Source organism: Hydra viridissima, unplaced genomic scaffold (genome assembly GCF_058129835.1).
Source record: "Hydra viridissima isolate aposymbiotic clone 2 unplaced genomic scaffold, HvirCarnegie_v1 scaffold_7, whole genome shotgun sequence".
Taxonomy (NCBI): domain Eukaryota; kingdom Metazoa; phylum Cnidaria; class Hydrozoa; order Anthoathecata; family Hydridae; genus Hydra; species Hydra viridissima.
The window spans coordinates 2853064-2911797 of NW_028324306.1; the positions used below are offsets into that span (position 1 = coordinate 2853064).

At 29.4% G+C, this 58734-nt stretch overlaps 7 protein-coding genes and 3 pseudogenes across 18 annotated transcripts; 6 read left to right on the forward strand and 4 right to left on the reverse strand.

Annotated features, from left to right (window-relative positions):
• Positions 1–7291: 7291 nt before the first annotated feature.
• On the reverse strand, positions 7292–9561 carry LOC149885624 (uncharacterized; annotated as a pseudogene).
• A 4264-nt stretch (positions 9562–13825) lies between these two features.
• Positions 13826–21523, reverse strand: LOC145184591 (protein tweety homolog 1-like). 5 transcript variants are annotated; one of them, XR_016454047.1, is made up of 16 exons: positions 21058–21523; positions 20068–20252; positions 19713–19824; positions 18883–19109; positions 18289–18384; positions 17815–17887; positions 17663–17732; positions 17316–17374; positions 17026–17121; positions 16849–16941; positions 16680–16720; positions 16453–16557; positions 16076–16144; positions 14443–14563; positions 14081–14322; positions 13826–13984 (listed from the first exon to the last, which is right to left on the reverse strand). XR_016454047.1 is itself a non-coding variant. In XM_090092752.1 (15 exons), the coding sequence occupies exons 1-15, from the start codon at positions 21163–21165 to the stop codon at positions 14230–14232; spliced, it is 1548 nt and encodes a 515-aa protein (XP_089948878.1). In that variant the 5' UTR covers positions 21166–21523; the 3' UTR covers positions 13935–14229. The 5 variants fall into 5 exon arrangements, 2 of the variants coding, with proteins under 2 accessions (XP_089948878.1, XP_089948877.1); XR_016454046.1 differs by having other exon boundaries at positions 14402–14563; XM_090092752.1 differs by having other exon boundaries at positions 13935–14322.
• Positions 21524–23139: 1616 nt separating this feature from the next.
• On the reverse strand, positions 23140–26881 carry LOC145195402 (uncharacterized). The gene is made up of 3 exons (XM_090094125.1): positions 26630–26881; positions 26333–26493; positions 23140–25501 (listed from the first exon to the last, which is right to left on the reverse strand). The coding sequence occupies exon 3, from the start codon at positions 24407–24409 to the stop codon at positions 23381–23383; it is 1029 nt and encodes a 342-aa protein (XP_089950251.1). The 5' UTR covers positions 24410–25501; positions 26333–26493; positions 26630–26881; the 3' UTR covers positions 23140–23380.
• Positions 24487–25098, reverse strand: LOC149885625 (uncharacterized). Its single transcript, XM_090094227.1, has one exon. It carries the CDS (start codon positions 25096–25098, stop codon positions 24487–24489), a length of 612 nt encoding a protein of 203 aa, XP_089950353.1.
• Positions 26882–29347: 2466 nt separating the features above from the next.
• On the forward strand, positions 29348–33487 carry LOC145184602 (uncharacterized). Its single transcript, XM_080060326.2, has one exon. The coding sequence runs from the start codon at positions 29913–29915 to the stop codon at positions 31233–31235; it is 1323 nt and encodes a 440-aa protein (XP_079916452.2). The 5' UTR covers positions 29348–29912; the 3' UTR covers positions 31236–33487.
• LOC145184465 (uncharacterized) lies at positions 32762–33487 on the forward strand. The gene has a single exon (XM_080060145.2). The coding sequence runs from the start codon at positions 32762–32764 to the stop codon at positions 33479–33481; it is 720 nt and encodes a 239-aa protein (XP_079916271.2). The 3' UTR covers positions 33482–33487.
• Positions 33488–33620: 133 nt separating this feature from the next.
• Positions 33621–39536, forward strand: LOC145184466 (monocyte to macrophage differentiation factor-like). Its single transcript, XM_080060146.2, has 7 exons — positions 33621–33838; positions 33936–34017; positions 34159–34310; positions 34993–35073; positions 35196–35297; positions 37362–37431; positions 38911–39536. The coding sequence occupies exons 1-7, from the start codon at positions 33795–33797 to the stop codon at positions 39082–39084; spliced, it is 705 nt and encodes a 234-aa protein (XP_079916272.2). The 5' UTR covers positions 33621–33794; the 3' UTR covers positions 39085–39536.
• A 2169-nt stretch (positions 39537–41705) lies between these two features.
• On the forward strand, positions 41706–57116 carry LOC145183987 (sorting nexin-29-like). 8 transcript variants are annotated; one of them, XM_090092755.1, is made up of 21 exons: positions 41706–41896; positions 42943–42995; positions 43302–43400; positions 43983–44020; positions 44307–44396; positions 44794–44878; positions 48696–48766; positions 48843–48907; positions 49099–49195; positions 49316–50225; positions 50350–50556; positions 51064–51106; positions 51256–51280; positions 51472–51535; positions 51844–52067; positions 52310–52377; positions 52475–52729; positions 52990–53064; positions 53309–53374; positions 55677–55810; positions 56954–57116. In XM_090092755.1, the coding sequence occupies exons 1-21, from the start codon at positions 41834–41836 to the stop codon at positions 57018–57020; spliced, it is 2799 nt and encodes a 932-aa protein (XP_089948881.1). In that variant the 5' UTR covers positions 41706–41833; the 3' UTR covers positions 57021–57116. The 8 variants fall into 8 exon arrangements, with proteins under 8 accessions (XP_089948881.1, XP_089948879.1, XP_089948884.1 ...); XM_090092753.1 differs by lacking the exon at positions 56954–57116 and adding an exon at positions 56498–56672; XM_090092758.1 differs by lacking the exon at positions 56954–57116 and adding an exon at positions 56030–56148.
• LOC149885626 (uncharacterized) lies at positions 45396–46294 on the forward strand (annotated as a pseudogene).
• LOC149885627 (uncharacterized) lies at positions 46184–47528 on the forward strand (annotated as a pseudogene).
• Positions 57117–58734: the final 1618 nt, after the last annotated feature.

A 58734-nucleotide genomic window follows, 5' to 3' on the forward strand; every position in this document is an offset into this window, starting at 1 on the left:
ACCCAAGCTTTGCTAGGAAAAGCACTTAAATCTGATAAATGTAAAGCATAGCATAAAAAGAAAACATTAAACCAATCCATAGATAGAGAAATTAAAGCAATTTGTCGTTCAAAAAGCTTTTATTCCAAGAAAACTTGTTATTATCAAAGACGATAAAAGTTATTGCAAAAAGAACTTTTCACAATTTCCTGGCCAACAATATTTTTATCAGTCGAAAGGTAGATATGTTAATGATAAGTTCAAATATAATCAAACTGAAAAATTTGCTCTTAAGTTCCTTGTATTGCAAGCAATTTCCTCTAGTGGTTTGAAAAGTGCACCATGCAAATACTCGTAAAACTTTGAGCTCGGATTTGCATATAGAAGAATCCTTAAAGAAACGCCTTTTGTCATTCATTAAAAAACATAATATGCCCATGTATTTTGGCCAGATTGGTCTACAATCCACTACTACAAGAGGCCTAGAAGCCTCTAGAATGGTATGAACAAAATGGAGTCGAATTGATACCTAAGGAAGCAAATCCTACATTTTGATCTTAGCAGCGAGTCATTAAAAGTTATCGGTAAATTATAAAAGGAATCCTATTGAATATTAAGAAATTAGTTTCATATAAACTAGATTATTAAAAAAATTGCGTAGAAGCTTCAAACAATGTAATTTAAAGCAAGATCCAGGATATGATGTCAAGGAATCGCAAAAGTATTCTGTTTCTATTTAGGCGTCCGTTCTATCATAATGATATATTGGTCCTGTTTCTTTAAAACAAACTGTTTAGAAACGTATCCTTTAGAGATAAATTGCAATAATCTTGAAGTTTGTGCTGGTCATTAATAAAAATGCTTATAGCATCAGTGTTCAAAAAAAAAGCTCTATCACTGATTCTATGGGTACAAATTGAACCCAAGACTTGTTTTACATTTTATTCAACTGCAAATATGTAGATGTTCCTCGGTACAATGACTTGTTCCAAGTTAATGTTATCTTCATATATACATATCTTCACTGTCTTATAATAACAATTTTAAAATGCTTAAGCATTTTTTGATAATTTGCTCGATGTTATAGGGATCAGTGAATCCATTTGCGCCGAGTTCACGGGGGCAACAGGGCCAGTGGCTCCCCCCAGAAATTTATACAAATAATATATAATCACGGATTATTACGGGGGCGAATAGATACTCTCGCCCAAATGATAATCTGTGATAATATATTATTAGTATAAATTTCCAGGGGGGGCTACTGCCCCTGTTTCCCCCGCGGACTCGGCGCCTATGACTGAATCTAAACTGCATAATAAAGATGTGTCTATTACAAATGTTGATTTAGAAGAGTATGTATCTGTTCACACCCCAACTTAAGCTAAAAAGAATAGTGCTCTGATGTACATCAAGTCTAGCTAAAGCGTTAACATTACAACTGACTTATTCTTGCTTGAAAGTAAAGAACTCGAATCTGTATTTAAAGTAATAAACTCTAAAAAAAAGCATCCTAATTGTTGGTTATTTACATCGTCATCCATCAATATATCCATTTGCTGATCACTACCTAAATCCTATTCTTGGGAAATTTAGCGTAGACAAAAAAAACATTTACATTAATGGGATACTTCATCTCTGACTTGCTCAAATACAATAACTCATAACTCTCATTCTATTATTATTATATAGCCTACACTCATAACTCTCATTCTATTATCATCATATAGCCTACACTCATAACTCTCATTCTATTATCATCATATAGCCTACACTCATAACTCTCATTCTATTATCATCATATAGCCTTCACTCATAACTCTCATTCTATTATTATTATATAGCCTTCACTCATAACTCTCATTCTATTTTTATTATATAGCCTACACTCATAACTCTCATTCTATTATCATCATATAGCCTACACTCATAACTCTCATTCTATTATTATTATATAGCCTACACTCATAACTCTCATTCTATTATTATTATATAGCCTACACTCATAACTCTCATTCTATTATTATTATATAGCCTACACTCATAACTCTCATTCTATTATTATTATATAGCCTACACTCATAACTCTCATTCTATTATTATTATATAGCCTTCACTCATAACTCTCATTCTATTATTATTATATAGCCTACACTCATAACTCTCATTCTATTATCATCATATAGCCTTCACTCATAACTCTCATTCTATTATTATTATATAGCCTTCACTCATAACTCTCATTCTATTATTATTATATAGCCTTCACTCATAACTCTCATTCTATTATTATTATATAGCCTTCACTCATAACTCTCATTCTATTATTATTATATAGCCTACACTCATAACTCTCATTCTATTATTATTATATAGCCTACACTCATAACTCTCATTCTATTATCATCATATAGCCTTCACTCATAACTCTCATTCTATTATTATTATATAGCCTTCACTCATAACTCTCATTCTATTATCATCATATAGCCTTCACTCATAACTCTCATTCTATTATTATTATATAGCCTTCACTCATAACTCTCATTCTATTATTATTATATAGCCTTCACTCATAACTCTCATTCTATTATTATTATATAGCCTACACTCATAACTCTCATTCTATTATTATTATATAGCCTACACTCATAACTCTCATTCTATTATCATCATATAGCCTTCACTCATAACTCTCATTCTATTATTATTATATAGCCTTCACTCATAACTCTCATTCTATTATCATCATATAGCCTTCACTCATAACTCTCATTCTATTATTATTATATAGCCTTCACTCATAACTCTCATTCTATTATTATTATATAGCCTTCACTCATAACTCTCATTCTATTATTATTATATAGCCTTCACTCATAACTCTCATTCTATTATTATTATATAGCCTACACTCATAACTCTCATTCTATTATTATTATATAGCCTACACTCATAACTCTCATTCTATTATCATCATATAGCCTTCACTCATAACTCTCATTCTATTATTATTATATAGCCTTCACTCATAACTCTCATTCTATTATTATTATATAGCCTTCACTCATAATTCTCATTCTATTATTATTATATAGCCTTCACTCATAACTCTCATTCTAAGATAGTAAAAGTTTAAATATTCTAAAACAAATTCAGGCAACTTTAGCGCTTCACTATCTTGTTCAGCTTATAATAAAGTCATATACTAAAACGCAAACTTCACCTGATTGTATTTTAGGAATGTGCTTTAAAAACTTTAAATATGATCTATTTAAAGTTACTTTCCAACTAGCATACTCATTAATAACAAATGCGAAACTTTCTCCTATTATTGTAAAAGCCTCTTTACTACGATTGGTTCAAAATTGTCCAACGGAATTCCAAATTCTAGATTCAACTTAGAAAAGTACCTGATGAATTCAAAGAGTAGCTCTTTTTACATGCGACCAATAGTAAAAGTGGAAACTGTTCACTCTAAAAATTCCACTGGTATATATGGTAAGAAAGTTGGATCAAACAGCCTTCCGAAAAAAACTATGTACATCTCATTTTTTTTACTTGTGCAATGTGTAAATGTACTTGTATATATGTGAAGGCATTATATTAGTTATTTTACCTATATCTTATCTCTTTAAAAAGATAAGATATAGGTAAAATAACTAATATAATGTGCTACTATATAAATTTTTTGAAATTCTAATTTATTTCGAATGCTTTTCTTTTGTCTTTTCATTATCATATTTAGGTCAATGCATTTTATTAGTGAATCATTATTTGCAATGACCTGTGTTTTTGTAACTATCTTATTAAGAAATAAATTGACATTGACTGATATAAACTACTAAGTTTAAACATCCCGATAAAAAAAAGCAGCTTTTTTCATGGTTACACCAATTCTGATAGGCATAACAACTTGAGTCAAATAATCTGTGATGCCGGCCCATTTTCTTCTTTAGTTAAAGCATAAATCACAGGATCTTCATTGAATTATACCTGACAGAATCTACTAATATAAATTTGTCCTTTTTCCATTCACTTTAATAGTTTTCAGTTTATTAACTTCATCTTGATAATTAGAACTTAAGTTGGTGACTTGTTTCTTTAAGCAAAAAAAGTATGATCTGTGATTTATTCGATTTTATGACAATTTCATAGTCAATTGATAGAGGTAGTCGAATTATTTCAAACCTTTATTCAACTTTTGTCAAGTATGTTAAATTAGTATGATTTTCTTCAACTAGCATAGTTATAAAAAAATTAAATTGGTTTGTTATTCAGTTTTAGTATCATTTAATTTATTAATCGCATTAGAAACACGTTGATTTTCTTCAGCTGGAATTATTATCTTTTGCTTTCTTTTTTCACTAGCAACATTATCATTAAAGAAAAAATTTTTATTAAGACAAATTTTAAAGTGAAAGATCTCTAAGTTTTTGTGTTGATCCTACTTTTACTATTACTCGTGGTTGATAATACTATAATTAGGCCAAATTCAAAGTAAGGTCATCCCTACCCACCTCTCATATGTTCTTTATGCTTTCAACTCTGCCCACTAAACAATACAACGTTGCAATTTTGAATTTTTACTCATCAAAAACTCTACTCTACAAAAATTTCGCATTCATTTTATACTTAAAAAAATACATCCAATAAATATCATAAAAAATCGCTTTAACTAAATTTATAATACATCAGTTTCCACTTTTTGTAATTGCGTAGTGTAATTACAACCTGATCCATAGGATATTTATACAAGTAATTTATTATCACGGATTATCATGAGGGCGAGAGTATCTATTCGCCCCTGTAATAATCCAGGATAATATATTGTTAGTATAAATTTCTGGGGGGTCCACTACCCCTGTTGCCCCCGTAAACTCGGCGCCTATGACCTGATCTTATTGTTTCCTACTTCATATCAAACTGTGGGAATTTTTTTCTGTGAATATAACTAATTTGGTCGATTTAAACTTGTTTACCTTTTCTTCAAAGCAAAAAGCAATATGTTTTACCTTGCAATTTTAAAGATTCTTACACTTAACAGATCAATTATATAAAATGGTAACACAATCATTTAAGATAATCTCCTTTTTTTAACATAAACATTTTTCTCATTATTTTAAGTGATATTATGAGAGGAGAGAACTGATTTTCTCAAACGTCAAGCTTTAACTCATCATTTGAGAAGATCAGTAGTATATTTTATGAAAACTAAATAAGAAGATTTGTGAGAAACCTTTTCTAACCTTTCTCAGGAAAGAGAAAAAGATAATCACTGAGGAGGCAAATCAAACAAATGTTCAAAATTGTAATCCAGATATAATCTTTATTATTCTTTCTATTTTTGCCATTGCTTAGAGCAGATAATACTCCAAAGCTCAAAAGTCAAGCAACTTTTTTGGGCGAGGAATCTTTGGATTTACAGGATTCTAAAGATTGATTAGATCACTTACCACTTTCCAGATAATCTTTGGTAGGCCGATGTTAGATCCTTTTTTTCAGTTAAGCATGAATACTGATAAACTTGTCTGTTGTTTAGAAGATCACTTATTGGAAGCTCAAATGGTAAACCACCATACATGTTGCTTCCATGAAGAGTTTAAACTTTTTTACAGAAAACTGCGAAAGATAATATATAATGAAAATACTACAAATAAATATACTTTCTAATTTCCTATTTTTTTAAAAAACTGTTTTGTCCATTAGAACATGATCCAGGACGACTCTTATCAATTCTCACTTCTGGTATTGGCTCATTAAAGATTTCTATATTTTTTATAGGTGCTATGGTTACGTTAATCAAAGTGTCTGGAAATAAGATTAAAGAACTAAACTGATTTAGATATCAAAACTAACTTTTGAAACAAGTATGACATTTTTTTTTATTAGAAAGAATTTAAAACTATTAATAAAACCATATCATATTAACAAAACAGTACGAAAAGTAAGCTTCGTCGCAGCCTTAGTTCATTTAATACAAAACTTTTGTAAGTGAATTTAAAAAATCTGAGGATACTGCTGGACTCGATCATCATAAATCTCATAAAATGTTATTCAGAATGGAGAGAATGCTTTGTAAAGTTAAGCATTTAGATATATTTGTTAAATATAGGCTGGAAATAAGTGTTACAGACTATTTTAGAATATTGACATCCTACAAAGAATGGCATTTTCAGCTCAATGGCTAATTGAAGCTTTCATGTTAAATGGTTCATTGAAACTTTCTAGCTTTTTAAAAAATTTGCCAATTTATGTTTAACAATATTTCTAAAGAGAGAAAGAAAGAGTACAAAAAAAGGGAAAAAAAGTTCAATATCTTTATATATATATGTATATAAATGGTGTGGCATGAACCAACCAATCTTGTGTCCGACTCTTACTTCTAATGGTCAAGAAGAACAAATCTGCTGTAATGAAATCAGACTGCCAGTTAGCTCTTGCATGATGCTGAGAACCTAGTGCTCGTTCCACCAACGTATCCAAACTCTACACGTGATGACACTACAGATGAGGCTCAGGGTTTAACTGAAGACCAAGAAGATGCTTCTTATGAAGAATTAGAGAAGAATAAACCACACCTTTTAACTCAGGTCAATCTTACTTGTAAGAAGCTTTTAGCTATCCAAAAAAAGATAAGAGCATTGGGGCTCTGCCTTAAGCAGTTGAATCTTGTGTTACCTGGGACCAATGTGAGTCATACCTTAACTAGACATGCAAAACTATCTACATTTTATGCTAAGGAAGACAATAAATGTTTCTGCAGAGATATTAGTTGTTTGTTTTCACGAGCTTGGTATAGAGCATTTGAGAAATGATTGATTATATAGATTAAATTAAGAGATTCTTTAAAGCCACCGTGCTTCACAATATTAAGCCATTTATTCCGATTGCGCATGTTGTAGGAATAAAAGAGACAAGTAAACATCCCTAGAATATTTGTGGAGATCATGAGGTAATTACACTTCTTCTGGGAATGTAGATGGGTTGTAGTATGTTTATGTTTTTCACGGTTTCAAAATTTCGACCTTTTTGCCGACTAAATATCCCAAAATTGTCCTTTTGGGGTTGATTCTATATATATTGGGGACTCCAAAACAATAAATTTTAAAACCCTGGATTAAAATCCAAGGGAGATATTTAGCATCGAAATTACCGAATATTCTCACTATATTTTGTTTTGGAATTGTAAAGACTAAATTAGCTCAAATAATTTTAATAAATATTTTATAATATTGCTATAATCAAATAAATAGATAACAATAAAAAGATACACAATAAATATGTAAAATTATTATTCACACCATTTCTAAATTTAACTATCACAAATATCTTCGTTATTGCTATTGTAATCAACGACATAATTCAACAGCTGTTTGGAAAATCTGGATGAGACAATATTTTTGAATCTTTGCTAATAAGGTTTGAAATTTGAATGGAATGCCTCTGTTGCTTGCTCACTGTAAACTCAAAGACCATTTTTATGATGCTTTAGAAGTTGTGGAACATGGTTAAAGACAGCATGAACTTTTGGTGAAACAGTCAACTTTAGACAATTGCTCTTAAACTTTTTAATCTTTTTCTCAGAGTCTGGAGAGTGTGAGCATCCAAAACAAGAATTAACAACTTGGAGAAACAAATGTAGAACACGGCAGATGGATGATGCTTCAAATGCCTTATCAATCATGGTTATCTGCTTCAGAGTGTTAACTTTTTTCAGCAACTTCATGCAATCATTGCTATTGAAGTGACCACCATGGTGCGGCTTTAATGGTATATGTAATGAAGGCAACCATTCTTTTGTTTTTGGTAAAATTTGAACCAAGTGCTTAATAAGATGGTTAACACCGCCAAAAAGCAAATGAAGTTCCATCGGAGGAATAGCTTCTAATATTAGCTTTTCCTCTCGGAATCGAAGTATTGGTGAATGAACAGCATTCTCGAATTCTTTTGATTTCTTTAGATCAGCACCAGATAAAATAAACTTTTGATGTTGCTCTCTGATTGTTCCAAATGTTTTGAGTTGGCCACAGTTGTTTAAATTTGTCAACTTAATGTTGCACCAAAAGCAAGGATGCTTGCTACTGTGAGACTGTATTCCATAGACAATATTTGCAAGCTTCATGTCACATGACAGAATCATTTTGTTAATTTATTCATTAACTTGAATTAGGTCCAAAATCGGTTTGATATTGCCAAATGTTTAAGGGGTGTTCTCAGAGATTGCTACAATTAGTTGCTTTTTGACACCTGTGCTTTTAAAATTTTCTCTTGAAGCCAACTTAGTTGACGTTTTTACTGGATTTTGTTGTTCTGTTTGGTGTTCAGAAATTAGACTCAAACTAGCTTTGAAAAAGGACCCTCCACCATCAAGGCCGAGCTCATTAAATCTTATGAAACTGTGATGTTTCCTTCAGGATTTTTAAATTGATACTATGAACAATGTCACGAACCTCATTAGAATCTTGTAATTTTACATTGGTAGCAATGAAAAAATCCTTTCGACTAGATCTTGCTGATGAAAATTTCTGTTGAAAATATGGCTGAAGAAGGCGAACTGGACAAGTTTGGTTTAGAAAAGATCCAAGCTTTCTCATTTTATTATTTAAAAGCCCTGCACTCTGTTAAATATTAGCCATGTTTTTTATTGTCAAAGGGCCTTGTAAGAGTGAATAAGCTGTAGATGTTCCTTAAGAAAGAAAACTAAATCAGTTACTTCACATTTGAATTGTATTGCTCAGAATGTACAGAATAATAAAATAACTAACCTTATCTTATCGGAAGAGGTTTGCTATGAGCTTAACCAAGACGAGTTGTTCCGCCCGGAGATACTTCTTTCAATGCAATGACAGATGAAGCAACTTGTTCTGCGCCCACAGAATCTTCTAATGCAAATTTATATAAGTTTGCACGGCGAGGTGTATTACTGCATTTGTGAGAAATGCCTTATCGGCCACGAGCAATGATAGACAAGCTTTTCGTGCATCTTTTTTCAACTGAGTTTCTTTCTTCTTGCAAAGATTTTGATGCAAGACCTTTTTCAAATGGATGCTTTTCTTTGCCTTTTACCTTCGCAATTTGACAAACCATGCAATCACAACATGTAGTAAGTCTTGTTAATGGCTTCACAACAATGAGATCAAAACTGTAGAGTTGTATTATCTTTAAGGCATTAACTCTATCACCCAGTTTTTTCAGGTTGCAACGGCATGTAACACAAATTCCAAGATGCACTCTTTCATCTTGAAAATTCATATTTGATGAAATCAAGCGATGAATCTCAGAAATGAAATGTTTTGAAATTTCTCTGTCACTTTTCTTCATTCAAATAACACACACTGTCCTTCTGCAATCATTATGGTCTTTGAAAAATATAGGCTTTTTTTTTTTCTAAAAATAGCTAAAAGTAACAATGATTTCAATACCTATGCCTTATTACTTTTATTTAGATTGTAAGTGTAATATTTTTAGTGTAATATAAAGATAGAAAGTCATGTTGATATTTGTAACTTTTATTTACGTTTATATATTAAATATATTAAAATTAATTCATACTGTTAAACTGTTTATAGTTTCTCGTATCATGACTATCATAGGTTTATTGTTACATCTTTTTATTTCATTTATGTGCAAATTCTTTGTGCTGAATTTATCTCCAAGGAAATAGTTTTGAAATCAATTATAATTGTCTGAAGAGAGTATGACAAATATTGGTCCGGAGGTAAATACTTGTGTAGCAATTATTAATGATTATTTAAAGAGAATATTCTAAATGACTGTCCAAAGAGAATTGGTTGTGTCGCAATCGTTAGAGTATGATAAAAAAACAATCGATTTTTGCCAACAAATATTTGTAAAGCATTCAAAAAAATAAAAAAAATGCAAAGCTAAATGAATCAGTATTTTTTAAAAGGGCTGATTTGACTTTTTTTTTTAAATTCACTTTTTATGTGTTTTGTGTCCTTCTATGATAGCTTCATCAGTTTATGTTAAAAATGTGTTTAAATTTTATCTTCTTACAGAAATAAAGCCACCTGAAAGTTTTTGATTTTTTTTTAAAAGGCAAATTTGTTTCAAATATGCCCTTTTTAAAAAAATCACACTCCAGCTAATTCATATTATTAGCCGCAATACGCGGAAAATATAAACAGTTTCGATTTCGGAATATTCGATTTTTTTTAAAAGGGCCAATTTTTCGAAATTTCATTAATTAATTATTAACAAACGAAATGTTATAACAATTATCAAAGTGTACTAAGATATTACCCTTGCATATATTTTTTAAAAATATATTACACAAATTCTGTATATTTAATATTAAAAGATATAAAGAGTTTTTTTTTGTTTTCTCAAAAACGGGTTTTGAGCAAATCAGCCCTTTTAAAAAACACTGATTCAAATATCTCCCTTGGATTTTAATCCAGGGTTTTAAAATTTATTGTTTTGGAGTCCCCAACATATATAGAATCAACCCTCAAAAGGGCAATTTTGGGATATTTAGTCGGCAAAAAAGTCAAAAATTTCATACCGTGTTTTCTTATGCTCTGGCACAGTCATAATAAAAATGCTTACAATGAAGTGAAAGAATGGCTTACTGAATCTGAATTTGTCGTAAGCAAGTACAATGTAAACATCAACGCCTTTTTTGACTCGCTAAGATCCATCTACCGACTCTTCACACCAAACAGGGATTAATAAAGACTTGTGTAAAAGCTTTGAGACCAGAGGGGAAAGATTTTGAATATCTTTAGAAGTTTGGAGCAGTTTTGGTGGGCGCAAAATTTAGAGCTGGTGTTTTAATTTCCGCCAAAATACGTGAAGTAGCGCTCAACAATACTTTTCGCCAGACTCTTGAGGAATGTTTATGTTTATGGAATGCCTTTGTTTCTGCCATTAAAAATTTTCTTGAGTACCATTGATCTGGATTGGTTGAACAATTGATTAGAACCTTCTGAAGATTGATTTGCAGGATGTTGCTAAAGATGCATTTCCTGCACTAACATTTGGACTTTTTCCCTCTGAACCTTGGTACAGTAAGTGATAAGCAAATGAAAAGATTTCAATAAGACGTCTTGGTTGTGGAAACCTGATATTAAACCGATTCTCTCATGCCACGATGGGAGATTTCTGTTGGTTTTTATTTCGGGAAACTGATTGCAGCTACAAAAAAAAGTTCAAAGCATTGAAACTACTTTTATTCCCCACATAAGGACTATTATGGCATAAACATAAGGACCGTTGAATGTCTATTTCACCTTACGCCTGTATTTTATGCTTTCTAGTGTTCATGTTATATCGGACTAATGATTTAACAGTACGCAATTGGTGCTATTTTTAATTTGTTTGAAACTATAACTTTTTTCTCTGACAAGACGGGAATATTCTGATTTCAGTTTAGAATCAGCAGGTCTGAATTCAAAGAATGCATGAATTTATCTCAGGGGATTTATACTTGTTGACCTGTGTTATTTCAGTAGGATATCGAGGGAAGTCAGTGTCAACAGCTACTTTTGAAACCAGATGCATTTTTACATAACGCCTGCGACCACAAATTTTTTAATAAGATTGGTAATTCCAAAATAAATATTCCGTCGTTGCTTTTTTAAAGCACGTAGTTTTTTATTGTTGCTAGCAAGAACAATAATTGATGCTAAACAAACGTCTGAGTACTATTTACACTGTGATTTAACGTTTTCAAATGACAGGTCGTGTTGAGAGGAAGCCTGGCAGTGGTTTGAAGAGGTCAATTCGGACTCCTCAGTTGATCTAGGCGGTCAAGGGTCGAATTTCTCGGAATCCAGTACGATCAATGAAGAAAATGGGTAAAGAGCAATATGTCAGTTCTCAGATGAGAAATTGCTTATTCTTGATTCTATCTCAAACATAGCTTTAGGAGAACCTGCTGAAACACTTGTCAAAAGAGTTTTGGCCTCCATATTTGTCACCTGATAATTAAATCTGGCCATGTGTGCAGTCAGCGTTCCCACAACAGTATCGATTCCCTGAAGGTTGCTATCAAAGAGTAGGATAAGATACCCAAGGACTTGAAATTTGCCGCCGCATACGGCATTTCGTCAGATCATTTGAAAAAGTCAGCACAAGTTGGAAAAGATTTATTGCCTTCATATGAGTTATATATGAGTTATATATGAGTTATATATGAGTTATATATGAGTTATATATGAGTTAGTTATTGTTGTGTTTTAAACAGTCTATCTTTATCTTTTCATTTCCATCATTAAAGAATTATATGCAGTATTTTCACAAGTCTTTAAGCTTTGCGAAGTATGGTGTTGGTCATTCCGCAATCTACTTGATTTTTTAGTCTACACCTCAGGGAGTTGAGGTTGATTATTTTGTAAACTTATTTTTGTTATTTTTTAACTGTTAATCACAAAGAAGCGAAGCTAAACGCTTCTATCTTTATTCCTTATGTTTATTTATATCATTAGTTTTCTTTAAGTGAGCATCTTCCCATCAATGGGAAGTAGTAGTCCCTTTCAAACAATCAGATTGTTATCCGACTAGAATTAAGAAAGTTCAAACAAAAAAAAAATTAGAGTTCTTTATTAAAAACTGGTTTTCAGAAAAACGGTATTTACAAATTATAAAATACTTGCAGTTGTAGATCATTTCTCGTTTTTTAACGAAAAATACATAGAAAAAATTTGCAGTTGTAGATCATTTCTCGTTTTATAACGAAAGATACATAGAAAAAAAAACAGAAACTTGATTGCTGGCTGTCTCAACTCCTTCTTTCATACCCCACTTAAATCTCTATATAAAAAATTTCATTCACAAATTTTCATAATTTAGAAAAAAGAATGTAAAAAAATAAGTTTTTTAAGGCTTAAAAAAATTGATCTTACAAACTTAAGAAAACAACACCCGTGATGCTAAAAAAATTAGTTACAAAAATATGGAGGATCTGCATAAACGGCTGTGTTTTTAAAACAAATTATCCGTATTGCGGAAACTTTTCGAACCGATCGAAGCAATGCCAGCGAAGCTATATGAAGCTATTTAGAAAGGGTTTACGTGTGACGCAGAATACTTACTCAGCATGTCCTCTTCCTCCACGGACAGGAACTCACTGGATCCGTGTACCGCTGAATACTATGTCAAATAATAATACAGGACGTTTATCAATAGAAATCATAATAGAATCTGCAAAAATAGAAAGATCACTTAACAAAATTGTTGCAAATTTAAATGAATTTAAATGGAAGCAAATTATAAAAGTTTAACTTTTTTCTTTTTTCATAAAGTTAAAAGATCCATTTTTTCTGCAGGTTCACTTCAAAACAAATCACAGTAGTCTAAGTGTTTTGGGTTCAGTGCTATATTACTGCAATTGAAATTTTTATATTTTATTGCAATTGAAATTTTTGGAATCTAAATTTTCAATTCCAGTAAAATAAATGTTGTTTAGTATCAATATTGTGACAAATTTGATTTTTCCATGATTCAGTATCAATTATTGTTGTGTTTTAAACGGTCTACCTTTATCTTTGCATTTCCATCATTAAAGAATTATATGCAGTATTCTCACAAGTCTTTAAGTTTTGCGAAGTATGGTGTTGGTCATTCCGCAATCTACTTGATTTTTTAGTTTACACCTCAGGGAGTTGAGATTGATTATTTTGTAAATTTATTATTTTTGTTATTTTATAAGCGTTAATCACAAAGAAGCGAAGCTAAACGCTTCTATCTTTATTCCTTATGTTTATTTATATCATTAGTTTTCTTTAAATAAGCATCTTCCCAGAAAGCAGGAATCCCTTTCAAACAATCAGATTGTCATCGGACTGGAATTAAGAAAGTTCAAACAAAAAAAAAATTAGAGTTCTTTATTAAAAACTGGTTTTCAGAAAAACGGTATTTACAAATTATAAAATACTTGCAGTTGTAGATCATTTCTCGTTTTTTAACGAAAGATACATAGAAAAAAAGCAGAGTTTTGATTGCTGACTGTCTCAACTCCTTGTCTCATACGCCACTTAAATCTCTATATAAAAAATTTCATTCACAAATTTTCATAATTTAGAAAAAAGAACGTAAAAAATTAAGTTTTCTGAGGCGTAAAAAATTTGATCTTACAAACCTAAGAAAACGACACCCGTGATGCTAAAAAAATTGTTACAAAAATATGGAGGATCTGTATAAACGGCTGTGTTTTTAAAACAAATTATTCGTATTGCGGAAACTATTCGAACCGATCGAAGCAACGCCAGCGAAGATATATGAAGCTATTTAGAAAGGGTTTACGTGTGACGCAGAATACTTGCTCAGCATGTCCTCTTCCTCCACGGACAGGAACTCACTGGATCCGTGTACCGCTGAATACTATGTCAAATAATAATACAGGACGTTAAGACAAAAACGTAATTCCAAACGCATACACATAGCATATACAAATACATACATGTTGCAAATTGTAAAGAAGCACTTATGCAGCAAACTCACTGAAGGAGGCCGGTCTCTTCCAGATACCAAAGGTATATGTTCAAATTCCTCCCTGTCTTCAATACTTTTATATGATGCATCAATAGAAGAATCAGCTTGAAAGCTACCAGAAGTAAACGAACTATAAAAATAAAATTTATTTGGTTTTACTGAAAAAAAAAAAAAAAAAAATGACGCAGCCATAAAAACATATCAACAAATTCAAAATTCGACATGAAACTCATTTCTGCGTTAAAACTATATTGATGACTTATTCAAATTCGGCTTTTTAACCTTGAATTTAATACTGAATAGTTAGAGAGAGAGCAAAGCCAAAAAAATAAACATTAAATTGAAATAAAAAGCAAATCGATGACTAAATAACTTCAGTCACAACAAATATATTTATGGAAAATTAAGACAAATATCAAAGTTGAATCAAACAATCACAAATTGAAAACGACGAGCGAACGAAGAAAGTTACCTTTGCAGTTGTTTTTAATGATAATAATAATTCCATAATAATGCTAACAGTATTGTAATGGAAGTTTTGCATTTTAAAAAATAAATTTTTGTTTGCGGTTGTTGATGATAATTCATCCTTTTTAAAATTTTATATTACAAACACAAATTGCTAATGAATTAAAAAAAAGTGTTCACTGGAGTATACTGGTTGTAAAACGAAAAATGATAAAACTTTTAATAAATATAATATTGTTTACATGTAATACATAAGTTTTATGACATTAAATTTCAATATGAACAACATAAACCTAAATATTATAATTACAAACGCCAAATGAGACAAGAGTAGCTAACTTTAACAGAAAAAAATACTTCGTGTTTCGTAAATCACTACAGTGACATTCCATTATCTTTTTATCTATTCATTATCACCCATCGATTTGAATTTGCTAATTTCATGTGTAACAGGGCTCATAAAAATTTGCTAGTTTTCAAGTGTGTTACAGGGCTTATAAAAATTTGTAAAACCTGAACATTTGAGTAACAACACCTTAACGGTTCTCGAGATATTCACGTTTCAATTTTTGCTAATTTATGTGGACATTTTTTAACATGAAATAGTAATATTGAATAAACTGAATGATGTGTCAGTCTGAATGTTGGTATCTAGATAGACTTTCATGAAAGGAGTTCAAACAATGCTCTTAAATTATCTGTAGAACATCGTAAGTAAGTGAAAATTGATTAATAAAAACAAACTGAGGTTTATAAATTACAATATTTAAAAAGTAAAACTGAAGATGACTCATCATTTTTTTCCCCCTTTTACCACTTAAACTTAAGGTATCAAACATCACTTTCAAAGTGTAAAAACTTAAAGTATTTTATGTTCTTTCTAAATACAATTTTTACTTAAAACTGCAAAAATAAAGTTCTAAAATTTTATCAAATTAATCTCTTGAAATGAATCAGCAATTTCACTGGCAAAATTTTGATATGTATGATGTTAGAGTTTTTTAAACTAAATTTTAACCAACAAATAGGTTCAAGATTTAGTTACTTATTAAATCCATTTTTCACTTCAAATCTCAAGTTTTATTTTGATGGCTTAGAAGGAAAAGAGAAAAAAAGTTCAAAAGTGAAAGAAAAGTTTAATGAAGCCTGTAAGTTAATTTTAAAAAATATGTACCCCCCAGGTGGACCTTCATAACTTTTAGTAACCAAATGCACACCTAGCTTCTCTCTCTTCAATATTGGTCTAAAAGAAACTATAGTAAAAATGAATTTGAAGTAAGAAAATTAAAGAAAGTAAGAAAAGCAACAGAAATCAGAGTCATTTATAAAACCACAAACACGGAAACAGAGATTGAAATGAAACTGATATATAATATATACCTGATATATAACATATACCTGATATATAATATACACTTGATAAATAATATACACTTGATATATAATATATAGTTTAAATACAATATATATCTAATATATAGTATATATCTGTTATATTATTAACTTTTTTTTTGGATTTTTTCATAAAGATCAGCAAAATTTAAAAAAAACCTCAGAGGAACCATTGCTTTCCATATTGGGGTAATGCAAAGCAGCATAGCAGTGAGTAAAGTAGATATAATTAAGGAAGATAACATTAAAAGTCCCAGACCATTTCTAAACATTAGCAAAAAATTAATTGAATAAAAAAAAATTACAAAAAAATAATTACAACAAAAATAATACACAAAAGAAGTTAATAGAAATTAGATAGCTTAACTATCAGGCTATAAACTTACAAAACTGTCGTGCATATAGAATTAAGACCAGTTTTAAATTGCTAAAATTAACATAGAAAACTGATAAAGAAAAAAAAATAGAACTACTTAGAAACAAAAATAAACAAAACCAAGGTTGAAAAATCCTCTAGTTGTATTAACTAACAAAGGAAATTAGTTTTTAAAGTACTTGGTTTATGTAGCGGCAGTCCAACATTTCAATCAGCTGCTGTAGCTCTTCTTGGCTGTTTGAAATTGATGTTTTTATCACATCGATGTGAGTCTAAAATACAATAAACAGTCTTATTATACATATAATAAAATCTACCATATGTTCAGACTAATTAGTTTGCAGTTTATAAAATACCTTGATATTGTCAAGTAACTTGATCAAAGAATCATTTTCAAGATTATCTACCAAAAGGTTAGCAGTTTTTAAGAAGTCAAGTATATCCCTATAAGTCTATGAAATGAGATACAGAAGAAAATAATATACCTGTACATGGTTATTTTTTTGTAATACAAAAGTTAAGAGTAAACACAAAAAATGAAAACCATCCAATCAAATAAAAATTGTTTTATAATAAAGTATAGGTTCTGCAAAAAATATCTCAACATTTTATAAAAAAGTTTTAAAAAAAATTTAAATTACAACACCTGATCAAATACTGCAGCTGAAGAAGAATTCTTGCACTCATAATAATATTCAACTATTGCTAAGTTTAAAACAAATACCAAAAATAACATTACTATACATAGTATCAAGTCATAATTGTTAATTTGATAAATTGACAAAAGCAACATTATTAGGCATTATTAAAATGCAAGATAAATTTTGGAAATATACAAAAAAAATAAGAAGAAAAATAAAAACAAAATCAATAACATAGTTTTATAAATTTTATAAATAAATTAAAGAACTTTTCGTGAGGGAGTATCTTTATGGCTGTGAAAGAACACTTTTATTCTTCAAAGAAACATATTCATTTCTAAAAACATTCTACCTTTTGCAGGCTGTTTGCGAACATATTGTAATAATGATTCTTTTGGATCTAGACACATATCAGATGCTCCCTAAATAATAAAGGTTCACAAAAAAAAATACTTTTTATGGGTAAATTAGAAATAAAGTAAATTATTGAATAAATGTTCTTACAACAGTTAGACTTGTTTCTATAGCTACACTTGTAGACATTAAAAACAAAGATATAAGTGCCATAATTGTTAATCTAGAAATAAAAAAATACACTTTTTCAGCAAATTTTTTTAAAGATTGTAATGTTAAAATAACAAAAAACTTTTTTTCTTTTTTAATATTGCAATAAAGTTCTAAAGGTTTTGCCCCACCTACTACTGAAACTAAATCATTTTTATTGTGAATTATCATTACATTATAAATAAATTATAATTCAATAGGTATTAAATAAGTACTAAGAGCTAATGCGCATAGTTGCAGTATGAAAAGCATAAAAATGTTCAAAAAATAACTGATTAACAAGGTTGTTGTTTTATTTAGTTTTTGTTGGAATTATGAGCACTTAAAATGTGCTACATAAATGACATTTACATCTTAATATTGACAACTATTAAGACTTATTGTAGTTAAAGGACTATTTAATTCAATACATACATAACAAACGGACATCTACTTTGTGTGTAAGATGAATAAAATATAACAAGCACAAGAAGCAAGTGCCAACAATAAATACCAAGTGTTATCCACCAACTAAATGATCAAAATCAAGTAGTTAAAATTTGCAAAAATACAAATAGAAAACAAAAAAAATTTATCAATATTTTTTTTAACTGTTAGTATTTTAACTGCAATTTGATAACATTTACACGCATGAAAACTTTATGCGTTCCCATATGGGAACATTAGGATGTTAAGAAATAAATTTTGCCTGAGTGTTTTGTATTATTAGCATACGAATCAACTTGAGTGAAGGATAAATTGTTTTTACAACATGAAAACTTCAAGATTTTGTTTTTGATAAATCTTAAAAACTTTTTCTACAAATGTTACTAACTTTGATTTAAATAGGCTACCAACATTCAAACTGAAGAAGACAATTTGTAATTATGAAAATATGAAATATAATTTAATTCAAACAATCTTTTTGTAATGTTCCCGGATGAGAACATTAAGGGGTAAAAGGTTTATGTAAAGTATCATGATAAACAATAATATTCAATAGGAATATTACTGTTTAAGGAACATTACCGTATATTTTCATAATTATTGCACTGACTGGATAGTTGTACTAAATCAACATCAGCATCTTTTAACAAGTTACCAGATGACACTAGCTTCTGGGTTGCAGCTTTTACAGCATCCTTAAATACTTTTATTGGAGAGGATACATTTAGAAATTTTGTTTTAATTTCTAATTCAATATCTGAAAGTTGTTTCATAACACCTTTTTCCAAATACTGCTGAATAACAATGCACTAAAAAAAAAACCTATTGAATGTAGTGCAATACCACATATTCTTTTATTGTATACAAAATCATTTCATGTGTTGCGTAGTTATTGATATATTTATATGTGTATGTATATACATATATAGATTTATAACAAATATGTAGTAAAGGCCAGCATTTAAAAAAAAGAACAAGACCAGTGCTATAAAAGGGCAATCTCAAAGCTTTGGTATAGTACATTAGGATCAAGACTGTCTTCAGCCAATTAGTTTTTGGAGCAAGGACAAAGGCTTTGGATGCATAAATTTTTTGGATTTATCAGTAAAAAAAAAAAAAAAAAAAAAACTTTTACATACACTTGAAGAAAGGGGAATAGTATGTAAAGCATGTATTATGTGAAAAATGGTTTCCAGATATATTTTTACAAAAAAGTATTCAAGGAATCTGCAAATCATTTTTCTTTCATTTGTTCGTAGTCTAGCTCATAAGTTTCCAATTTCTGTTTCACAATGTCAGGTGAGAATCAATGTTTTTAACCTTTATTTCAGATTTTCTCTCAACTTTTAATTTTTTTTAATAATTAAATTTTACTTCAACATTTAATAACAAATTTAAAATGAGCACCAAACCTTAAACTTGTAGAGATCAAATTTGTAATAAATGTTCAATGCAGATTGAGTGAAAACAGTGACACCATCTTTTGTTTTGTTATTGGCATGAAATCCTAATCCCAGAGGAGCACTAAATAATTAAATAAAAGTTGTTGAGTCATAGTGAAGGACATTTTCTGAAAGTAAGCAGGATTAAGAATTAGTAATGTAGAAATTATAGCAAAAGAAATAAACATACAAATTAATCAGTTTTAAAATGAAAACTTGGGTAAACTTCTAGCGAATAAAGATAAATTAGAACAAAATTAGGAAGCTAAAAAATATTAGTTTTTTAGATAAGTTGGTGTATAAAACATCTAATAAAAATATTAACCATGAGGAAAATGCAATGAGGGCAATCATCAACCGCAAGCATCGACTTCTTCCGGGTCTTGGTTTTAGTGCTTCTGGTTGACATTTGGCACAAAAATAACACGAGCAAACAAGGAAATAAATGATGAACACAGCTAATAGTATTGCAGCAGAGAACAGAAGATAAATTCCATTGAAAAGCAATGCCTGAAATACAGATTTTTCAAATTTATATGATTTTGAAACTTATTTAGTGTAGATAATTATTGGTGATGATGCTTCTTAGATTCTTTATTTTTGAAAAAAACTTAATTATATTATATCTAATTAAAGACACTAATTTTTAGAAATGTCTTTGTCAAAAGGATGATTTCAAGTCTCTTTTTTAAAACTGATGCATTAAACTTCTTTGATAAAGAACTTAATTACAAAAAAATTACATATACATGTAGAACTGTAGATATATAATTTATTTTGCATTTTAGTTTGAACATGATTAAAGTTAATTTAGATAGAGTATGCTATATAATTTTTCATCTCTCAAATGCAATTAAATTTACTTAAGCTAATTTCATTTCTGGATGAAAGTCAGCAATTGAGTATAAGAGTACTTAGTTTAATCAGTCACAGTTATAACAAATAAATATTCCACTAGAAAAATTTCCAGCTTCCTTCACATCTTTGTTAGAAAAAATGCAATCAAGAAGAAGAGATGCTATGAAGGCTTTAAAACTGATATATAAAAAGAATTACATATTAGATGGCCGTTTGAAGACTTAATCTTCTGAAAATCTAGCCCTGCTTTATCTTTTTTTTTTTTTTTTTTTTTTCGCTAGGAAAAAAATCACTTAAAAGAAACACCATCGAGCTGTGTGTATATATTTAGAAAATCCAAATCCAGAAAATGCATTGAAAGCTTAATTACAATGATCTATTTAATCTTTATGAATTTTTTTTTTTTATGTTGTTTTAAACGTGAATAATTCATTCACATTCAAAAAGATAGGTATACCTGTTGGTATCTTGAATCGTCAGGAGTGAAAATTTTTGTAGTGTTCCAAAAGTTGAAGTCAACATGGGGCAAATTATGAAAAATTTGAGCTAGAGGACTTGTCATCATAACGTCATCTAATCATCTAATCATTAACGTCATTTAACCATCATAACATAACCTAGTCTAATCACTAACGACCTCTTATCATTAGCGCAGCATGACAATTGCAGGTATATCTGTTTTGGGAAGATACCTTTTCAATATTTGTTTATCCATCAACCACGGGATGATTAACAGTGGTGTTAAACACATGATAAAAAGTTAAACAAGATCCGTAAGTACTTACAATATTAACATACAAATTAACATTTACACATAAACATAATGAACATATATAATTATATATAACAAACAGATCATTATTTGTATTATAATTATTTTCATTAAAGTTGATTCTCTGGTTCTAAAAATATCTGAAAAATATTCCAGTGTTAACTTTTTTAAGATTTTATCTAACTCCTGTTTATAAAAAAATTGCTTTAAAGAAGAATTACTTTCATGATAAAGTTTAACAAATAGCATGACTCCTTTTTTTCCCAACCCCACCCAAGTCCCATCGAGCGCCAATATCTTTGGGAATGATGTTGCCACTCATGAATATTAAGTAAAAGTACTGAGTAGGCGACGAAGGAGATGAATGCACTTACATTGAGCGGGCGAGTTAAGCGCAATGACGAGACTTGATATTAAAAGTTGTGGCAGTCAACATGATAATAAAAGTTGTGCGGGTGGCGGAAATGACTTGCGCTGACATCAAAAACGAGCTAGTGGTGGGGATGCGCCAAGTGTGTGGCGAGTGTGTACCAGGTCAGCATAAAATGTGTGGCAGGTGCGTGGCAAGTGGGTGGTAGGATGAGCACTGACATCGTGTATCTAGCATTAGAAGGTAGCAGAAGTGTATTGAATGGGTGGAAAATAAATGGTGAGTGGTGTTGAGTATGTTGCAGTTGATCCCACCGACTCACTTTTGCCATAGGATATCAGTGTTGCTGCTCTCACAATGTCTCCTTATAATCATAGATGCTGAGCTCAACTTGCACCCTCTATGCTAATACTCGTTATTCTTTCGTTGCCTAACATCAGCATCACTTAATATCAGCCCCTAATTTATTGATGTCCACTATGCTTAAACACTTATTATACTAATAGGCCTTTATTTTTGTGGTAGATATAAACTTTTCTTAAGAAATGGGGAAAGAAGTAGGTCTGTGCAGTAAGGGAAATTTAAAATTAAAAAATTTAAACTCTTTATTTTTCTTATACTTTTATTTTATACGCTATTTTACATTTATTTTATTAGTTATTTCATATACTTTATTAAATTTTAACTAAGATTAGAAGTAAGCTTCAAGACATACTTATAACGGTCATAAAGGATCTGTTACCATCACTTCAAAAACAAGAAGTAGAACTTCCCGTGTAAGAATTCCGTGATGGTGACAGATCCTGCAACATACCCTGCAAATTATCTTAGGTTGAACGACATTTAGCCAGATCATATACTTATTTACTTAAGGTGGTAGGGGAGAGTCGCCGATTATGGACCACTTTTGTTGCAGAGTGTATAATTCACTCACTTTTGCTTAAATAGTTAACTTTTATATTGTAAACCACTTCTTACCTTCAGCTGAACATATTATATAAAGCTTGTAGTGGTTGATTTATTAATAATTATAAAATGTGTCAAAAACGTAAGTGGTCCATATTGGGGGTACTTTAAGCTTGTGCTTCAAATATGGACCATTGAGGTTCCTATTATGGACTAGTTATAAACGGTTTGACTTGGTCATTTAAACAAATTATATACACACTAAAGGTAGAATTATTAGAATATAAATACTCAAGAGTATGTAAGCTTCTAACTTTTAACAGGTTTTTAGATGTCCTTTTTGTAAAAAAAAAAAAAGTTATTAAGTTTAAGCCAGCCACCATTTATTTGATTCTAATTCTACCAGTCTCATGCACATGTATGCATACACTCAGTTTTATTTATAAAGTGTTTTACTATTTTAACATTTAGCACACACAAAAACATGAATACTGATGTGTAATAATATTTCAAAATTTATTTACAAAGTTCACAAATAAAGTCACAATCTGAAGTTCCTGCGCATTCTTCATGTGCCCATCTTTTGCAGGATCGACAGCATATCATATTTTCGATGTTACATTCTCCACACATAAAACAAAGCCATGAACTTTCATTTAAAATACTGGTACTAGTTGTTGAATTCATTTTGGGTTTCTTATATTTCTTTACTACGTTTCTTATATTTCTTTACTACTTTACTACTTTTTCTTTAATTATTTTTGTGTTTTTGGACTTTTTAACTTTTGTGTTTGTTTTTGGACTTTCCTGTAGGAACAGCTTTTTATATGGACTTGAAGTAAGAATTTCTGACTGTTCTTTGCGACACTTCCTTTTGCCTGCACCCTTTGGGGGAAGAACAGGGACCAGTCTCTGAATTGGAGACAAAGCCCGGATGTAAAAAATTAGTGCCTCATAGTGCCCAGAGTTATTTTCAAACATGGTGTACTTCACTGAGATGGGGTTACCACTATGTTCTTCACCATACATCAGCACATTCCTGTTTGCATTGTGAATCACAATTTTTGTTTTCAGAGGACAGGAGATCTGATTTATCTCCCATTCTCCCGCAAACGAGTCTGATTTGGCAATGTGAGCAATACGCTCTTCTAACAAGTTAAAGTGAAGATGCTGGGGTTGATCAGCATTTAAGGCATCTCCGTGCATGTCAACAGACAATATTTCCAAATTAGATATCAAATGGCTAACAAGCTGATTACGAAGTGAGTCAGCCATAGCAGTTTCCTTCAGATGAAGCAGTGGACTGACCAGCTTGCCGTTTAATCGCTGAGCTGACTGAAGATCTGGTGTTGTGCACACAACAACTGACCTAAAAAAACATTTCCCATCAGAGTAAATTGGGATGAGCAAAAACTTTTCCAGCACCTGTGGCAGAACTGTTTTGAAATGGGACGTTTTAACAGCCAGTGACACTGGGTGGGTCACATAAGTTGTTGGTTTTGGAACTATCTCATCCTTTATGCCTGAAATGGGTGGCACACCCTCCTGGTCTTGTGCTGGTCTAGTTACACATACCAATGCTGGTATCGAAGCTTCCTGGGCTTGTGCTGGTAATGTCCCTGATGTAAGTGGTGAAGACAGCATGGTCTCGCGGTCTCCTGCTTGAGAAGCGAATGATGGCGCATAATCCTGAGGTTTAAAAACATCTCGTGTGCATGGCCAAATTCTACACGATGCAAAACCATTAATTGCTGTTGACATGGTAGCAGCCTTTGCATATGCCAGATGAAAAAGATTGGCCACCTGATATGAACTCACTAAACGTCCTGGATTTAGTCTCAGCCATTTTTCCACCTCCTGGTCGTAGTAGACTTGAAGGGGCTTAAAAAAGCTTTATCCAGAGGCTGCAGTTTGTGTGTTGTGTGAGGTGGAAGTGACAACATTATGACATTGTTGTCAATGGCAAGCTGAATGGCCTCAAGATTTTTAGTATGGGATTTGTGGCCATCTAAAATAAGTAAAACCTTATCATCTTTTGTTGGCTTCACATGACTGATGAACATTCTCATCCACTGTACGAAAAGTTCAGAATTTATCCATCCTGAATCAGAACATGTTACAATGCTGCCTTCTGGTGCACCATCTCCCAGTTCATCAGGAACCCGTTTTCTTTTGAATATAATCATTGGTGGAACATAATGTGTTCCACCAGCATTTACGCAACAGACAACTGTTGTGTTAACACCCCTTTCTGCACTGGCTATGCTACATATCTGTTTTTTGCCTTTTAGGCCAAGCACGCGCTGGCATTTCTTTTGCACGGTTGAAATACCAGATTCATCAATATTGTAAATGTTATTGGCCTTGAGGCAATGATCTTTTATTAAATTTTCTAGTAAATTAAAAAACCTGTCAACATCCCCCAGGTTGAAGCCGCTGGCTCGCGACATGGAAGTAGCTTCTGGTTGGCGGAGGCAGAGGTCAGGGAACCTGGTTAAAAATTTCTAATACCACTTTTTCCCAGCTTGACCTTTATCCTTATTAAATGGGTGATTTAAACCCTTGTGTTCTGCAACTTCAAATGCCAGAGTCATTAAATCTTTCCTCGACATTCCGAAAAACATGGCCTCCAATTTTAAAACTAGGTTGTGTATTTCTAGCTCAACATCCGCAGGAAGGATAGTACTTCTGCCTAGCTTTTTAAAGCCGTTAGCAAACTTGTTAGCATTATCAAAATGCCTCTTTAGAGTTGCTTTGGGGATGCCGTATGTGGCTGCACATTTGTTCAAGCCAATATCACCATTTCTGTACGCCTCAATAGCACGTTGAAGATCATCATTAGTCCAGCAGCCCCTGATTATAAAAAAAAGATTGAAATAAATTGTAGGACAGGGCAAAATTTATAAAAATATTATAAAAATAAATTTGTAAAAATAAATTTGTCTAAATTTACCCACTACAATCTACCACTACAAATATAATACTTAATAAATATTTATCATTATTTATTATTATTAATAGGCTATTATTATTATTATTATTATTAATTTAATTTTAATCATTAGGCCTATAGCCTATAACTATAATAATACTATAATATTAATAATGATTCTTAATTATTTTTAGACCCTTAGCCTTATAATTATATCTTAACTTATATTATTATATAATTATCTAATTTAAATTTAATAGGTCAATTATAGTAATAGTAAATACTTAGTAGATCTATAACTACTATAATTAAATAATTATAATCTATTATAGATTCTATAGTCTGGCTATAGTCTAGTCAAATTTCAAATACTAATAATAATCAAAGATTAAATAAAACATAAGATTAAGATAATTTAATTTATTAATAGCCTATGATAAAATAATAACATCCAAGAGAATAAGAACTTATGTTCGCCAATATGGACTACAGTTTCCCATCTTGAACCACTGTTCCATTTTAGGGACAGCAGTTGGTCCATATTGGGAGAACCACATGGGCATCTAATTTTACTAAATAAAACCAAAACGATGTCATTTGGAGCAACACGCTTGTATTTAGTAAGAAATGAAATGAAAAAGCTTTCCATTTAGCATAGAAGCATTGTCCTGGTTCATTTATTTGTAGAATGACACACAAAAAAAAGCGAGTGTACTTTTAGAAAAAAATAACCAAATAGAATACTAACTTACCTTTTTGAAGTAATCTTGCTGACCGCCATCATTGAAATGCGATTTAACTAAACGGAAGTCACTCTTTAATGCTACGTTTCCAAAATTTAAAAATAAAATCGCATTTATTTGTTTCATCGGTGGTTCATAAAAGGGAACGGTCCATAATGGGCGACTCTCCCCTACACCAGGAAGAAAAATGACAAAATAAAAATTTTTTTTTTTTTTTTTTTTAATTTTATGAAAGATTGGCCCTTTAAGTTGACTTTTAAAAAAAACTTTCGACATACTTGTTTAAATATATAGCTTAACTTTTACCTACTTGAGCCCCACTATCATATAAAACTCTCTAGCAACCTCATAGCAACAAGTTTTTAACTTGTTTTGGAAGTGATTTTGAACTTGTTTTTTTAATAGCAATTTTGAGATGAAAGCATAAAGTCATCAAGAAAGAATTGCTCTTGTTTTCCCGGTCTAAACTGCATTGATAGAAGTCACAAACCTTATTAAACAGAGCACAAACATTCTTGTTGCTTATTTGATTTTTTTTTGTTAAGATGTCAAGTAAAAAAAATTTATCTAGAAAAGTTAAAAGAAAATGGAATGGATGTCATCCTAATAAAAATTATTCTACTGTTCAGCCTTTAATATCTCCATCTTCATCAGTTGTTCCAACTAGTCTCAGTGCTAAGAAACTAGTTACTGACAATAGCATTGAAAGTTTTGATGATAAACAAATTGATAACTATTTCGTTTTGATTAATTTTACCATATTAAAAAGTTTGATTTCAAAAACAGTTTGTCAGTGCTGTTATTCTCCTCTTTTAATTGAAGATAAATTAAGTCACAGAATGGGTTTTTCTCATTTACTCAATATGAACTGCTCAGCTTGTGGCTGGTCTACGTGTACTTACACTTCACTAAGAGTTTTATCAAAAAATAAACCAGAAAAAAGTAAAAAAAAACTTTTGAAGTAAATATGCGTGCAGTTATTGGTTTTCGAGAAATTGGTTGTGTTAAATGTACTAAAGTATTATGGTTTAATCGGTTCAGTAACTTGTAAAAAATCAATTTTAGCAAATATTGCTCGTGTTAAACGAATGAATTTAAAATCGAATAATGAAGGAAAAAGTAGGAGAAAATCTTTAAGATCAAATAAAATGGTTTCCCGTGATGCTGAACAGGATAAGAAAAAAGAATTTTATGTAGCTGGTGGTTTTTAGTAGTTTTAACACTTCAAAATGATCTATTCTTTTTTATTTCTTGTTTTTTTTTGCATAAATGTTTTTTTAGGGTTTTTTAAAATTCAAAATATGATAACTTAAGTACAGTTTATGTTTATGAGCTGAAATTTTCAGGAAATGTTTATTTAATATTGATGCTCCGGTTGACCCATGGGTTTTTCTTGGATTTGGTTAGATAAAAAGTTATTGCTGTAAATCTATAGAGGAAGGCAAAAATTTTCAATTTTTTTAGTAAATTTGTGATAAAAAGAGTAATTTTCAAAAAATTTAAAAATGCATGGGTTAAACGGTATATAATAAGTTGTTTTACAACTGTATCGAGTTTTAATCCATAATCTTTTCACTAGATAAAGATATTATGTTTTGAAATACAGCCTTTGTTGTTCTTTTTTCCGCCATTATGCATTTTTAATAAGTTTTAAAATTTATCTTTTTAAATAAAAATAATTATAACACTTTATTAAAACAAGTTTTCATCAAAAAGATACATTTTATATAATATTTCACAGTTTCATTTTTTCCCTGGTGTTCCACCTTAAAAGATTTCACTTACTTTTTTCATAATTTTTAATCTTCAAATAAATTGACATCAAATCTGGCAAAATGTCATTAATTATTTTATAGCACTTAACAAGTAATATAACGCCTAAGTATTCAAAAGGCAAATATAAATGCATTAAAGCGAATTGAAAGAGCAGAAAAATCTCAAAATGGAAAGAAGTAAGAACGGAGAATTGTCAGAATGGAAAATTCTGTTTGCAACAAATTAAAGATTCGCTCAAAGCTAAAAAGATATTCTTTTTTAGCGAAATTCTATGATTCAGAATAAAGAGATAGTTTAACGGTAAAGACATTTAGACGCAAGGTTTTTTTGCGCTGATAACTTTATTGTATGAAATTAATCCGTAAAAAACTTACATTAAAACCCTCTGTAAACCATAGTTTACAGCTGCTTAAATTATAAGTTTTAGAGTTTTAAAAGTCTCAAAAGTTATTTAAAGTGCTTGATATTGCTGCATAATTACTTTTTATGTTGGGATTTTTATATATTAGAGATTACAAAATTTTGTATAAAGAATAAATATTAGAATACAGTGGACCACTTTAGATCAAAGTAAGTACAAATAAGAATTGACAGAAGTCAGAACGGAAATAGCTACATAATTGATGGAAGAAAGAACAGAAAAAAGAACAGAAAAAAAGAACAGAAAAAAAATTCTGAACGAAAAAATGCGAATCTTTAAATTGTTCGAAAAGAAAATAATTTCATGTAATTAATTTTCTTTTTTTTTTTTTCATTTTTCATTTGGAAACTTCTATTCTTACGTCATCTCCATTCTGGTTTCTTTCTTTTCTGACTATTTATCACACAAAGGTTACAATTACACATTCTGAATTATTTCCATTCTGACGTTATTCTACCCAGGCATCTTTCCGTTTAGACTGTTTTAGCAATCCGCGTTAGAATGACGCATAAGACTAATTCACTAACTAATTCACTTTTGTAATTATAGATCTTATGGTGGTGCATAAGATCTATAATTATAAAAGTGAATTAGTTATAAAAATCACAAAAGCCACGATAGAATAGTGTAACAAGCACATTAAATACACGGAAAAAACACAGGATAAAAATACCAAATTTTTGAACTTGTACTATTATGGCCTAGAACTCTGGATAAGTCCAATGAAGTACAATTACTCTGCTTTAGACTTGTTCCGCTTTTTCGTTGTCGTAAAAGTGGAAACGGTCTGCGTTTTAATCAGGATAGTTTACGGGATGAGTGGTTCTGTTAGTAAAAATGCATACTTTACGCTGAAAATTACTTTTGTTACAGGGCAATAAGCAGATTGTTAATGACAATTGTACTCTCTTTTTATTACACATGAATCTTTTTTAGACAGTAGAACAAAATAAGTATTAACATAAATTCATAAACATCCTAACAGTTTACCTAATAAAAAAAGTATTTTGACGCATGCATTGAGCCTCAGGTTTTATTATCTGGCTATTTTAAAATACAGGCTTCGCTAATTAAAATACGAAACTGATTTCAGATGTCTGTTTGTATATATGCATATGTATATGTATATGTATGTTTATATATGTATGTATGTATGTATGTATGTATGTATGTATGTATGTATGTATGTATGTATGTATGTATGTATGTATGTATGTATGTATGTATATAGGAATATATTGGGATTATCAATATTATCAATGTCAAAAATGTTTTATACATAAAAAAAATTTAACTTTTTTTATGTTTATTGAATTTTTGAGCAGTATTTACTGATGTAAATCTTGATTTTTAGAAGAATATTTTTATCAATTTTAGAACCTTATTGAAATTATGGATCAAATGCTCAATGATGCAAAGCAACTTGTTCAACGCTTGAATGCACAAGATAATGTTCTTGATTCCATTATCAATGAAACAACTAGTTTGCAAGGTCGGTTGTTAGTGATGAGACAATATCATGAAGAGGTGAGCAGAATGAATGAAATTGCAAATCATCGACCACGGAGTACTTTAATTCTTGGAAGTCTGCTTGAAAATCAGCGAATTCAAAACCTGGAACAAGAAAACAAAGAGTTAAGTTTATCCTTAGCTGAACATCAATCTGCACTAGAGCTTATTATGAATAAATATAGGGAGCAAGTTCTTATCATGATGAAGTTAAATAGCAGTCAAAATAGTTGCAATAGCAGTACATGTTTAGAAACTGAAGTTAAAATGAGAGAAAAGATTTCAGAAATGGCTAATGTTATGCGTCATTCAGCATTAATAGATGATAATATTGCAAGTAAAGAAATTGAAGCATTAAGAAGCTTACAAGTTGAAAATGAAAATCTTCGAGAATTGCTTCAAATCAGTGGCAAAAGCTATCCGACTTCTTTTCCTTCTTCTTTAAATAGTGAATCTTTTAACAGTACAAGTAGTAATATATCTTATAGCAGAAGTAATGTTTTCAATTATAGTTTATTGAATTGTACTCCATTTGTTAAAAGTAAAGATAGTGGAATATTTGAAAATGAAGGAGAATCTGGTAAGGAAGTTGTTATACTACCAGAGTCTAATATTCGTTACGATTTTCAAAATAGTTTTGAGCAAATTAACATTAACCATGATAATGATTTAAATATGGAATTACGCTCACATCTTGATGAAGAATCTTCTATGAATTGTTTTCGTGCAATTATAACAAATATTCAGCCTCTAGATGTCACCAGGGAAAATGAATCAGATAGATCAGATAAAGATTTTGATGACAGCTGTGATAACCAAGATGATTCTTCTAAAATTAAGGCAGAAGAATCTAATGCAGGTTCAATTTTATCTGCACATGTTTTTGACAGAAATAATGTTTCTTTAGCTGAAAATGGTCTTGATAGCTATGAATATATGCCAAAGAGAAAAAAAAAAAGTTCAAAAAAATCATTTAATGAGACTTCACAAAAATTGGAGAACCCATTAGCATATCTTTTTACGCAAAATGTTAAAATAAATGAATTAGTTAAAAATGAAAGTATTCAAATACCATATGATGCAAATAATGAATCAGATGCTGATTCAGAGTTGACTTTTACTGGTGATGACATTGAAGATGCTTTATCTGAACTTGATTCTATAGTTGATGATTCTACGTTTCTGGAAGATGACAATTGTATATGAAAAGCTATATATTTAAAAAAAGTTATCATAATTGTTATGTAAAATCTAAGACTTTAGCTCATTGAACTCAAGTGTGCTGTAACTTTTAAAAACATTTTTTATGCAACTTTCGCACAGTATTTGGAAGGTCAGTTTGTTTTTTAATATGATAGAAATAGCCATGATCTTTAAGTTATGCAAAAATAGCAGTTATCTCATTGTCATATTATTAAGTGAAAAAATATAATTTGTTATTTATGAGAATATATATTTTTATAAATTTGTTCAATCATTTTATATACATTTTAGTCCTAACTTTTTAATATCTAAACAAGCACTTTGATCCAAATTTCTGTGAGCTTCTGTAGATCAAATTTGTTAATTCAATTATCTGTGAAACAAGTATATATTTGAATAAATTGATCTTTTTAATATTAGGAATTTCATGTAAATCCACTGTATTCTAATATTTATTCTTTATACAAAATTTTGTAATCTCTAATATATAAAAATCCCAACATAAAAAGTAATTATGCAGCTTAATCTGCTCTTAAGAGGAACCTTTTTTTTTGCAAAGAAAAAGTCAGTTTTTTTATTTATAATATTTCACTTTTTGTTATCATGTTTTTACAAAATTATAAAGCTTTAAAAATGATTTTAAATTCTCACAGCTTTGATGGTTTTTTTTATTCACACTTAGTTGCACATTTATGCAAAGTTATAATTTTCAATTGTAGATTTATATGCTATAAAATTATTATAGTATAAATATAAGTCCCAATCTATGTATGTATGTATGTATGTATGTATGTATGTATGTATGTATGTATGTATGTATGTATGTATGTATGTATGTATGTATGTATGTATGTATGTATGTATATGTATGTTGGTAGGTGGGTAGTTTGGTCAGTCAGTCAGTTGGTTTGTCGATTGGTTGTTTCATTGGTTGGTTAGTAGATAGGCAGGTAGGTAAATAAGTCCTTATGTAGGTACATAGGTATGTAACTATGTATGTAGGTAGTATATATGTAGGTGAGTGAGTAATTTGTAGATAGTTGTGGTTAAAGGTATGGTGTATATGCCTCTAGTTTTATTCTAGAATAATTAACACAGTAGTTGATCACAATTGATGTGAACTCTTGTAAATGCAGTTTTTTAAATGTTTTTCACTTTTTTTTGTCAAGTTGTTCTAAAATATTTTTATGGTTGTAGTTGAAAAATCTTAAATTTTAAATAGGCAATAGTATCATATGAGTATTTTAGATATTGCAACTGCTAACATGGTCCATTTGTCTTAGCATAAACCAAAATAAATGTTTTAATATTTAAGTCATACAAATATTTTGTTTATTATTGTTGTTATTTTTTTGTGTGGGTATTAATGTACTTATGCATTATCTTTTATAAAGGTTTACACAAACCTTTATAAAAGATAATGCATATGCACAAGCAATAATATAATAATATACTGCTTGTATATATATTTGTGCTGCAAAATTCAAACGTATCTTAATTATTTTTAAATTCCTTTTCAGTCAAATAATATGGAAGAAGAATTTGAATTAGATTTATTTGACTTAGATAATGATATTGAAATGGAAGAAGATGAACTGCAACAAGAGCTTAAACTACTAGAAGTGGAGCAAAGCATATGCAATACTTTGAGCAAAAGTGATATATCTCATAATAAGGAAATGGCAAAAAAGGAAGAAGTAGTGTTTGAAAGTGACGTTACTGATAAAAAAGAAGAAAAAAATATTTCAACTGAGTGCTTATCAAAAGTTACTTGTTGCAGTTCAAGTTCAAATTCAAAAGCTAGGCCAGTCTCAAAGCAAAACAGATTTGTTAATAAAGAAGTTAACTTCAAAAAACTGTTTAAACCACTTCATCTAGATAAAGGTTCACTTTTTTCAATAGCTGGTAGAGAGTTGGCTCATAGACTTGAAGAGAGCAAAGCTGGTTTGCTAGGACATGTTTTTAGAGTTTTAGGAGCTTCATTAACTATGGAGATATTTGAGGAAACAAAGAAAATCATGAAGCGTGGAGGACTTAAAACAGATTCTGGAGATCGAAGGCGTTCCCCTGGTGGTACATTTTTGTATCTGATGAAAAGTCGGGGTTATGCTACAAAATCACAATTAAAAGAAATTTTTAAAGAAGAAGAAGCAATTAAAAAACAATTACTTAAAGAAAAATATAAAAGAGTATGTGCTAAAAAGAAAGAAAAAAAAGAGGAAGTGGTACAATGTCTAAAAAGTAGTTGAGATGTGTATATAAAAGTTTATTGAATCAAGTTAATTCCAATAGGTTTCTCAAAAAATAAATGAATTATGTTTAATGAAACAAACACTTTTTTGTTTTATTTCATAATTATTTACAAAATTACAAACCTAAATAAATGCATAACAACAATTTCTACTTTGTTTAATTGTTTCTAAGTAGCATAAGTTCTCGAGTGCAAATTTTTTTTTTGAATTATATGTTTTAAAGTATTAGCTAATAAAATTTTATATATAGCAGCATATACACTAAAATATCAAATCATAACACTTATAATGTTTGTAAAAAAAATTGGCTATGGATAAAGAAGATAGTTATCAACGTTATTGGTTGAAAAACGGGTATTCTATCTCTTTTCATAGTAAATAATGAGTTATTTTTTTTTTGTCTTTTTTCTTTTGGAAAAATTTTTTTATTTGAAACTCCATTCATGCTTAGATATATGAATTCTTGCCCCAAAAAAGGTGAAAGTTACCTACCAACAACTCTTGAACAGATAGCAAATTGTTTTACTCACGGCGTAAGTATTTACTTCTTCTCTAGTCTTCAATCTTCATGTGAAAATTATCATAATTATCATAATTATTTGTTTATTGCAAATGTATAATTATCATTTAAATTATAATTGTTATAAGTATAGCATTAGTAATTCATTTTTTAGGTATGGATTGTTCCTGCCATTTTTGCTGTGTGGAAGATGTTAGAGATATCTTCCACTAATGAGCAGCTGTTCTGTGCAGTTCTCTATGGAGTTGCATTTGTTTCTTTATTCACTATTTCAACAACATTTCACATCCTTTCATTAATGCACAGGTAAAAGCAATTATAATTACAGAGATAAAAATTAAAATTTGCATGTAATAAATATCCTTAACTGAAGTTAATGCTCTGTTCTCACTGTACATAAACAACAAAATATGTTCTTAAATTGTAAATAATTACAGTCATTTTGATTTTAAATAATTTTCCATATGCTTCCATTTACACTTTTAGCTCTTGCAAAACTTTTATTTCATGTTTTTACTTTTTAAATATTCTGCAAGAATAAATATTTAAGATTGTTCTTTTTAAAAAAATTATTGCTATTTTTACCTATAATAGTAATGTACTGTATTTATTTATCTTATAAGCTTATTAGTGTAATAGACTATTAGCTTAATTGCTTATTAGTGTAATAGCCAACTAGTTAAATTGCTTGTTAGTGTAATAGACTATTAGTTTAGTTGCTTATTAATGTAATAGATCCTTAGTGTAACAGACTGTTAGTTAAATTGCTTATTAGTGTAACAGGCTATTAGTTAAATTGTGTATTAGTTTAATAACTATTAGTGTAAATGAAGAATGGCAAATAGTAGCTAACATTAAAAAAAGATTGCAAAAAATTTTAGTTATTGAATCTAATATATTCCAATACTTGATAATTTGATCTAGATACACTTTTACTAGCGTAAAGAGTATTGCACTTTTAAATGAAGTTTTAATTGTCTTCTCATAGGGGCACTGCTTGCTGCTATCTGTTTCATTTGGGCGACCGATTTATCATCTATATCTATATTGCTGCAACTTATACTCCATGGTAATTCATAAGTTTGTTTAAGAAAATGAATCACTTCAAACAAAGAACCTATTCTGTTTTTTTACATTTGCACATGTTGTATAAGTTCTCATTTGCTGTCACTAAACTTTGTTGAATGAAAGGTTCCTTCTTCAATGCAACGAAGAATATGGTGCCAGTTCTTCAAATCTAGTCTGGTTGTTTGCTTTTGTTGGTGTCTCATACACATTGCTGTACCATGAAAAGTTAGAATTTTCTATTTTTTTTTTATAAGTTATGTATTTGTTATATTATGTGAAATTTAAAAAGTAAAAAATCCTCCTTTATGTGCTATTACGTTTTTTCAAAGAAGAACTATTGGAGACTTTTATAAAGAAATGTATCTTTCTCCTTGAATAAGCATTTTTTTATATATATTTAAAGAATGCAGTATTTTTTTTTTTTTTTTTAAATTTTTTTTAAAAAAATCACTAGGGGAAAACCTCAATGAATGGGACAGTTTTAGCGAAATGCTTTTTAAATGTAGATAAAATTGTTTAATATGTATATTTAAATATGTTTGACAACCACCGACTCTTGCTCAATGATATAGTAAAACAAAAAAATTGGATTTGCATTTGGCTATTGGTAAAAAGAGAGTTTTATTGGAGCATGACATTTGTCCCATTCATTAAGTATGTCTCATTGAATGGGACAAACATAAAAGAATTAAAAATGAATGTGTTTAATTCAATCATTTTTCACATATGTTTATTAATTGTAAATGTAGTTAAATATATAGATACATACATAAAGACCGCACAAAAAATATTTTTAACTTTAGACTTTCTAACTCTAATTAAATTTCAATCAAAGTAGAACTTTCTCATTTTAGAATATTATATATAGTTATTTTTATTTAAGTAAAAGATTGGAGTATAAAATTGTGTAAATAATACCCTTTACCAATGGGGGTAAAAGTAAGGGACTACACCATCCCTCCACTGACCTGTAAATAATACCTTATTAAATTCATTCAATAAGTAGTATTTTGTCCCATTCACTATGCGCATCAATTTATCCAAAAATGATTAGCCACACTAAAAACACCATTATTTAAGCTTGAATGTTTTACACACTGTAGTACTAGAGACTGCTATCTATTTAAACTTGGAATTTTATTTTCCATAACTTCAAAAGTTGCTGCAAAATTAGAAAAACAAAAACATTTTTAAAAATTACTTTTTACATTTGAAAGCACAATAACATCCAATGTCATTACAGTCATACCGCAATAGGATGGATAAGTCGGTCAGTTGAATTCTTGTTTCTATCACTCTTTGTTACAGGAATTTGAATATCCTTACATCAATGCTTCTATAAGAATCTGAGTTTGTCTCATTCAATAATTGTCCCATTCATTAAGGTTCTCCCCTACATTAATTTATTTACACAAACAACTTCCTCAAGCATGACTTTTTTTTTAATTTGGCAATTTGCTTAGCTTTTGTATATACAACAGCAGATAATTAACGCACTTTAAGCAATTTTCTTAGAATTTCTTAGTCTTGCCCAAGCCTTTATAATGTACTGAATAATGTCAGACCATGTATACTATAAGTCAGATCATGTAAATTACCTGCCTTAGTTAAGGAATTTAAAATCCATATCCGTCCATTCATCAATGAGTTTTTGCAAATTGTCCTTCAAAGATATGTTCTTGGAAGCCTCAGATGCTTGTATGTAACTTGAAGTCCCACCTTGTAGATGTTTCTTTGATGCTAAATGACATCTAAAACACCCCCAAGATTTTCATTTATTCACCAAGTTTAAATTAAAACAATAACTATAGTAAATCAATGATGCAGATTCTTAGAGTATATTTGTGAAAGACAATTTTCAAAAGAACTTTTTTTTTTTTTTTTTATTCACATTCTTTATTTGTGAATTGGACATTCTTCAATCAGACTAAATTTTATAATTATTTTCTGTATTGGCAAGTTGAAGTATCCTAAAATCATCAATTTGGAACTTTCTGAATTCTGGTACATCAAAATTCTAGGAAAGATACACAAAAGTCATAAAAGTTTCCAAATATTATTAAGATAATCAAACTGAAAAAAGTGTTTCTGCAAGTTTTTTTTTACATTTCTGAAATATGCAATACTTTTAACAATACAAAACTCTGCAATGCAATATTTTTAACAATACAAAGCTCTGATAATTTTGTCAATTGAATCATAATTGAACCACCTAATGAAAGTTCATTTGAAAAATAAAATCTAAAGGCTTTATTATATGTGGTGATTGTTACTCTGTCTTCAATTTAGGTATAAGATGCTTGAGACAATATTGTACTTGTGCCATGGTTTTTTCCCTGCTGTTTTGCTTGTTCAACTGGTAATGATTGTAATATCTCATTATTTTGTGAGCTTTATCCTCACTGAACTAAAATTTTGAGTTATATGTTCCGTTCAAAAACATTTAACAGGTTAAGTATTCTAATGTAAGTGTTTAGCTTTGACCTTTGTGTCATCCATATTCTAATTGTGATTAGCCTGTCTAATTGTGATTAGCCTGTCTAATTGTGATTAGCCTGTCTAATTGTGATTAGCCTGTCTAATTGTGATTAGCCTGTCTAATTGTGATTAGCCTGTCTAATTGTGATTAGCCTGTCTAATTGTGATTAGCCTGTCTAATTGTGATTAGCCTGTCTAATTGTGATTAGCCTGTCTAATTGTGATTAGCCTGTCTAATTGTGATTAGCCTGTCTAATTGTGATTAGCCTGTCTAATTGTGATTAGCCTGTCTAATTGTGATTAGCCTATCTAATTGTGATTAGCTTGTCTAATTGTATTTAGCCTGTCTAATTGTATTTAGCCTGTCTGAAGATTTTAAATTTATAGATTTTTGGTTTGTAATTAACAAAAAGTTACTCTTAAAATACATTTTTGATCTGAAATCAATTTTTTTGTGTTTCAGATTTTTGAATAAGCTATTTAAACTGATAATTTTAATTTATTTAATTTAAATCGATTAAAGTGTAATGTTGTTTATTACAAATACCATGTAAGTATTAAATAGGTTAAAGGGTAATGTTGTTATCAACGTTACCCTTTAACCTATTTAATTGTAATTGCTATCATGATATTAAAAGAGTTGTAAAAAAAAAAAAAATGATATAGAAATGCTATAGAAGTATATAGGTATATGTACCTTAAAGCCACAAACAGCGCTGCAAAAAAACATACACAAAATTCACTCATACTGGTTTTTTAAAATCAAGGTTTATGGCAGTAAAATTCAGCTATAATTCTTATTAATAATATTTTTGGGTGAGGATTTTAGTTCATTCAAGATAGAAAAAAAAGTCCTAAGATTTCAATAAAAATCCTATTCATAGTTTTGTCTCAGAAGCAACATTAAAGCGAGAAGTTATTTGTAGAATATACCATCTTCCTCACCTACTTGTGGACCTTTTATTTCTAAAGATTTCTGCTTGGGTCTGTATATAAATATATATATAAATCTGAATTAGGTCTGTATTTAAATCTTCATCTTTTCGCCAATGAATTTCTTCTGTTAACTGATACCAATAGCTCTTTTTTTAATATAAATGAAAGTTAGAAAACAGAATTATTACCAAGTATTGATTTTAAATACATTTTTGATAATAAGTTTTTATCAGAATCTCAATCATGATCATCACATTTATTGCAGTAGATGTACAGCATTTTTCAAAATATTAATTTAAAAATTATTTGAAAGTAAAATTAATTGTTTTAAAAACTTTTTTAAAACAGTTACTTAAAAAGTTCTTGTACACTTGTCATATTTTACTTTGCAGAGGAGATTGCTTCAAATTTTTTTCTTTTTCAGTCTACGAAAGGTTTCTTTGAACTTGCTTTTGGTGGTTTTCTCTATGTGGTAGGTGTGTTATTTTTTAAAAGTGATGGAAAGTTACCGTTTGCGCATGCTTTGTGGCATATATTTGCTTCGATTGCAGCGTGGATCCATCATTATGCAATATGGACGCACTTATACAAGCTGTGAATGGATTTTTTCTGCATTTTTTTTATTTCCCTGTGTTTTTTTTCTCCGTGTTTTTTTTTCCCCTTTATCTGTAATTTACTAAATATTAGGTTGTATATTTTACATTTTTTAACGATAGAAACCTTTTTTAATTTATTTATAAAAATTATATATTTAGATTTTTATTTGAAAATTTTCTATTATTTTGGGTATTATTTTTGTGTAAATAAATAGTAATATAAAGACTTGTGCTGTTAACTAAGTTCAATATTTTAATGCCTCAACACAATGGTTTATTGTCGCAAAGATAATATAATTGGTAATTTAAATTTAAAGATGACTGCAGGTTCAATAAGTTTGAATAAGACTTTTTAAAAGCTTTTTACTACTAACACGTTGACCGCCGTTGGCCGACACTAAGGTATTCCATTTAGGCCGCGTTGGCCACCGATGGCTGAGACATCAAAAAACAATAAATCACCTCAAAAATATCTCAAAACAAATGAAATAATTGTATTTCGAAAGATATATTAAATTAAACCTAAAAAAAAGCAATTTTTAGACGTTTTACGAAAATCCTATTGGCGGTCAACGTGTTAAAAATTGGAGTTTATCAATAATATTGCAGATATATGTAATATATAATATTGCAGATATATGTAACATTACATTACATTTTCTTGTAGTAATTGAACATGAGGCGGAACAAAGATTGCTTCTGTAGAAAAAAAGAAAATTAATTTTAAATATGTTATCAAATGACTTAACACTTACTAAATTTTGCGTTAACAAGTGTGTTCTCGAAAACTGGTTTAAGACTGTCACAAACATATTCAAAAATACACTACCCTTAAGCACATGGGAGTTCGAGTTTTTCGAGTTAAAAAATTTTGTTCAAGTTTTTCGATGCAAGTTGATTAAATATTAAAATTTTTCAAATTATTCGAGTTCAAGTTTGTTAGTTTGTCAAGTTTCATTTTCAGTCAAATATTTCGATCGAGTTTATCAAGTTTCACTAATTTAAAAAAAAGATTATTTAACAAACACAATTAAGAAAATCATTCTTAGTCATTTCAAACTGTTTAAAAAATCGACCGACTTGCGGAAAGTTATGTAAGCTTTCAATGGCAGTTTTTTGACTGTTGCCTCCAATTGAGTTGGTACTTTAAAGACATTTACGGTCCGGCTATTGACATGGTAAGGCATTTTTGAGCATTAATACCTCTTTTCAATTTATAATTTTTTTGAATTTGTACCAATTTCATTTTTTTCTTGCACTATCAATTAGTGTTCGTTTTTTTGCACTAATGACCTAATTGCTGACAATCAAGAACTAATCCTGTGTCTTAAAACCGCAAAGTTATCTTCTCACCAATCATAGTTTCTTAAAACTCTGTTGATACATATTAAATTACATTTAACAACAGTTATACAACTTTATATATGATACATTTCAAAAACATAAATAAAAAAACTTTATATTACAACTTTTATGCGCTTTTGCATAATGAAAGGCATAATATTTAGGTGCAAAACTTTAAAATTCAATTTTAACAACCTGGTAAACTCTATGGTTATTCGGTACACTTTTTGCCTCTCTAGTTGCTTACATGCGACTACAATGTTATTTCAAAATCATTGTTATGAACGCAATATATAGTAATTTGGTGTTTAATTACTGCATAATAGTGTTGCAACCTACATTTTTCTGGTCTGTATTTGAAAAACTTCTTTTAAACTGAGAGTTTTTTGATTGTCCAATCAGTTTCATTCCTAATAAAAATTATCTAAATGTACAACTCTTGCTCTTGTAGATAACTTGGTGACTAGCACTATTCAACCATGCTATTTTTCCATCCCAAGATTAAAGATTTTAATTTTTGCAGATGTTTCTTATCGATGTTGTATTGTTCAAGCGCCAAATACTTGATTGTTTTTCAATCACTGAACCTAACACTATTCAGTGCAGTTCTAATCTAACTTGACAATCCAGGTCAACTAAGAAAACTTGAATGCGTCATCACCGGCCTTATTTGTATTCGCATTTCTAACAAACTCTAATTTTTAACTTCTTTTAGGGCTTTTTTTTCTTTGTTAAGCCCGAAAAAACTTATGTTAGATGTAGAAAAATTCAAGTATTAAAGGTTGTTCTACAAATAATTCATTTCACTTTCCTTATGTATTCAGAAGACAATAGTCTTATTCAGCTCTATATTTACTCACACCACAACCACAATCAAAGAGAAAGCATCGAAATCGGACGAAAAAGATGGCTTCTTCATTAGCTCCTTTTGATTAGCTTTAAGTTCTAAAGCCTAATTTCATTCTATATAATTCTATATACCTGTAAAAATGATTTTCCTTTAGAGAGGCAAAGGAGTAAAGAATGTCATCTCCCCACCTTCCCTGGATTTTTGATTAATTTCTTTTAGCAAAACTTTAAAATAATCTTCATTAACAGGATTTTTTCTGAAAATTATCTTTTCGGAGAATATTGTAGACCTAATTATTAGAAGCTCTTTTTTGTTTCAAAACATAAAAAATTTGATGAAATAAGGTATTAAACTTTTTTGTAAACGTTTTGAGTTGTACCTCCACACTGGATTTATATTTGGAAAATTAAAAAATAAAAACGTTACTTTACGGACCATGATGTACCTAAAAATAAAACATCGTTTTATTGGTGATTTTCGTATGAAAAAAGTCTTCTTCCTAAACACAGAAGACAGTTTAACAAATACCATTAGTGTTTAGATATAATAAAAAAAAAATGGACAAATTTGAAAGAGACCGTGAAGTGTTGATGAAAAAGCTTCTTGACTCTGTAAAACAGGTCAGAAAGCAGAACTGAAAATAATTTATTTTTGCTTTATAAGCTCGAATGCTCATTCACTTCATCGTTATGTAATGTAAAATATGAAAATGATCGGTTACTGTAAGCCCATCTTCGATTATTAAGAAGCTTTTATAGCATCAACTTTGACATGATAATAGTGTTTTTGCTTTTAAAGTTAATTCTGTTTTCTGCCATACCAGGCTGTTTTTATTTTTGGCACTTAGCTATTATCAAGTTTTGCAGAGAATTTCTTCACTTGTTGAGTAATCTAAAAAACCTATTGATCTAATACAAAAAGTTGTATAACATTAAATAGTTTTGAATATTTTACAATTGCAATAAGAAGATTTATAATGTAAATATAATTAGCATTAAATTGTTTTGTAATAAATTGATTTATCTTTTCTACTCAATCTTTATAATGTAAAATTAAATTGAAGTCAGTAAAATGATACATTAGAAGATTGTTAAATAGTGTCTATAAATGAAATTTAACTTGTTTATATTAAATATTTGTTAAAAAGGAAGAATTAATGCTATGCTCACTTTTATTGAACAGGATAAAAGAATGTGAGTTGTATTTGAGATGAAGTAAAAATATATTGAAAAAATGAGAAGACTTTAAAACTTGTAAACCCTGTAATAAGTTGCTGTCATTTAATCTTTTATTGTAATCTTTCTGGTAGCAAATTTTATTTAATTTTAAAGATTTTGTGCAAATATCCTTAAACTTAGATCACACATAGAAATTATGCTCTATCAAAAACAAAAGTGCAATAGTAAAGTTGCGATAATGGAAGATGATTAGGGAGTTTAGGGGGTCTTCCTACTCTAAAGAAGTTTCAGTGAGCTATATTTAACATATGCATTCTTTCAGAAAAGTATTAAGAAAAATATATAAAACTATAGACATTTGCTTTTGGGACACCAATCCTTTTGCTTTCACTTACATTGAATTTTATTATACCTAAAACTCCCTTGACAAAAAAAATGTAATTCTAGAATATTTACTGTTAAAATAAATTACTTAGTTATTACTTTAGTGCCAAGTTGACTTTGGTGGCAGAACTGTACTTGCTTCCGAGAAAGATAGCAGGTTTATTGAAATTAATTAAATTATTTTTATGAATCATTAAAATTTTAGTTTTTATCTGGTGTAAATCTTTTAAACAGGGCTGAAGTTTTTTTTGTGTCTGATTAATGTATAGCAAAAACAAACTAAAATCTTTTGGACATCTTTGAAGTTAACATGAATATTTTATTTTAATTATATTTTACATTGTTTAGATGAAAAAAGCTTTAGGTGATTTTATCTTAAATTTAAAGAAATGTTCTTAGTAAAAAAAGTTACACAGAACTTTGTATTTCTTTGAGTTTGTTTAACTTTTTTTAAATTTCTCAGCGTATCCTGTTTGGTTGCACAATTTGAGCAAGCGTTTCAGCATGGTTTAAAGAAGAATAAAATGTGGGAAAGAATTTCTTCTTTTGTAGAGCCTGTGAGGTTGTTTTTTATTCATAATTAGTACTATTTATGAAAATCAAAAATGCATTACCTCTTAAGCCTATACATTCAAATGTTTTAGAATCTTCCTCTTCAAATATATTATGCTCATTATAATTAGCCATATGATTAATTATAAAAGCCATCTAATTAATTTATAAAAGTAGCTGATATTTAGTAATTCAACATACTTGTACATTATTGTAAGCATATATTATATTCATAACTGAACATATGTTTATGAATCTTCTTCTCTGAACATATTCATATGCAATCTTTTCCTCTGAACATATATGTATGCAATCTTCTTCTCATATGTAATATGTATTATATTCAGCTAGTGTAATGAATATAATGGATATTATAATGCATTATTCATTATATAGAATATAATGCATACAATATGTTTAGAGAAGATTGCATACATATATTCTATATAATGAGTATAATGCATATCATATATGAGAAGAAGATTGCATACATGTATGTTCAGTTATGAATATAATATATGCTTGCAATAATGTACAAGTATGTTGAATTGCTAAATATCTGCTGCTTTTATAAATTTAAGTTTAATTTTAGGCAAATCACTGAGAAAATGCTTTTTGAAATTGATTTAAGTAAGTGTTACTTTTTTCAGAAAAATTTGTCTTCATTATCATTTTATTATGAAAGTTCTTTTTTTAAAAACTTTTATTTGAAAAAAAAAAAAAATTTAATTTTGTTTAAAAGCAATATTAAAAGATATCATAAAAAGATCAATAAGGATATTGTAAAAAACTTCATACCTGCATTCAGATTGCTTGTAAGTGCATGGTAGCAAATGATAAGAATATTGTATTATTCTTTTATATACAATGAAAACATTTAATAATTTGTTGACTTCTTGGGTTTTAATTTTTAAAGCATTTTGGTCAGTGGTTAAAGAACATCTGGGGCCATCTGAACTTAATCATTTCAACAGTTTAGAGGATATTACTACAGATTCAGGCAAAGGTTCTGTAAATTTTTTTTTGTTGGTTAACTAGGCTATAAAAATTTATTGATTTGCATTCAAAATCCTCCTCCTGAGATCTTAGTACCAATAAAAAAGATTGCTGAATGCTGCTATAGTCCAAAAAAGATTGTTATTATTATTTGTTGACATCTTATTAACTTTCTTGGAATTTCAGGTTTAAGATAATGTCTTTTTCAGCAAAGCTTTCCATTTAAAAATAAAGTTATCAACAAACTCAACAATAAAAATAGTTATAAAGTTATAGAGCTGGTGAACATGAAAATGGTCAAAGTGCCATTTAGAGCAAAAAGAGTGTTTGTTACATTTTCTTATGAAAATTTTAAGAAATTGTTTTTGATAATGATTATTATTTTACTTACTATACATTTGATTTAGCACGGGTTTGGCTTCGCACTGCTATTAATGAAAATTCACTGGAGAGACAACTTCTTATTATACTTGGAAATGTTCCTTTGTTAAGGTAGATTTTATGGTTTTAAGTGTTGATAAATCTTCTGATGTTTGTTTCTTTATCCATTTATTAAGTGCTGGCATTTTATTCTTTTTAGTGCTGGTGTTTTATTTACTTTACACACACACACACACACACACACACACACACACACACACACACACACACACACACACACACACACACACACACATATATATATATATTAGGGTAGGTTGGTTTTACCATTTTTTTCGAATATCAAACTGAGTAATGTTGCAGTTACTGTAACTAGGGTATAACAACAACTCCACCAAATTTCAGGAATATTGTATTAAAAATAGCTTGCAGATTTGTATTTAAAGTTTTCAATTATGCCCTAAGTTTGTAAGTTTCTAAAATATTTGAAATTTCAATCTTTGAAATTTTAAATTCCAAAGATGTATCTCGTTTCAAAATATCTCGTTTTGAATATATAATGCAACCAATAAAAATGTTTGTTAAGTTACAGCAGCCAATTAAATTTAGCGCATCTGGCGATTGTTAAATGAATAAACAGATAAATATAAAATTGTAAACAAAAACTTCAACAAGAATTACAAATATTATCAACAATAAAAAAATGCCGAAAAATATAGTTACACCTATTACATGAAAAATAAGTGGAAAGAAGTATAGTGGTGGTCCATGTGAATTACTAATGACAGAGCCAAGTACTTACAGACAGGTTATTCAATACTACTACTATCTTATTCATGTAAAGCCAACTGCAGATATCATAGAAGTTACTGAGCAAATTAAAAATAATTTAAAATCAATTTGGGCTGCAGTGAATCCTAATCTACCTCTAATAACTGACAAATCTATTGCTAGAAAGGTAAAGGATCTTCTCATTCTAGTGAAAAACATTAGTCGCAAGCATGGTAGAGCAAGTACCATATGAAATCTTGATGCAAATTTAGATAAGCTTTTCTATATTTCTGCTTGTTCTTGTTCATTGGATATGCTACCTTGCAGTGATAGAAAAGTATTATGCAATAAAGCAAATTGCTCAGAAGAACATATTATATGTATTTGCCCGCAAAAGGCAAAAGTACTTCTTGAAGATAGAGTTTGTCTTCGAGATCAGAGGCAGAAAACTGGTCCAAAAGGAGCTTATCAACTTTCTTTAGTTGATAAAGGAGCTTTCAAAAGAAACAAGAGGATTGATAATGAGCGACAACAGCTATCTCAAAGGGTAGTTGATAAAGCAGAATCTCTCATACAACAAACAATGTCATCTAGCTGTTCAACTGAAACTGAGGTAAACTTATTGTAACTTTATTGATATATTTTAAGTACAAGCAAATTTTGTATGCTGCAATTTCTTTCAGGAAGAAGCTGAATGGCAACCAATTAAGAAATTTCTTGAAGACTACAACTTAATTAAACTTCCCAGGTTTGCTATGGAATTAGTTAGAAATGAGTGTTCTTCAAACTTAGGTGCAGCTTTTGCAAATACTTTACTACATGACATTAAACATATTTTGAAAAAAGATGTTGATATCAATCAAATCTTGATTGACAAATGCAAATTAGATAGGGCTAAAGCACAAGTAAAGATACTTAGTGAAGGTAAAGATCTAGAAAAAAAAAATCAGTTAATTTGCCTTGGTGTAGATAGCAAACTTGATAAGGCCACTCGAACCTCTTGCATAATAAACTCACCTGAAGAGGAGTTCTTCAAAAAATCTATTGAACCTGAACATCACATCACATTTACTTATGAAGATGGAAAATCTACTGGAACCTATTTGACTCATAGAACAATTCCTATTATTGACGCAACTGGTTTAGTACTTGCAAAAGAGACATTCAGTGTTTTACTAGAATTTAACAGTGTTGAAAGTATTCAGGCAAATCTTCTTGATAATACCGCTACCAATACTGGCCCAATAAGTGGTTTAGTGGTAAAACTTGGAGAGTTGTTAAAACGAAAACTGCACCTCATTGGGTGCGCACTACATTAAAACAAACTTCCTTTAAGAGCTCTTTTTAAAAAACTAGATGGTGTAACAACTGGACCAGGAAGCTTTAGTGGGCTTCTTGGCAAAAGATGTGCTGAAAATATTCAGGATTCACATCAAGTTTTGTTTGAACCTGTCACAAATCCTATAGTCCATGGGTATATTCCAAAAGTAGTACTGAAAGACCTTAGTAGTGATCAAAGACTTTTATTTGAGTATTGCAAAGGAGTAGGGTCTGGTAAAGTTGCTGATAAATGGGCTGCTTATAAAATTGGTCCACTTAACTATGCAAGGTGGTTAACTCTAGCTATTCGCATTCTCTGTTTACATACAAGAGACAATCAACCAAACCAGTCTTTAAAAAAACTAGTCTACTTTATTGTTCAAGTTTATGCTCCAGCATGGTTTGAAATAAAGACATCATCTAAGCTGCACGACTCTCCTCGTCTTCTTTTTTCTACTATTGTTCGACTAAATATTCTCCCATTTAATGATGTGATGCATATTGTGAAGCAGAACATTAAAAATAACGCATTCTGCCTAAGACAAGAAAACATTCTCTATCCCATGATTAAAGATGATGACAACAAGATCTGAAATCATGGTTTTCAATCAATACTGACTCTTAGATAAAGGTATCTTTTTAAATTATTTAATTGACTTAGTAACTAAAAAAAAATTATCTTATTATTCTTTTAAACACAATCATAACGCAGTATTGATCACAATTTTATATTTACAGAATGAACTTGACCAGTTTTCAAAATAATTTGAAAAAAATTCCTGTAATAAATTTTAATGACAATCACTGGTATGAGTTGATAGACCGCTCCAGATGTTAAGGAACCTCCTACTACGCAACATTTTACAATTCAAGAAATTCAATACTTCATAGACAATTCTGTTAAGCCAGATATTCTGGACTCCCCATCTCACTCCCTGAGTGTAGAGTGAGCTGTTAAGATTGGAAGTATTGGAAGCATCCCATTACGTTTACAGGTTTGAGAATCGACACAGTTGCATCTTGACAAAATTGCTTAGCAGAAAGATGTGTCAAGCATATATGTCAAAAGGATATTATTCCCATTTATATGATATTTTTGAATAAATTCAAAAAATTACTAAATTAGATAAACAACTTTTTATAAATTTAGAATCATAAATTGTAAGAAAAGTGTTTAGAAAATTTTTTGAAATATTCTCACAATTGAAAATTTTAATTTCCGCTTATCGCGCTTTTTATAGCGTTTTTTGTACAATCGCAATAATCTTTAAAGTTAAATCTGCAAACCATTTTTCATCAAAAATCACTGAAATTTTTTGAGGTATCTCATTTCAACTACCTCCAACTATTGCAACATTACGCAATGGGCCGGGGTAAAATCGATCTACCCTAATGTATATGTATATATATATATATATATATATATATATATATATATATATATATATATATATATATATATATATATATATATATATATATATATATATATATATATATATATATATATATATATATATATATATATATATATATATATAGATATAGATATATATAGATATATATAGATAGATATAGATATATAAATAGATGTATATATGTATGTATGTAAAGCAATTTTTATGCTATCAGTAACAAACTTTCAGATATAATCTTAAAATTTACAAATAGTTTGTTTTTGTTTATTAATTTTTTTGCTAGTTATTTTTAGAGAAAATAAGATTTTCAAGTTACTTTCTCTAAAAATTACTTTTTTAATACTATTAGTATTAATATGTTAACATTATGTTTGATATGGAACATACTGTTATTATGTTTGTCATACTTCTTGATTTAGACTTTTTTATGAACCATGGGCATTATTTCTTGATGTTGAACGTTCAAGTACAATGCCTGCAATGGCTCGAGGTAATCCTAAAAAAGTTTGAACAATTTTTGTTATTTATTTTTTACTTCTTTTTTTTTAAGTTGTTTAATTTCACAGGTTTGGGATCCATTCTTTTTGCAATCAAAGTAAAAAACCCTTCACTAAATCAACCTTTTAAGCAGGTAAATTTAAAATGTATTTTTTTCTTTATTAACTTAGTTATCTATTTGATGGAGCATCGGTAATCAGTTCTCCCATTGTTATTTACATTTACATTTGTACATCAATTATCCAATTAAAGATAAAGATTTGTAAAATAAATTTTCTACTAGCAAATCTTTGTTAGTGAAAATTTATTGTTTTATTTGATCAGATTCCAGTTCCAAATGGCATTTCTAAAAATGATTTAGCTCAAAATAAAACTCACCGCAGAGTTAATTCAACCCCTTTGTTACAGCAGTGTATAGCAGGTATACAGATATAGTTTCCTTTAAATTAATCAAATATTTAATTTGTTAATTACTGCTCCAAATATAATGTTTCAAGTTTTCATGTTTAAATTATGATGTATAAATAGTTTATATTTTCAGAACCTTCCATAATGAAAAAAATTAATATGAAGAAGAAAAAGAAGAAAAGAGTAGTAAGTGCTGTAATAAATGATCTAGATGATGGTAGTAATGTACCATCTAATGTAGATAATACCCTCAGCTCTTATATCAGAGCTAACATAATGAATAAGAGTGCTTCAACTAGCCAAGTACAAGTCTCAACAGTTCATAGGACCAATTCAGATCCAGTTTCTCAGGGCTCTTATTGTTCTGGAGGGTCCAAAGATGCACCAAGTTTCTCTTTTGAAAAGTCTCTCGGGGGAAATCTAGAAAGAAGCACAAGTGAAAATCTAGTACAAGGGATGATTGTAACTGATTGTGAAAAAACTGTCTTTCCCTTAATTCAAGAAAGGGATTGTGATGAAGTTTTTGAAAGTGCTCAGCAAACAAAAACTGAGGAAATGTCTTTCTCAGACAAACTATACATGATTAAAGCACTTTATTCTGACAACTCTGTTGAGCACAATGTAGATAAAGCACTTAATTCTAACAGGTCTGTTGAGCACAATCTAGATAAAGCACTTTATTCAGACAGCACTGTTGAGCACAATCTAGATAAAGTGATCGTAAAAAAAGTCAGTGAACAGTCTGAGAAAGTTGTTACTAAAATTAAAGAAAATGACATTAAGTTAAAAATAGATTATAGTGAACTTGTTTTAAAAGATTCTTTTGTCATAGTTGGAAACGATGGGGATGAATTGGCTGAGAATGATATTTTTCAAAACAAATCAACTGAGCAAAACCAGGTATATTTCAATCAAAATAAATGTTTTAATAAAAATGACATTGAAGAAGATAAAGCAGATAAGGTGACTGAAATGGCAGGTGATTTTTTATATCATCCACTATCTGACTTGCATTCTACAAGTGATAATCCAACTGATAAGAGGTTTTTTTGAATTTTTTAACTTTTTTTGTTTTGTTTGTTAAGATTCTTTTTTATCTTGTTTTTTAATTCTAAAAATTTTCAGAAAACTTTCTTTTATAATTCTTAGATTTTTTTCTAATTACAGTTTGCATGGCCCACTTGCTGAAAAAAATGACAACTTGGTGGAAAACAACACCATAAACAGTTCATCAGAGTGCCTAGAACTATTTTTGTCGTATGATTCAGAGTCCACACAAGCTGCATCAGATATGCTAACACTTTTGACATCTACTAGTGTAAATGAAATGTTTCCTATAGATCAAATGCCACAAGAAGAAGTTCAACAAGCCTGGTATGTTATTATCTGTTATAAGTGCATTTTGAATTCATGCTGCACATCTTTTAAAGGATTAAATTACTCTTTCAATGTGCCAAACTTTGGTCTAGGCTTACAAATAGCTAATACATTTACATACATAGATAACAATCCTGTATGAAGAAAATTAATTTTAAATACACTTAATAATCATAACTAACATTTTTGATAAGTTATTGATTTTTTAGTTAAGTAGAAAAGTTTAAGAAGGAAAAAAAAAAAAAAAACCTCAAAAGATTCTGAAAACTAAGAGCTCAAAAAAATTATTTTCATACTTTTAGTTCAACTCAAAAGTCACCATTTTTTTTATTTAAAAAAAAAAAAGATAGTGTTTTTAAAAGCATTATAAAGAATCTGATTGGTCTGAATTTTTTTAGTGTTGCTAAATTACTTTTATTTTTTACTCAATTTTCATCTGCTTTACTCTCTTAGCTAAGTTTATTTCAGAAATGTAATGAGTTTTTTAATCATTTTTTCTCTTAGCAATTTTGAAGAAATATTGGCTTCTAAATCGTTAGATTTACAGGTTTGTTTGTTGTAAAGATTTTAAGTAAAATTCTGCTAGTATTTTTTTTCTAAGTTTTTAGATTGTTCTTTTAATAACAATACATTGGTAGCAATCTCACATGTAGAGTATACTTTCTATTTTATTGCAAGGTCTTTTTTTATTTCTAGGCTGCCTCTGGAAGTCTATCTGTTGGTTTGTTTTTTGGAGTTTTTTTAAAAAGCTTTTTATTTGTTTTTAAAAATCAATTAAATGAAACAGCAAGCATGTGTAATACTTGCATAGAAGTTGTAAAATATTATTTCATTGTATAACAGTTTTTTGCAATTTTAATTTAAAACTGGCATTTTTCATAAACTCTAGTATTTCAGTATAAAATTGTTTAGCTGATTTGAAGCAAGCAATACTAACTACAGTGAAAAAAAAAGATGACGTAGAACTAAAGAACAAGTTAGTAGTGTTGAATTTGTTAAAAGTATTTGACTAGCGTAATTAATTTTTCCTATTAAAAAAATGTTTTAAATATATCTTTTTTTATCGTTAGAAACCTCAAGCTTTTATTTTAAACTTTCTGATTGGGTTGGGATGTTTTAAGGAAAGTTTTAGATAACTTTTGAAAATTTCTTCAAATGTTGAAATCAGAGTTTTTCTTTTTGATGTAATATAATGTATATGTGATTTAGTTATTTGTATTATCTGTAACATTTTTTTTTTCTTACATTAAATAGGTTTTTATATTTTATTTTTATGAAAAATAGAGATTTACAAACAGCTCTGGAAGAAGAGCAAAAGCTCAATATTTGTTTAAAAAATGATCTAGAAGCTGCCAGTAACAGAATATTAGTAATAGAAGATACCATGGGAAAGAAGTTGGCAGAGATTTCTCATGAAAATGAAGTCTTAAAAAATCAGTTAAAAAAATATGTAGCAGCTGTAAGGTTGCTTAAAAAAGAAAATGGAAATATTAATGATTTTATTGATGGTAAGTTGATATTTTTATGAGCAAAATCTGATGCAAAGTTGATAATTTTATAAGCAAAATCTAATGCAAAGTTGATATTTTAAGGAGCAAAATCTGATGCAGCATTTGTTAAAATTTGTATTAGTATTTACTTCTTTGCTTATGTTTATAAAAAGATGCAAAAATGTTATATTTTTTTTTTATGTTATTACATAAAAATATTAAATTAAATTTGGAAAAAATTTTATTTGATCTTGTTTCAGCTGATGATTTTGTAACTATCCCTGCAAGCAATCAGAATCATGATTCATATGAAGAAAAATTAATTCAGGTTAGCTGTAAAAAAATTTTTTTTTCTATTTGTATTTCTCAAAATTAGGCAAATGAAAAACCCTGAAAACTTTAACTAAATGAAATTCTTTGAATAGATGGCAGAGATGCACGGAGAATTGATGGAACTCCAAGAGCATTTGCAAAGACAGCTGATAAGTCAAGATAATTATATTATTCGAATGAAACAGGAACTCATATCTCTAAGAGGTCCACTACCAAATGATCTTATATCATCTACTTCATCTTTTCCATTAACCAAAAGTTCATTCTCCCAAAATCGGCTTGTTAGTATTTGGGTGCCTTCAGTTTTTTTGAAGGGTAAAGGTGCTGAAGCACATCACCTATATCAGGTTTGTACTTTAATGTAAAGTTTATGTGCAGTTCTGGAAACTTTGTTAGCTAAATTTAGAAGCCTCTCCTTTTCCACTTCTTTTAAAATCTGATTTTCTTAGGTCTTCATTGTTTAAAAAGTAGCAATCAAGAGTTGGAAATGCTACAATTAAAAATCTATTTTTTTGTGCTATATACTTTTGCTGCAGCATGTTTTTCTACTTTTTTTTGACAAGATTATATAATTAGTACATGTCCTTTATAAAGTTTCATTTTATAGATATACATTCGTGTTGGTGATGAAGAATGGAACATTTATAGAAGATATTCTCAATTTAACAAACTTCGATCCCAGGTAACTTTTTTAAATTTTAAAGGTTGATTTTTATAGCTATTTATACAATTTTGGTTGTTAAGTATGTTTATTGATAAAAAAAAAAAAAAAGAAAAATCCTCTCTTTTTTTAATGAAGACAATAAAATTACAAAAGCCATGGAAAATAATTCTTTTTTTTCTTTTTACTTGCTTTTTGCGGTTATTCTTATTGAAATCTTGATTTCAAATGAAATGAAACTGTAATTGAAACATGTAACAATTAGGTCTCAAAAATGAGCTTGATGCTAGAAAAATTTGACTTCCCAAAAAAGAAAATGTTTGGTAAAAAGGTTTGATATTCATAACTTTTACAGTTTTTTTTGTTTACAAGAATATTAAATTTTTTTTGATTTGACAAGACACTTCCTCACTGTGAGCCATAAGGATTTCCATGTTTAATTTCTCCCACAGGTTATTTTCAAGTATAGAACAAATTTGAAGTCAATCAGAAATGAGAATAAAATCTATTTTTTACTGCATTTATCCCCAATAGTGATAAAAGTAATAAAAATATGACATTGATTTTTACTATTATATTTTTACATTACTATTAAATAGTACAGGGTGTCCCAAAAGGTCACTATCTGGTTTGTTTTGCTTATGATTTTTTAATGAATTTACTAATATACAAAGTGATAACAATAAATGAAAGTTTAATTCTTATTGTTAATTTTTGAAAATTATGTCTAATAAATGAGCCTATTTAAGAGCTGACAAGTTTGGGCTATTTTTATTGCATTCTTCATTACAGAACGTAACCAATTCTTTGATATGTTTACAGTTTTGGCTCTAATGGCTCTAAATAATGCTTTGTTTTAACTGATCCAAAGTTGAAGGTTTGCTCATGAATCAACTCCAGAGCTGTTAAATCTATTAACCAGGCTGGGCAAATAGTAACACTGTTTCTTGAGATGATGCAGTCATGAAAAATCTGTTGCAATGCATCTATTGTTTCTTGAGCAATATGTAGTACAGTTCTATTTTAGCCATATATTCTGGGCGGTCCTGATTACTTCAAAATTTGAGTTAGTTCGAAAATGAATTGCACTATCTTAGTTCGAAACCAAAAATGTTAAAAAGTTTTAAATTCTAATTAGATTTAGTTCAACAATTTATTAGAAATTTATTGTTTCAAACTTCAAAATTCGAAGTAAAACAGATCATTTTTTTAACTAAGTATAATTTTGAACTAACCACTACCGCTCTATGTTCTAATTGCAGTCCTAATTGATTTATTTTGGGGACCAAAAATTGCTCAATCATTTGAATTGTAATTTGCGCCGTTGATATTGTTACCTCAGTTTTTTTTAAAAAAAACATAGTCCAATAATGAATTGTGCTGTTACTCTGCACCATACAGAGACCTTACGCAGTAAAGTAAAGGCCTTGAGTAGTTTGTCTTTGATTTCAATTACCCAGACCCTCCAGTTTTGTTTTTTATTCTATTCAGCTCAAAATGAGCTTAGTCTGATGTTAACAGTTTTAAAGCAAAATCTGGGACTTCATTATGCAGATTTAGTACTGCTTAGAAGTATTTCAAAGGTTTCTTTTAGCATCAGTTCTCAAGTTAACTGTATCTTGCACAGCGATAAGTGTAGGTATGATCGCAAGAGTTGGTGCATTGATGATCTTGAATGTCCTTTTGGCACATACTCTATACTTTCTAACGAACGCCGTGCCCGTGGTCTTCCTGCTCGTAAGTTATCAGACGTCTCTGCTTCTTTGAATTGAGCCACAAATCGTCATGCTGTTGGTGGTAAGAGAGGATTTTGTCCCAGAAATTATCGTAAGCAAAACAAATTAGATAGTAACTTTTGGGACCCCTCCCCCCTCCCCTCCCTTATATTATATAAACCTTGAATTACAATTAGTATAATAATTACAATTAGTATGATAGGAACAATTTATTTGGTATTTACAAGTTGATGAGTTGCAGAGAAAAACAGCAACTACATGTTTTAATTCTTTGTACATTATAATTTTTATTCACAGTTTCCAAGTTGTTTTTTTTAAATTAGGTGTTTTTACATATATCTAATTATATCTAAAAATGATAACTAACACCAAATAATAAAGTCTAATTCTTGGTCTCGATCAATCTGATTTAAAAAAAATCAAAAAAAGAAATCCTATGGATATAAATTTTTTTTAACGTTTTTTGAATCTTGATGTATTATAACTTAGGAGAGATTCACTCCTTGATTTTATTTGTCGCTCATGATTGTATATTCGATAAAAATTCAGAAAATTCCCCCTTTTTCCATACAAATTGTACAATCTGTTTAAATCAACCATCTTTTACATTTCGTATTTTTTCTTAAAATTTAAAGCTGTTAAGGGAAAAACTGCAAAATTTTGTGGACTCCCTTTTTTTTCCAGACCATCATTGCTCTGGAAAAATAAAATTGCCTATATTTCTGATTGACAAGATTTTGTTCTGGGCTTGAAGATACCTTTTGAAGGTACCTTTTCAAACCTACATTTAACGGGTGAGAAGAAATTGAACCTAACGGTTTAAGCAGCTTGCATAATTTTTATTTTCCTTTAAAAATCTTTCCAGAATTCTATTAAAAGTTGTTTCGGATCTTACAGGATTTAAAATTTGTTGAAGAACGTCGTCTGCGTTTGCAAGAATATTTAAGGACGGTTATAAATGCATGCATTGCTGGAAATCTTTCTATAGATACTTGCAAACAAGACCTAATCAAGCACATGCCATTCTTCGGGTAAGTTTCAGGGTTTTTCGTCTGTACACAAAAAAAAACAACCTAAATTATATAATTTATTTTAACAAAATGTTTTATTTTCACTACAAAATGACCAACATTTTTTACGATTGACTATAATTTTTTACATATTATCCGTTTTTCGCCCCAAAACAGTTTAATTATCGTTCACTCTTCTCGTATTAATTTTTGTGGATTTACCACTTTTATTTTTTAAAGCTGGAACGTCCACATAAATTAGAGCGAGCTTTTTGCAGTACACTAACACTTTAAATGCAAATTATTGAGGCTTTCAATTCAATCTTAAGAATCTTTCTGGTGGAGAAATCCTGTGCACAACTTTACTTCGGTAGGATGTGCATAAATGAAAAAGTCATTAATGTTTCATTAAAGTTCTTTATTAACGAACATTAAAACTGGTGATGTGGATGTGGCTTTTTCTATTTATTATATTGAAAAAGTTATATCCTGTGCATCACTAATAAATCCCCTTTTGCACACTTGCGCCTTAATACCACACTTTACCTCGCAGGTTTGTTAAATTTTAATTAACATGTAAAACGAATTTCTCTTCTTCAACCACATTTCCTTTTCGACACCGCCCCTCTGAATGAGTTGTATTTTCTCCAATTTTATAAAAACTTTATAAAAACTAATTATAAAAAAAAAAAATTATTTCGTGTTCAGAGAGGCATTCTGCGAAGACGATACTAAAAGTAAAAAACTCAAGAATTCCAAACCTCTTACAAACTCATCTGGTCTTTGATATTATTCATTGTTTATTTGCATTTGATATTTTTACGGAAATGTTTGCATTTTAGAATTTGCAGTTTTACTTTCTTACATATAAAAAAAAAAGGCTTTAAAATTTTTATAGTTTCAAAACAAAATTGCTATTAAGAATTCATGCTACGGATTTATATTCTTGTTTGGATTCTTGTTTATTCGAAGAATTTTTTTAGATTCTCCTATTTTCTTTTTTAAAAAGTATATGTATATATATATTTTGATATTTTGTTAAGGTTTTTCTTTTATAAAATTTAAATGGAATTTTTTTTTTTTAACAATGAAAATAAAAGAAAAAAACTTTGTTTTTGATGATTTTTTTTTTACTCTGCATTTAAATTTAAATACTCAATTCAGATCTCACTGTCAGTACCATTATAATCTTGATTGTAATCCTTTATTTGGTACACCTGAATATTTTTGATCGAACAAGTTTCCTATCGGTGAAGACGTGATTCGGTGTTGTTCACAAGAGAAATACGAGTTGGTGCTTAAAATTTATTATAATATCGTCAGTTTTTCACTAGTTGCGCTGGTGCAATAGCTAACAAAATAATTGGTTTCTACCAAAAAGCTACTATCCCTACGATTACAGATAAGAGAATCGTGGAACTTGTAAATGTGTTGCGTGGTAAAAATTCCAGGCTACGAAAATCATATAAGGATTCAACAGCAGGAAACTGATATAGCAGCTTGTAAATGTCCACTGTTGGTAATTGTATTTGAAATGAAACGCCTGATTTATGAAAATGCGATTTAACTGTGCGAAATCAAATAAAATACATGTTATTGAGCAAAGGTTTGTTTGCTAACCACGAGCTCACGGAATAGAAAATATTGAAGGAGTAGACACGTCTGAAACAAAGAAAAACTTTTGATTGTTATGAAGTTTCTAATCGTATTACCGCCGCAATCGCATCGATTGTTTTGCACGACATTGGATTAAATACCAATTCGTTTATCGACAAAAACAAGAGTAAAATGAGAAAAAGATAGTGTTATGTGGTGATGTATGAAATTGGAAAGTAAATCTGACGAATTTCCACTAATAGATTTCAATACGGAGGGGAGGAATGACAGCACATTAACGATAAATTTAGCTCGTTCAAAAGGCTCTGTAGGTTAAAAAAGGATGAGCATTTTCGCTAAAATGGCCGCTGTCGATTGAAACTGGTTTAATCGACAGCGGCCATTTTACTCCAACTTTTGGAAGAGTTTTGAAAATTTTTTTACTTTATCATTTCTTTGCTTGTCAGATTGTGGTGTTTCTCTTCAAAGATAAGTACCATAAGATATGATGGTGTTGCTGGTTGATTCGTTGTCATAAGATATGATGGCGCTGCAGGTTTAAAAAATGGTGGGATTCGTAGAATCGAAATACAGTTGAGGAAACTGTTACAATTGGCAGTTAGCCTTTTTTTTATTTCAAAGAACTGCTATTTCGAATTTTAAGAAGAGTTTGTTTCTGATATTTTGGTTTGTTGGCGCATGTTTATACATGAGTATGTATAGTAATAAGGGATTGCTCCATTTAACTTTTCATGCAACATTTTCCAGAAAAAAACTTGTATCGGGGAAGATTTCCATATGCGGAAATTTTTTCTTTAACGGTATCGCATTTTATAAAAGAATGTAATTCCGTCACAATTTTCTATAGAATAAGATAACGTATTAAAAATAGTCTTCATTTTTTAATCTTCTCTTTTGTGTATGAACCTCTTGTCATTGCTAAAATGTACTTCTGTATTGGCACAAAATCTACCAGCGCAATTTCCATCTCTGGTGCAGCTTTAATAACCCTCAACCCCACTTCCCCCACCGTTTAAAATTATTATGCTTACTTAAGAATGCTGTCGAAAAACCAAATCAACCAAAGGAATGCATATTTTCTAAAAGATTTATTAGTTCAACATTTTCTTTAAGACTGCTGACAATAACTCTTCTCCCACCGAAAAAACACATGACGGTCATTCTCAGGAACCTTTAGAAAAAAATTACGTACGAAAATATTTCTGATTCTCTCTGCTGTTCAAATGGAATCCCTTAAAAAAAAACCAACATTAATTTTTTCTTAGAGTATTCATCAGTCAGGCAATTATCCTTAATTGACTTCTCAACATAAAAAAAGCTTTCGAGCG

What these genes read in the sequence shown, in the direction of transcription:
- LOC145184591 (XM_090092751.1), bottom strand. Translation starts at nt 21,165, where the DNA reads ATGATGACAAGTCCTCTAGCTCAAATTTTTCATAATTTGCCCCATGTT. An exon ending in CTCATTGCATTTTCCTCATG is followed by an intron (nt 19,825 to 20,067) that starts GTTAATATTTTT and finishes TTAATTATTTAG; the next exon opens with TGCTCCTCTGGGATTAGGAT. An exon ending in AGTAGATGTCCGTTTGTTAT is followed by an intron (nt 17,888 to 18,288) that starts GTATGTATTGAA and finishes TTTTATTTCTAG; the next exon opens with ATTAACAATTATGGCACTTA.
- LOC145195402 (XM_090094125.1), bottom strand. Translation starts at nt 24,409, where the DNA reads ATGTCAACAGCAATTAATGGTTTTGCATCGTGTAGAATTTGGCCATGC.
- LOC149885625 (XM_090094227.1), bottom strand. Translation starts at nt 25,098, where the DNA reads ATGTCGCGAGCCAGCGGCTTCAACCTGGGGGATGTTGACAGGTTTTTT.
- LOC145184602 (XM_080060326.2), top strand. Translation starts at nt 29,913, where the DNA reads ATGGATCAAATGCTCAATGATGCAAAGCAACTTGTTCAACGCTTGAAT.
- LOC145184465 (XM_080060145.2), top strand. Translation starts at nt 32,762, where the DNA reads ATGGAAGAAGAATTTGAATTAGATTTATTTGACTTAGATAATGATATT.
- LOC145184466 (XM_080060146.2), top strand. Translation starts at nt 33,795, where the DNA reads ATGGATAAAGAAGATAGTTATCAACGTTATTGGTTGAAAAACGG. An exon ending in ATCCTTTCATTAATGCACAG is followed by an intron (nt 34,311 to 34,992) that starts GTAAAAGCAATT and finishes GTCTTCTCATAG; the next exon opens with GGGCACTGCTTGCTGCTATC. An exon ending in GCTGCAACTTATACTCCATG is followed by an intron (nt 35,074 to 35,195) that starts GTAATTCATAAG and finishes GTTGAATGAAAG; the next exon opens with GTTCCTTCTTCAATGCAACG.
- LOC145183987 (XM_090092753.1), top strand. Translation starts at nt 41,834, where the DNA reads ATGGACAAATTTGAAAGAGACCGTGAAGTGTTGATGAAAAAGCTTCTT. An exon ending in TACTACAGATTCAGGCAAAG is followed by an intron (nt 44,397 to 44,793) that starts GTTCTGTAAATT and finishes CATTTGATTTAG; the next exon opens with CACGGGTTTGGCTTCGCACT. An exon ending in GTTACAGCAGTGTATAGCAG is followed by an intron (nt 49,196 to 49,315) that starts GTATACAGATAT and finishes TTATATTTTCAG; the next exon opens with AACCTTCCATAATGAAAAAA.